The 72,089-nt window shown below is 38.9% G+C and overlaps 2 non-coding genes across 2 annotated transcripts; both read left to right on the forward strand.

The window, feature by feature from the left end:
• Nucleotides 1-3,670: 3,670 nt before the first annotated feature.
• LOC130958954 (small nucleolar RNA R71) lies at nt 3,671-3,778 on the forward strand. Its single transcript, XR_009078053.1, has one exon. It is a non-coding gene; the product is annotated as a small nucleolar RNA R71 (small nucleolar RNA).
• Nucleotides 3,779-37,873: 34,095 nt separating this feature from the next.
• On the forward strand, nt 37,874-37,977 carry LOC130959223 (small nucleolar RNA R71). The gene has a single exon (XR_009078317.1). It is a non-coding gene; the product is annotated as a small nucleolar RNA R71 (small nucleolar RNA).
• Nucleotides 37,978-72,089: the final 34,112 nt, after the last annotated feature.

The following is a 72,089-nucleotide window of genomic DNA, read 5'->3' on the forward strand; positions in this document are numbered from 1 at the left end:
AGACACTAATGATCATAAGACACAAGCATGGATAACATAAAGCACTAAAATTCGAAAAACAAAGGAATAAAGAACAAGGAAATCAAGGAATGGGTCCACCTCAGTAATGGCGGCTCTTCCTTGCTTTTGAAGGTCCTATGGAGTGCTTGAGCTCCTCAATGTCTCTTCCTTGCCTTTGTTGCTCCTCTCTCATGATTCTTTGTTCTTCTCTAATTTCATGGAGGAGAATGGAGTGTTCTTGGTGCTCCACCCTTAGTTGTCCCATATTGGAACTCAACTCTCCTAGGGAGGTGTTTAGTTGCCCCCAATAGTCTTGTGGAGGAAAATTCATCCCTTGAGGAATCTCAGGGATCTCATGATGAGTGGGATCTCTTGTGTACTCCATCCTTTTCGTAGTGATGGGCTTGTCCTCATCAATGGTGATGTCTCCCTCTATGTCAACTCCCACTGAATAACAGAGGTGACAAATGAGGTGAGGAAAGGCTAACCTTGCCAAGGTAGAGGTCTTGTCCGCCACCCTATAGAGTTCTTGGGCTATAACCTCATGAACCACTATTTCTTCTCCAATCATGATGCTATGGATCATGATAGCCCGGTCTATGGTAACTTCGGACCGGTTGCTAGTGGGAATGATTGAGCGTTGTATGAACTCTAACCATCCTCTAGCCACGGGTTTGAGGTCATGCCTTCTCAATTGAACCGGCTTTCCTCTTGAATCTTGCTTCCATTGTGCGCCCTCTTCACATATGGTTGTGAGGACTTGGTCCAACCTTTGATCAAAGTTGACCCTTCTAGTGTAAGGGTGCTCATCTCCTTGCATCATAGGCAAGTTGAACGCCACCCTCACACTTTCCGGACTAAAATCCAAGTATTTCCCCCGAACCATAGTAAGATAATTCTTTGGATCCGGGTTCACACTTTGGTCATGGTTCTTGGTGATCCATGCATTGGCATAGAACTCTTGAACCATCAAGATTCCGACTTGTTGAATGGGGTTGGTAAGTACTTCCCAACCTCTTCTTCGGATCTCATGGTGGATCTCCGGATATTCACCCTTTTTGAGTGAAAAGGGGACTTCGGGGATCACCTTCTTCAAGGCCACAACTTCATAGAAGTGGTCTTGATGCACCCTTGAGAGGAATCTATCCATCTCCCATGACTCGGAGGTGGAAGCCTTTGCCTTCCCTTTCCTCTTTCTAGAGGTTTCTCCGGCCTTGGATGCCATAAATGGTTATGGAAAAACGAAAAAGCAACGCTTTCACCACACCAAACTTAAAATGTTTGCTCGTCCTCGAGCAAAAGAAGAAAGAAGAGAGTAGAAGAAGAAGAAATGAGGAAGAGGGAGATGGTGGTGGATTCGGCCAAGGAGGGTGAGAAGTGGTGTTTAGGTAGTGGGAAAATGATTTGAATTTGAAGGGTGAGGTTGGTGGGGTTTTATGAAGGATGGATGTGAGTGGTGAAGAGAAAGATGGGATTTGATAGGTGAGGGGTTTTTGGGGAAGAGGTGTTGAGGTGATTGGTGAATGGGGGAAGAAGAGAGAGAGTGATGGTAGGGTCCTGTGTGGTCCACAGATCCTGTAGTGTCAAGGAAAAGGCATCCTTGCACCAAATGGCATCAAAATCCACGTTTTGAGCCTTTTCTGGCGTTAAACGCCGGGCTGGTGCCCAGTCCTGGCGTTTAACGCTAGGTTGTTGCCCTTTACTGGCGTTTAACGCCAGTCTGGTGCCCCTTTCTGGCGTTAAACGCCCAGAATAGTGCCAGACTGGGCGTTAAACGCCCAATAGCTAGCATTACTGGCGTTTGAACGCCAGCTTCTTCTCCTCCAGGGTGTGCTGTTTTTCTTCCTGTTTTTCATTTTGTTTTTGCTTTTTTCATTATTTTTGTGACTTCTTATGATCATCAACCTACAAAAAAGATAAAATAACAAAAGAAAATAATTAATTATAAAACATTGGGTTGCCTCCCAACAAGCGCTTCTTTACTGTCATTAGCTTGACAGAGGACTCTCATGGAGCCTCAGAGATGCTCAGAACCGTGTTGGAACTTCCCAACACCAAACTTAGAGTTTGATTGTGGCCTCCCAACACCAAACTTAGAGTCTGACTGTGGGGGCTCTGTTTGGCTCTGTTTTGAGAGAAGCTCTTCATGCTTCTTCTCCATGATGACAGAGGGATATCCTTGGGCCTTAAACACCAAGGATTCTTCATTCACTTGAATGATCAACTCTCCTCTATCAACATCAATCACAGCCTTTGCTGTGGCTAGGAAGGGTCTGCCAAGGATGATGGATTCATCCATGCACTTCCCAGTCTCTAGGACTATGAAATCAGTAGGAATGTAATGGTCTTCAACCTTAACCAGAACATCCTCTACAAGTCCATAGGCTTGTTTTCTTGAGTTGTCTGCCATCTCTAGTGAGATTTTTGCAGCTTGCACCTCAAAGATCCCTAATTTCTCCATTACAGAGAGGGGCATGAGGTTTACACTTGACCCCAAGTCACACAAGGCCTTCTTGAAGGTCATGGTGCCTATGGTACAAGGTATAGAAAACTTCCCAGGATCCTGCCTCTTTTGAGGCAATTGCTGCCTAGACAATTTATCCAGTTCTTTGGTGAGCAAAGGGGGTTCATCCTCCCAAGTCTCATTTCCAAATAACCTGTCATTTAGCTTCATGATTGCCCCAAGGTATTTAGCAACTTGCTCTTCAGTGACATACTCATCCTCTTCAGAGGAAGAATACTCATCAGAGCTCATGAAAGGCAGTAGTAAGTCCAAGGGAATCTCTATGGTCTCAGTTTGAGCCTCAGATTCCCAAGGTTCCTCATTGGGGAACTCATTGGAGACCAGTGGACGTCCAGTGAGGCCTTCCTCAGTGGCGTTCACTGCCTCTTCTTCCTCCCAGAATTCGGCCATATTTATGGCTTTGCACTCTCCTTTTGGATTTTCTTCAGTGTTACTTGGGAGAGTGCTTGGGGGAAATTCAGTAATTTTCTTGCTCAGCTGACCCACTTGTCCTTCCAAATTCCTAATGGAGGATCTAGTTTCAGTCATGAAACTTTGAGTGGTTTTGATTAGATCAGAGACCATGGTTGCTAAGTCAGAGGTATTCTGCTTAGAGCTCTCTGTCTGTTGCTGAGAAGATGATGGAAAAGGTTTACCATTGTTAAACCTGTTTCTTCCACCATTATTATTGAAACCTTGTTGAGGTCTCTCTTGATTCTTCCATGAGAGATTTGGGTGATTTCTCCATGAAGAATTATAGGTGTTACCATAGGGTTCTCCTAGGTAATTCACCTCTTCCATTGAAGGGTTCTCAGGATCATAGGCTTCTTCCTCAGATGAAGCTTCCTTAGTACTGTTTGGTGCATTTTGCATTCCAGACAGACTTTGAGAAATCAAATTGACTTGTTGAGTCAATATCTTGTTCTGAGCCAAAATGGCATTCAGAGTGTCAATTTCAAGAACTCCTTTCTTCTGACTAGTCCCATTGTTCACAGGATTTCTTTCAGAAGTGTACATGAATTGGTTATTTGCAACCATTTCAATCAGTTCTTGAGCTTCAGTAGGCGTCTTCTTCAGATGAAGAGATCCTCCAGCAGAGCTATCCAAAGACATCTTGGATAGTTCAGAGAGACTATCATAGAAAATACCTATGATGCTCCATTCAGAAAGCATGTCTGAAGGACATCTTCTGATTAATTGTTTGTATCTTTCCCAAGCTTCATAGAGGGATTCTCCATCCTTCTGTCTGAAGGTTTGGACTTCCACTCTAAGCTTACTCCATCTTTGTGGTGGAAAGAACTTTGCCAAGAAGGCATTGACTAGCTTTTCCCAAGAGTCCAGGCTTTCTTTAGGTTGGGAGTCCAACCATATTCTAGCTCTGTCTCTCACAGCAAAAGGGAATAGCATCAGTCTATAGACCTCAGGGTTAACCCCATTAGTCTTGACTGTGTCACAGATTTGCAAGAATTCGGCTAAGAACTGATGAGGATCTTCCATTGGAAGTCCATGGAACTTGCAATTCTGTTGCATTAGAGAAACTAATTGAGGCTTAAGCTCAAAGTTGTTTGCTCCAATGGCAGGGATAGAGATGCTTCTCCCATAGAAATCAGGAGTAGGTGCAGTAAAGTCACCAAGCACCTTCCTTGCATTGTTGGCATTGTTATTGTTTTCGGCTGCCATTTGTTCTTCTTCCTTGAAGAATTCGGTCAGGTGCTCTAAAGAGAGTTGTGCTTTGGCTTCTCTTAGCTTTCTCTTCAAGGTCCTTTCAGGTTCAGGATCAGCCTCAACAAGAATGCCTTTGTCTCTGCTCCTGCTCATATGAAAGAGAAGAGAAAAAGAAAGTGTGGAATCCTCTATGTCACAGTATAGAGATTCCTTGAAATGTCAGAGGAAAAGAGAAATAGAAAGAAGAAGGAGAAGATGAATTCGAACTTTAATTAGATAAGGTTCGAATTGTGCATTTAGAAAGAGTGGTACTCCATAAATAAAAGGATGTGGGAAGGAGGGAAGAGAATTTTCGAAAATTCAATTAAGAGATTTTGAAAACATTTTGAAAATTTGATTGATAACTTTCGAAAATTAAAAGTGAAAAAGAAATCAAGTGATTTTTGAAAAAGATTTTGAAATTAGAAATTAAAAAGATTTGATTGAAAACTATTTTGAAAAAGATGTGGTTAAAAAGATTTAATTGAAAAGTTATGGTTTTAAAAAGATGTGATTGAGAAGATATGATTTGAAAACAATTTTAAAAGATATGATTTGAAAACAATTTGAAAAGATATGATTTGAAAACAATTTGAAAAGATATGATTTTTTAAAAATTAATGACTTGCCTAACAAGAAAAGATATGATTTAAACATAAAACCTTCAGAAAAGGCAAAAAATGTTCAATCAAATCATTAATTGTTAGTAAGTATCTTTGAAAAAGGAAAGAAATTGATTTTGAAAACATTTGATTTTGAAAAACTTTGAAAACTTGAAAAAAAATTGATTTTGAAAACAGAATCTTCCCCCTAGCACCATCCTGGCGTTAAACGCCCAGAATGGTATACATTCTGGCGTTTAACGCCCAAAATGCTACCTCTTTGGGCGTTAAACGCCCAACCAGGTACCCTGGCTGGCGTTTAAACGCCAGTCTGCCTTCTTCACTGGGCATTTTTGAATGCTCAGCTTTTTCTGTATAATTCCTCTGCAGTATGTTCTGAATCTTCGATTCTTTGTATCATTGACTTGAAAAGACACAAATTAAAAATATTTTTGGATTTTTAATAATCAAAATGCAAAATGAATCAATTAACAATGCATGCAAGACACCAAACTTAGCAGTTTATATACTACTGACACTAACAATATGAGGATGCATATGAGACACACAGAATACTTCAAGTCAATAGAATTCAAAGATCAAAACAAAGAAATATATGCATGGATTCGAAAATTATAACAAAATCATGCATTTGACACCAAACTTAGGATGAGACACTAAACTTAAGCAAGAAACATCAAATATTTTTGGTTTTTTTTTATGATTTTGCAAATTTTTTTTTTTTGTGTTTTTTCGAAAATTAAATGGGAAAAGGTATCAAAATTCTTAATGAGAATTCCAGGAATCAGTGCAGTGCTAGTCTAAGACTCCGGTCCAGGAATTAGACATGGCTTCACAGCCAACCAAGCTTTCAAAGAAATCTTCGGTCCAAAACACTAGACATGACCAAAGGTCAGCCAAATCTTAGCAGACCACTGCTCCAAGAGCAAAATTGATGAGAATCAACAAGCTCTTGTGGTGATAAGTTGAAACCTCGGTCCAATCAGATTAGACATGGCTTCTCAGCCAGCCAGATTTCAACAAATCATCATGAAACTCTAGAATTCACCTTCAAGAATTTCGAAAAAAAATAATACCTAATCTAAGCAACAAGATGAACCGTCAGTTGTCCAGCCTAAACAATCCCGGGCAATAACACCAAAAACTTGATGTTGTTGCCGGATCTTGGCACTGATGTTACCAAAAGCTTGCTCAAAACTTGAACAATCCCCGGCAACGGCGCCAAAAACTTGGTGCGCGAAATTGTGAACAATACTTTTTCACAACTCAAATAATCCCCGGTAATGGCTCCAAGAACTTGGTGGCTCAATACCGTGGCATTACACAACTTCGCACAACTAACCAGCAAGTGCACTGGGTCGTCCAAGTAATAAACCTTACGTGAGTAAGGGTCGATCCCACGGAGATTGTTAGCATTGAAGCAAGCTATGGTCATCTTGTAAATCTTAGTCAGGCAGACTCAGATGTATATGGTGATGAACGAAAATAACATAGAAGATAAAGATAGTGATACTTATGTATATCATTGGTGTAAGAGCTTCAGACAAGTGTATGAAGATGCCTTCCCTTCCGTCTCTCTGCTTTCCCACTGTCTTCATCCAATCCTTTCTTACTCCTTTCCATGGCAAGCTCGTGTAAGGTTTCACTGTTGTCAGCAGCTACCTCCCATCCGCGCAGTGAAAGCTAATGCACACACTCTGTCACAGTGCTGCCAATCACCGGTTTGGTTCCCTCCCCTACCGGAATAGAATAACTCTTTTGCATCTGTCACTAACGCCCAGTAGGTTACAGGTTTGAAGCACGTCACAGTCATTCAATCATTGAATCCTACTCAGAATACCACAGACAAGGTTAGACCTTCCGGATTCTCTTGAATGCTGCCATCAGTTCTTGCCTATACCACGAAGACTCTGATCTCACGGAATGGCTGGCTCGTTTGTCAGGCGAGCACTCGGTTGTCAGGCGATCAACCATGCATCGTGCAATCAGAAATCCAAGAGATATTCACTAAGCCTCAGATGCTTGTAGAACAAGAATGGTTGTCAGTCACCTCGTTCATAGGTGAGAATGGTGATGGGCGTCAATCATCACCTTCATCATGTTGAAGAACAAGTGATATCTTGGTAAAAGAACAAGCGGAATTGAATGGAAGAACAATAGTAATTGCATTAATACTCGAGGTACAGCAGAGCTCCACACCTTAATCTATGGTGTGTAGAAACTCCACCGTTGAAAATACATAAGAACAAGGTCTAGGCATGGCCGAATGGCCAGCCTCCCAAATGATCTAAGAACTAGATGTCCAAAGATGATCAAAGGATCAAAAATAATCCAAAGATTTTTAATACAATAGTAAAAGGTCCTACTTATAAGAAACTAGTAGCCTAAGGTGTACAGAAATGAGTAAATGACATAAAAATCCTCTTCCGGGCCCACTTGGTGTGTGCTTGGGCTGAGCAATGAAGCAAATTTCGTGTAGAGACTCTTCTTGGAGTTAAACGCCAGCCTTGGTGCCAGTTTGGGCGTTTAACTCCCATTTGGGTGCCAGTTCCAGCGTTTAACGCTGGGATTTCTTGAGGTGACTTTGAACGCCGGTTTGGGCCATCAAATCTTGGGCAAAGTATGGACTATCATATATTGCTGGAACGCCCAGGATGTCTACTTTCCAACGCCGTTGAGAGCGCGCCAATTGGGATTCTGTAGCTCCAGAAAATCCGCTTCGAGTGCAGGGAGGTCAGAATCCAACAGCATCTGCAGTCCTTTTTGGTCTCTGGATCAGATTTTTGCTCAGGTCCCTCAATTTCAGCCAGAAAATACCTGAAATCACAGAAAAACACACAAACTCATAGTAAAGTCCAGAAAAGTGAATTTTAACTAAAAACTAATAAAAATATACTAAAAACTAACTAGATCATATCAAAAACATACTAAAAACAATGCCAAAAAGCATACAAATTATCCGCTCATCACTTACCCCTCTTCTGTGAGGGAAGTCCGTTCGTTCCTTGGCTATGGAGGTTTTTACAGGAGATTTATTAAGGACTTTAGTAAGGTAGCACTTCCCTTATCCAGATTACTGCAGAAGGATATTGAATTCAAGTTCATTGAGGATTGCAAACAAGTGTTTGATAAGCTGAAGACCAACCTGACTCAAGCTCCAATTGTGCGAGGACCAGACTGGAGCCAGCCATTTGAAATCATGTGCAATGCTTCCAACCATGCAATAGGAGTAGCGCTGGCTCAACGTGAAGGTAAGGATCCTTTTGTTATTGCTTATGCGTCTAAGACTTTAGACGCTGCCCAGTCCAATTATACTACTACTAAAAAAGAGCTTCTTGCTATTGTTTTTGCTCTGAATAAATTCCGAGCTTATTTACTTGGTACTAGAGTAGTAGTGTATTCAGACCATGCAGCTTTAAAGTATCTATTAGCTAAAATGGAGTCCAAACCAAGGCTCATACGTTGGATACTGCTATTACAAGAATTTGATTTAGAAATAAAGGATAGGAGTGGTAACCAGAATCTAGTGGCAGACCACTTGAGTCGCCTTGAGCACATTAAAGATGATTCTACTCCTATAGATGATAATTTTCCATTTGATAACCTGCAAGTAGTATCTGAGGTAGCACCTTGGCACGCACCTATAGCTAATTATCTAGTTAGCAGCACATTTCCTCCACACTTTTCTAAGCATCAAAGAGACAAGCTGAAAAGCGAGTCTAAATATTATATATGGGATGACCCATATTTGTGGAGATGTGGCGCTGATCAGGTAATTAGACGTTGTGTGCCTCAATCAGAATTCCAGTCCATTTTAGAGGCATGTCACTCGTCTGAGAGTGGAGGATATTTTGGCCCTCAAAGAACAACTAGAAAGATCTTAGACTGTGGATTCTGGTGGCCTACTCTTTTTAGAGACGCTGCTGAGTTTTGTAAATCTTGTCTTCCATGCCAAAAATTTGGTAATATATCCAGGAGGGATGAGATGCCTCAACAAATTATGCTTTTCTGTGAAATTTTTTATGTTTGGGGCATTGACTTCATGCGTCCGTTTCCAAATTCTAATGGTCATTTTTATATATTGTTAGCTGTGGATTACGTTTCCAAATGGGTGGAAGCAATTCCTACCCGCACTGATGATGCTAACACGGTTGTTTCCTTTGTGAGAAACCATATTATTTGCCGCTTTGGATCACCACGAGAAATCGTGAGCGATTAAGGCACCCATTTCTGTAACAAGAGACTAACAGGATTAATGAAGAAGCATGGGATAATTCATAAGGTTGCAACAGCATACCATCCTCAGACCAATGGGCAAGCCAAGGTGTCAAACAGAGAGATAAAGCGTAACTTGCAGAAGATAGTCAAACCTCATAGAAAAGACTGGAGCACTAGGCTACAAGATGCACTATGGGTATACAGGACAGCATATAAAACACCCATTGGGATGAGCCCTTTCCGCTTAGTTTATGGAAAAGCTTGTCATCTCCTAGTTGAAGTAGAGGATATAGCCTTTTGGGCAGTCAAGGAGTGCAACATGGGAATTGAGCAAGCTGGAGCTGAAAGGAAGTTGCAACTGCAAGAACTGGAGAGCCTTCGCCTAGAAGCTTATGAGAACTCAAGAATATACAAGGAGAAGATGAAGGCTGTACATGATCAGCACATCAAGAAAAAGGAGTTCTAGCCTGGGGATTTAGTCCTCCTTTACAAATCTCGACTGAGGCTCATGCCAGGCAAGTTAAGGTCAAGATGGGAAGGTCCATACAGAGTAGAGAAGGCCGAACCATACGGAGTTTATCACCTCAGCCATCCTTCACACTCTGAACTTATCAAAGTTAATGGACAACGTCTGAAGCTGTACCATGGCGAGAAGATGAAGAAAACTAAAGAGCTTGAGATCTTTCTCTTGGAAGATCCCCACATGCTTGAAGATTGAGCTAGTGGAGCATCCAACTTACGGACGTTAAAGCAAAGTGCTAGATGGGAGATAACCTACCATGGTATGATCGTTCTTTTCTTCTTAGTTTTTCCATCTAATAACTCTTCTCTTTCTCAGTACTTTCATGCATCTACATCTGCATACAAAAAAAAAGGGGCCACACGACGCGTCTGCATCAGCGACGCGTCCGCGTCGCAAGGAGAGGTGAGAAAATAAAAAACGAACAGAGAATTTCGCTGGAGCATGGCTGGAGGCGTGCCAATGGCACAAATTGTCCCACGCGGCCATGTCGCTAACGCGTCCGCGTCACATGGGATACCTGGCCTCCCATGCGACCGCATGCCCCACGTGGCCGCGTGCCCTGATTTCTGACGTAAAAGGGGTGCACAAAGAAATATTGCGCGAGAGTGGTGCTGGATTGGTGCTGGACGCACCATCCCTATCACGCGACCGTGTCGCTGACGTGTCCGCGTTATCCCTTCTGAAGCCCACTCACGCGATCGCATGCCCCACGCGATCGCGTCACTCCAAATTTGGCAAATATATCAATTTGAACAGAGAGTTGTGCAGGCGCGAGGCTGCCCTCGCGCCAGAAGCACAATATGGGTCACGCGACCGCGTCAACTGAACTAAATCGCAATCACACGAACGCGTGCCCCACGCGGCCGCGTCGCTTGCGCCGCACAGCTCAACCTAAATTGCCAAAATATCTTATCTTTCTCTTCTCCAAATTCTAATTTTTCTTTTCCCTCTTTATTTCTTCCTTTTCCCTTCTTCCTTCTATCTCACCTTTTACTCTCTCTCTCTATCACCTCCATTAACAAGGTTTTATTTTCTTCTTCCCTCCTTCCTTTTCTATCATTCTTCTTATTTTATATGTTATTTTCTTTTCTTTTATTTTTCTATTCTTTATCCATATTTTCCTTCTTCTTCTTTCCTTTTTACATGGTGCTAGAAATTTATTTGAGTCATTATTCCTCATTATATGCTTGTGGATTGTTGCAAATTATTTGGCAATTATATATTATTTTCTTTAAATGGTTTCTTGCATGTTTACTTTAATACTTTCTATACCTTATTTACCATGCATGCTATGTGTTTGTGAAAAAGCCCATATGGCATTATGCACTTCTCTTTTATACTTCCTACTATTCAAAGCATGTTTTTCACAAATTTCCTTTACTATTTTATTAATTAAATTTAATTGCCAATACAAACATGTTAGTTTGTTACAAAGTGATGCTTGATCTATGCTACTCATTCCCTTGCCGGCATGCCAATAATCATCTTGCATCTACTTACCCTTTTATGCACCTATCCTATTTCCTTTAATGATCTTTCACATGTTGTCATGACCATGTGTTTATTTCATTCATCTTTACCGTGCACTGTTTATTACTCACTCCATCTCCTTCCTTGCTTTAATTCTTTGGATTTAATTTACTTTCTCTTCCCTTTATCAGAATGGCCACCAAGAAAGGCAAAGAGAAGGCTATCCCTAAACCCACAGCAAGAAAAGGTACGAAGAGAGCATTAGTGGCAGAGCCTTCTTCAACTGCAGTTAAGCCCTCAACAAAAAGAATTAAAAGGATTATCAAGGTTGATGAAAAAGAGAGAGCCTTCCCAGCCAAGGACACTGCACGATTCCCAAATCGCTACTGTGAGCAGATGTTTCCTATTCTGGCAGCTCGAAATTACAACAATGAACACCTTCTTATCCTTCCGCCTCGTATCGCTGAATTTGTTGAGCCACAAATTGCACAAAGACATTGGGGATTTTTACATAGACAGCCACGACAGGTTAATCTTTCTTGGGTTGTTGAGTTCTACTCCAACTTTCACCTGCCGACTCTCCAGTCCGTCTATTGATGCCAGAAGCAAGTCCCCATTACAGAAGAGGCCATCCAGCAAGCCTTAGATCTCCCACCTGCTCCAGAAGGGTTGGACGCTTTTCAGAAAGCCGCAACCAAGCGCCAGGCATACACTTTTGACTGGGACACTGTTCTCAGAGTTATTGCTCGCCCTGGCAGCAAATGGATCTTCGGATACCATCGTTCCCGTCCTAAGGGAATCTCGGCTTCTGCACTTACCTTAGAGGCTCACGTATGGGCACAGATTATGTCCCATTACGTCTTCCCGAGTACTCATGAGTCCTCCTTCACCACAGACATGGCCGTTCTACTATGGTGCATCCTCACCGACCAGCCTCTCAATTTACCGCGACATATCCGGAATGCTATGGAACATGTGTAGATCGCGGGCAACCTACCTTTCCCCGCATTGGTCTCTGATCTTATCTCAGCAGCCGGAGTGTCCTACAGAGCTGGAGACACCAAAGCCATTCTTCCACGGGATGATCAGTATGTCCCTAACGGGAGATATCTCAGGCCACAACTTGCCACTACCAGCCAGTCCACAGAGGATGCCACACCTTCTCCACCATCTACTAGTCAACTGCTGTATCAGATACTGAAGCGGTTGGACCAACATGAAAAGAAAGCAAAGTTCCGAGAGCGCCGCAATCAACGCCGATTCAAACACCTCAGGGAGTTGCTTAGAGGAGATTGCAGAGACTCAGACACCCCAGACTCCACTTTCTTCAGCAACACAGGGAGCCATGATGGCCCCGACTGTGGAGACACTGCCACCAGCCCACCCTTGTTCCTAACTGATGGCACCGAGGACGGTGTAAATCCTTAAGTGTGGGGAGGTCGATCAGTACCTGACTTCCGGAGGTAATTTCTCTTCCCTAGCACCAATAAATTAGAATATTTTAGTTAGATTTTCTTTCTTTTATAGAATAGAATAAATTGCATAGTAATAGGTTAGTTGCATGCATGTTCTACTTGATTGAAAAGACAATAAGTTTCTTCTGAAAAGCTATCTTTGGAACATAATTTCACTAATTTTAATCAAAACTCTTATGTTGAAATTGCTTGAAGTTGTATTTGGAACATGATTTTTGAGCTAATAAACACACAACCTGTAAAAATTTAAGCCTTTATGCATGGTTACATTATTTAACCATAATTATTTTATTCTTGTGGGTTTACTTCTCTATGATTGTAATCTATATTTTGTTTCATCCTATATGTCCAATATTTATTATGTTTATATGCTTGCATGTGATTGAGACCATTATTTGTTTAAACTCACTTACCCAAATTAAGCCTACCCTTTTTAATTACCTTTGTTAACCACTTTGAGCCTTTAAATCCCATTTGTTCTATATTTTACCACATTACTAACCTTAAGCGGAAAAACAATTGTATATCCCAAATTGAATCTTTGGTTAGCTTAAGATAGAATTGTGTATGCTAGTTAAGTATGGGAATTTGTGGGAACAAAAGTTATTAAGGGAATGTGTCATGATAATACAATGGGAATTTGGATACCTACTCATGTGAAACTATAAGAATTAAAAATCTATGTGCAGTGATAAGCTATGTTTATTTTATGTCTATAAAAAAAATAAAAAATAAAAAATAAAAATTCAAAGATCAATGCACATATGATAAAATTGATACATGAGTATGGAGTGTAAAAGAGAATTCTGGGTAGCTAGGTATAAATTCCAAAGTTATATAAAATATATAGGTTGGGTTAAAGCTAGGTTAATTAAAGATTCAATTTATAAGCTCACTTAACCATATATATATATCCCTATCCTTATCTTGGCCCCATTACAACCTTAAAAAGACCTCATGATGTTTGCATTGGCATATTAACAGTTGTTGATTGGTTAGGAGAAAAACAAAAGTTAGAGAGCATAATTAGAGAAGGATAGAGTGATCACCCTATACACTAGAGAGATTAGAGCGTACATACATCATCAGTGAGGGTTCTATGCTTGAATTTCCATGTTCCCTGCTTTCATGAGCTATCTTCTTGCACTTTTATCTGTCTTACTGTATAATGATAGAATTAGTGGAATTTGATTTGTAATTGTTTTGAAGAGCTTATTTACTTTGATCAAGTGGGCAAGAATCATATAGTTGCATTCATATATATAGATTGCATTGCATTGCATGAGTTTCTACATGTTCATATTTATTTATCTTATCTCCTTCAATTAAGCATGAGGACATGCTAATGTTTAAGTGTGGAGAGGTTGATAAACCACTATTTTATGGTTTATATTGTGTTTAATTGTGTGGTTTTATCATGATCCTTACCCACTTATTCATTAATTTAGCATGCATTTATATCTCCTTTCTGAAATTATTACATGGTTGAAAACTGCTTCCTAGAGACTTTTTAGTTATGCGTTTTAGTTCTCCTTTATCCCATTCGATGCCGTGATCTGTGTGTTAAGTGTTTCAGGCTCTATAGGGCATGGATAAGTTGGAGATTGGAAAGGAAGCTAGCAAAAATGGAAGGAACACAAGAAATTGAGGAGATAACCAGCGAGAAGTGACGCAGCCGCATGGCTCATGCGTTCGTGCGAAAGAGGAGAAATCGCAGTGACGCGGCCGCATGGCTGGTGGACGAAATTGTGATCACATGTTCTTTGATTTGATTCATTGTAATTGGATTTTAGAAATTGGCACTGAGTGAAAGCACAACTCCGTTCAACTAACCAGCAAGTGTACTGGGTCGTCCAAGTAATAACCTTACGTGAGTAAGGGTCGAATCCACAGAGATTGTTGGTATGAAGCAAGCTATGGTCACCTTGCAGATCTCAGTTAGGCAGATTAAAATAGTTATGGTTTTCGAATATAAAATAAAAGAAAATAAAAAGGATAGAAATACTTATGCAGATTCATTGGTAGGAATTTCAGATAAGCGGAATGGAGATGCTGTAGAGCTCTCGGACGCCTGCCTTCCTACTGCTTCTACTCAATCCTTCTTACTCCTTTCCATGGCAAGCTGTATATAGGGCATCACCGTTGTCAGTGGCTACATCCCATCCTCGCAGTGAAAGCTAATGCTCACGCACTCTGTCACAGTACGGCCAATCACCGATTGGTTCCCTCCCCTACTGGAATAGAATCCCTCTTTTGCGTCTGTCACTAACGCCCAGCAGGTTACAGGTTTGAAGCTCGTCACAGTCACTCAATCCTAGAATCCTACTCGGAATACCATAAACAAGGTTTAGACTTTCCGGATCCTCATGAATGCCGCCATCTATCTAACTTATACCACGAAGATTCTGTTGGGGAATCTAAGAGATACACATTCAAGCCTTGTTGCATGCAGAACGGAAGTGGTTGTCAATCACGCGTGTTCATAGGTGAGAATAATAATGAGGGTTATCTAACTCATCATCATTCATCATGTTCTTGAGTACGAATGAATATCTTGGAATAAGAATAAGATAGAGAATTGAATAAGAGAAAATAGAACTTCATTAATCTTTGAGGTACAGCAGAGCTCCACACCCTTAATCTATGGTGTGCAGAAACTCCACCGTTGAAAATACATAAGTGAAAGAGGTCCAGGCATGGCCGAGAGGCCAGCCCCCCCAAAACGTGATCAATAGTCTCTTAGGATTAAGAATAAAACAAAACTGAGACCAAAGATGTCTAATACATCAATAATTCATCCTATTTATAATAAACTAGCTCCTAGGGTTTACATGAGTAAGTAATTGATGCATAAATCCACTTCCGGGGCCCACTTGGTGTATGCTTGGGCTGAGCTTGATCTATCCACGAGCTGAGGCTTCTCTTGGAGTTGAATTTCGAGTTATGATGTGTTTTGGGCGTTCAACTCCGGATAATGACGTTTTTCTGGCGTTTAACTCCAGAAAGGAGCGTGTACTTGGCGTTCAACGCCAAGTTGCGTCGTCATTCTTCGAATAAAGTATGGACTATTATATATTGCTGGAAAGCCCTGGATGTCTACTTTCCAACGCCGTTGAGAGCGCGCCATTTAGAGTTCTGTAGCTCCAGAAAATCCATTTCGAGTGCAGGGAGGTCAGAATCCAACAGCATCAGCAGTCCTTTTGTCAGCCTTTTTCAGAGTTTTGCTCAAATCCCTCAATTTCAGTCAGAATTTACCTGAAATCACAGAAAAACACACAAACTCATAGTAAAGTCCAGAAATGTGAATTTAACATAAAAACTAAGGAAAACATCCCTAAAAGTAGCTCAAACTTACTAAAAACTATATAAAAACAATGCCAAAAAGCGTATAAATTATCCGCTCATCACAACACCAAACTTAAATTGTTGCTTGTCCCCAAGCAACTGAAAATCAGATAGGATAAAAAGAAGAGAATATACTATAAAGTCCAAAATATCAATGAATATTAATTTAATTACATGAGCGGGACTTGTAGCTTTTTGCTTCTGAACAGTTTTGGCATCTCACTTTTTCCTTTGTAGTTTAGAGGTATTGGCGTCTCTGGGGGAACTTAGAATTTGGGATAGTGTTATTGACTTTCTTAGTTAAGCATGTTGATTCTTGAACACAGCTACTTATGAGTCTTGGCTGTGGCCCTAAGCACTTTGTCTTCCAGTATTACCACCGGATACACAAATGCCACAGACACATAACTGGGTGAACCTTTTCAAATTGTGACTTAGCTTTGCTAAAGTCCCCAGTTAGTGGTGTACAGAGCTCTTAAGCACACTCTTTAGCTTTAGATCACGACTTTAACCATTCAGTCTCAAGCTTTTCACTTGGACCTTCATGACACAAGCACATGGTTAGGGACAGCTTGATTTAGCCGCTTAGGCCTGGATTTATTTTCCTTGGGCCCTCCTATCCAGTGATGCTCAAAGCCTTGGATCCTTGCTTTAAAATTTTCGCCATTTTTTTTTTGCTGCTTTTTCTTGCTTCAAGAATCAATTTCATGATGTTTTTCAGATCATCAATAACATTTCTCTTTGTTCATCATTCTTTCAAGAACCAACAATTTTAAACACTCATAAACAACAAGATCCAAAGACATATGCACTGTTCATTCATTCATTCAGAAAACAAAAGCATTGTCACCACATCAATATAATTAAACTAAATTCAATAATAATTTCGAAAATTATGTATTTCTTGTTCTTTTGAATTAAAACATTTCTCTTTTAAGAGAGGTGAAGGATTAATGGAATTTATTTATAGCTTTAAGGCATGGTTACATACTAATGATCATGAAATAAAGACACAAAACATAGATAAACACCATAATTAAAAACCGAAACAGAAAGAAATAAAGAACAAGGAATGAATCCACCTCTAGTGGCGTCTTCTTCTTGAAGGACCAATGATGTTCTTCAACTCTTCTATGTCCCTTCCTTGCCTTTGTTGCTCCTCCCTCATTGCTCTTTGATCTTCTCTTATTTCTTGGAGAATGATGGAGTGCTCATGATGTTCCACCCTTAGTTGCTTCCAATATTTGTGTGGAGGACAACTTATCCCCTGAGGTATCTCAGGGATCTCTTGATTTGCAGCCACATGTTCTACCCCTGAGCTATGACGGCTTATATTTTTAATCTTTCCATCTCCCATGACTCAGAGGTGGAAGCTTTTTGTCTTCCCTTTGAGGTTTCTCTGGCTTTAGGTGCCATTAATGGTAATGGAAAAGCAAAAAGCTATGCTTTTACCACACCAAACTTAAAATATTGCTCGCCCTCGAGCAAAAAAGAAAAGAAGAGTAGAAGAAGAAGATGGATTCGGTTATATGGGTGGGATTGGGTGGGAAGGAGAATTTTGAATTATAAAGGTAGGTGGGGTGTATGGGGAAGAGTGGGTAAATGTGGGTGGTGAATGAAAAACAGAAGGGATGACCATGAATATAGAGAGATAGGGCGAGGTAGGTAGGGATCCTGTGAGGTTCACATATCCTGAGGTGATCCTGTGGGGTTCACAGATCCTGAGGTGGCAAGGAATTCCATCCCTGCACCAAATAGGCATGTAAAATGCCTTCATGCATCATTCTGGCGTTCAAACGCCCATTGGTGCATGTTCTGGGCGTTCAACGCCCATGTAATGCATGTTTCTGGCGTTGAACGCCAGTTTCATGCTTGTTCCTGGCGTTCAGCGCCAGTTTGTCCTCTCTGTGCACCATCCTGGCGTTTAACGCCAGGTTGTTGCTTGTTTTGGGCGTTCAGCGCCAGAATGGTGCTCTGTTCTGGCGTTGAACGCCGGCCAGATGCACCTTCTGGGCGTTGAACGCCAGCCCGTGCGTCCTCCAGGGTGAAAAATTTTTTTCTTCTGTTTTTGACTCTGTTTTTAATTTTTTTGATTTTTTCGTGACTCCTCATGATCATGTACCTAATTCAACACAAAAATAATACCAAAACAAAATAAAATTAGATAAATAAAATTGGGTTGCCTCCCAACAAGCGCTTCTTTAATGTCAATAGCTTGACAGTGGTTCTCATGGAACCACAAAGTGATCAGGTCAATTTAAGTGTGGTATTCCCAACACCAAACTTAGAGTTTGGATATGGGGTTTGAACACCAAACTTAGAGTTTGGTTGTGGCCTCACAACACCAAACTTAGAGTTTGACTGTGGAGGCTCTTCTTGACTCTGAACTGAGAGAAGCTCTTCATGCTTACTCTCTTTTGTCACAGAGGGATGGCCATGTGCCTTAAACACAAGGTAGTCCCCATTCAATTGAAGGACTAACTCACCTCTGTTGACATCTATCACAGCTTCTGCTGTGGCTAGGAAAGGTCTTCCTAGGATGATGCATTCATCATCTTCCTTCCTAGTGTCTAGGATTATGAAATCAGTAGGGATGTAAAGGCCTTCAACCTTTACTAGCACGTCCTCTACCAATCCATAGGCTTGTCTCATTGACTTGTCTGCCAGTTGTAGTGAGAACAAGGCTGGTTGTACCTCAATGATCCCCAGCTTCTCCATTACAGTGAGTGGCATCAGATTTATCCCTGACCCCAGATCACATAGAGCTTTTTCAAAGCTCATGGTGCCAATGGTGCAAGGTATTAAGAACTTGCCAGGATCTTGTCTCTTTTGAGGTAGAGTTCTCTGAATCCAAGTATCTAGTTCACTAATGAGCAAGGGAGGTTCACTTTCCCAAGTCTCATTACCAAACAGTTTGGCATTCAGCTTCATGATAGCTCCTAAATATAGAGCAGCTTGCTCTCCAATCACATCTTCATCCTCTTCAGAGGATGAATATTTTTCAGAGCTCATGAATGGCAGAAGGAGATTTAATGGAATCTCTATGGTCTCTAGATGAGCCTCAGATTCCTCAGGATCCTTAATAGGAAACTCCTTCTTGCTTGAGGGACGTCCCAGGAGGTCTTCCTCACTAGGATTTTCGTCCTTCTCCTCCCTAGTGCATTCGGCCATTTTGACTATGTCAATGGCCTTGCACTCTCCTTTTGGATTTTCTTCTGTATTGCTTGGGAGAGTACTGGGAGGAGTTTCAATGACTTTCTTACTCAGCTGGCCCACTTGTGCTTCCAGATTTCTAATGGAAGATCTGGTTTCATTCATGAAACTGAAAGTGGCCTTTGACAGATCAGAGACTATATTGGCTAAATTAGAATTATTTTGTTCAGAGTTCTCTGTCTGTTGCTGAGGAGATGATGGATATGGCTTACTATTGTTCAGCCTATTGCGTCCACCATTGTTAAAACCTTGTTGAGGTTTTTGTTGATCCTTTCAGGAGAAATTTGGATGATTTCTCCATGATGAGTTATAGGTGTTTCCATAAGGTTCACCTAAGTAATTAACCTCTGCCATGGCAGGGTTTTCAGGATCATAAGCTTCTTCAGAAGCTGCCTCTCTAGTACTGTTGGATGCATGTTGCAATCCATTCAGATTTTGAGAGATCATGTTGACCTGTTGAGTCAGTACTTTGTTCTGAGCCAATATGGCATTCAGAGCATCAATTTCAAGAACTCCTTTCTTCTGAGGTACCCCATTGTTCACAGAATTCCTCTCAGAAGTATACATGAACTGGTTGTTTGCAACCATGTCAATGAGTTCTTGAGCCTCTTCAGGCGTTTTCTTCAGGTGAATAGATCCACCTGCAGAATGGTCCAATGACATTTTCAAAAATTCAGAGAGACCATAATAGAATATATCTAATATGGTCCATTCTGAAAACATGTCAGATGGACATCTTTTGGTCAGCTGCTTGTATCTTTCCCAAGCTTCATAGAGGGATTCACCATCTTTTTGTTTGAAGGTTTGAACATCCACTCTCAGCTTGCTCAGCTTTTGAGGAGGAAAGAACTTATCTAAGAATGCAGTGACCAGCTTATCCCATGAGTCCAGGCTATCCTTGGGTTATGAATCCAACCATATTCTAGCTCTGTTTCTTACAGCAAAAGGGAAAAGCATGAGTCTGTAGACTTCAGGATTAACTCCATTCGTCTTTACAGTCTCACAGATCTGCAAGAACTCAGTTAAAAACTGATAAGGATCTTCAGATGGAAGACCATAAAACTTGCAGTTTTGTTGCATTAAAGCAACTAGTTGAGGCTTAAGCTCAAAGTTATTGGCTCCAATGGCAGGAATGGAGATGCTTCTTCCATCAAACTTGGATGTTGGCTTTGTGAAGTCACCAAGTATTCTCCTTGCATTATTATTATTATTTTCGTCTGCCATGTCCTTCTCCTGTTCGAAAATTTCTGAAAGGTTGTTTCTCTTAAAGATGTTTTTGGATTGTTGTAATTTAGCTTCTCTTAATCTTCTCTTCAGAGTCCTTTCAGGTTCTGGATCAATTTCAACAAGAGTGCCTTTATCCTTGTTCCTGCTCATATGAAAGAGAAGAAAACAAGAAAAGAAAAAGGAATCCTCTATGTCACAGTATAGAGATTCCTTTATGTTAGTAGAAAAAGAAGGGGGTAGAAGAATGAAGAAGAATTCGGATTCTTAGATGAAGGGAGGTGAAGAGAAGTGTTAATAATTAAATAATTAACTAGAAGAAGAAAAGAGAAGAGAGAATTCGAAAATAATTTTTAAAAGAGGTTAGTGATTTTCGAAAATTAGAGATAAAGTGTAATTAAAATTAAAACATGAAACAATTAATTAATTAAAAAGAATTTTTGAAAAAGAGAGAGATATTTTCGAAAATAGAAGAGGGAAAAGTAGTTAAGTGGTTTTGAAAAAGATAAGAAACAAACAAAAAGTTAGTTAGTTAATTGAAAAAGATTTGAAATCAAATTTGAAAAAGATAAGAAGATAGTAAGTTAGATAAGATATTTTGAAATCAAATTTTGAAAAAGATAAAATACAAGATAAAAAGATTTAATTTAAAAATTTTGAAATTATTTACTTCACTAACAAGAAACTACAAGATAAGATTCTAGAACTTAAAGATTGAACCTTTCTTAACAAGAAAGTAACAAACTTCAAATTTTTGAACCAATCACATTAATTATTAGTGAATTTTCGAAAATTACATATAAAGATAAGAAAAAGATTTTGAAAATAATTTGAAAAAGATTTTTGAAATTTTCGAAAAAATAGAAAAAAAATGAAAAAGATATGATTTTTGAAAAAGATTTTGAAAAGATAAGATTTTTAAAATTGAAATTTTGACTTGACTTGTAAGAAACAACTAATTTTGAAAATTTTTGACCAAGTCAACCCAAAATTTCGAAAATTTGGAGAGAAATTAGGAAAAGATATTTTTTTGATTTTTTTGAATTTTTAACTATGAGAGAGAAAAACAACAAAAATACTTTATGCATGAAATTTTTAGATCAAAACCATGAATGCATGCAAGAATGCTATGAATGTCAAGATGAACACCAAGAACACTTTGAAGATCATGATGAACATCAAGAACATAATTTTGAAAAAATTTTTGATGCAAAGAAAACATGCAAGACACCAAACTTAGAAATTTTTAATGCATGAAAAATATGAATGCAAAAATGCACATGAAAAACAAGAAAAGACACAAAACAAGAAAACATCAAGATCAAACAAGAAGACTTATCAAGAACAACTTGAAGATCATGAAGAACACTATGAATGCATGGGATTTTCGAAAAATGCAAGAAAAAATTTTTAAAGCATGCAATTGACACCAAACTTAAAAATTTACTCAAGACTCAAACAAGAAACACAAAATATTTTTGATTTTTATTATTTTCTAATTTTTTTTGGATTTTTATTAATTATTTTCGAAAATAAAGTTTTGAAAAACGAAAAATAAAAGAAAAATTTTGAAAAAGATTTTTGAAAAAGAAAATTACCTAATCTGAGCAACAAGATGAAGCGTCAGTTGTCCATACTCGAACAATCCCCGGCAACGACGCCAAAAACTTGGTGGACGAAATTGTGATCACATGTTCTTTGATTTGATTCATTGTAATTGGATTTTAGAAATTGGCACTGAGTGAAAGCACAACTCCGTTCAACTAACCAGCAAGTGTACTGGGTCGTCCAAGTAATAACCTTACGTGAGTAAGGGTCGAATCCACAGAGATTGTTGGTATGAAGCAAGCTATGGTCACCTTGCAGATCTCAGTTAGGCAGATTAAAATAGTTATGGTTTTCGAATATAAAATAAAAGAAAATAAAAAGGATAGAAATACTTATGCAGATTCATTGGTAGGAATTTCAGATAAGCGGAATGGAGATGCTGTAGAGCTCTCGGACGCCTGCCTTCCTACTGCTTCTACTCAATCCTTCTTACTCCTTTCCATGGCAAGCTGTATATAGGGCATCACCGTTGTCAGTGGCTACATCCCATCCTCGCAGTGAAAGCTAATGCTCACGCACTCTGTCACAGTACGGCCAATCACCGGTTGGTTCCCTCCCCTACTGGAATAGAATCCCTCTTTTGCGTCTGTCACTAACGCCCAGCAGGTTACAGGTTTGAAGCTCGTCACAGTCACTCAATCCTAGAATCCTACTCGGAATACCATAGACAAGGTTTAGACTTTCCGGATCCTCATGAATGCCGCCATCTATCTAACTTATACCACGAAGATTCTGTTGGGGAATCTAAGAGATACACATTCAAGCCTTGTTGCATGCAGAACGGAAGTGGTTGTCAATCACGCGTGTTCATAGGTGAGAATAATAATGAGGGTTATCTAACTCATCATCATTCATCATGTTCTTGAGTACGAATGAATATCTTGGAATAAGAATAAGATAGAGAATTGAATAAGATAAAATAGAACTTCATTAATCTTTGAGGTACAGCAGAGCTCCACACCCTTAATCTATGGTGTGCAGAAACTCCACCGTTGAAAATACATAAGTGAAAGAGGTCCAGGCATGGCCGAGAGGCCAGCCCCCCCAAAACGTGATCAATAGTCTCTTAGGATTAAGAATAAAACAAAACTGAGACCAAAGATGTCTAATACATCAATAATTCATCCTATTTATAATAAACTAGCTCCTAGGGTTTACATGAGTAAGTAATTGATGCATAAATCCACTTCCGGGGCCCACTTGGTGTATGCTTGGGCTGAGCTTGATCTATCCACGAGCTGAGGCTTCTCTTGGAGTTGAATTTCGAGTTATGATGTGTTTTGGGCGTTCAACTCCGGATAATGACGTTTTTCTGGCGTTTAACTCCAGAAAGGAGCGTGTACTTGGCGTTCAACGCCAAGTTGCGTCGTCATTCTTCGAATAAAGTATGGACTATTATATATTGCTGGAAAGCCCTGGATGTCTACTTTCCAACGCCGTTGAGAGCGCGCCATTTAGAGTTCTGTAGCTCCAGAAAATCCATTTCGAGTGCAGGGAGGTCAGAATCCAACAGCATCAGCAGTCCTTTTGTCAGCCTTTTTCAGAGTTTTGCTCAAATCCCTCAATTTCAGTCAGAATTTACCTGAAATCACAGAAAAACACACAAACTCATAGTAAAGTCCAGAAATGTGAATTTAACATAAAAACTAAGGAAAACATCCCTAAAAGTAGCTCAAACTTACTAAAAACTATATAAAAACAATGCCAAAAAGCGTATAAATTATCCGCTCATCAATGGCTCACGCGACCGCGCGGAATGAAAAGCACAAGTGACGCGGAGGCGTGGACGACGCGAACGTGTGGCAGGAAAAAACGCAAATGACGCGTCCGCATGGACGACGAGATCGCGTGACGTGCGCGATCCGCATAATCTGGAGATTCCGCTGGAGGCGATTTTTGGCCCTATTTTGACCCAGTTCTCGGCCCAAAACAGCAGACTAGAGCCAGAGAACATGCAGAAACCAGTGACAACAATTCATTCTACACAGTTTTAGTTTTAGATCTAGTTTTTACTCCTCGTCTAGGTTTTTTTCTCTACACATTGATAGTTTTTAGGATTTTATTTTTCTATCACTTTTTGCATTGGGATATTGAGAAGAGTTATTACCTCATCAAGACTTCGTCATTCTAGTTCGTTTTCTTTACTTGGCTTTACTCTTCCATGTCCTTTGCTTTGTTAATTTTACCATTGGAATATTATTGGGATTTATTTAATACAAGGATTACTTTTATTTTTATTTGATTATTTTGATTTTATTTACAATGTCTTTCTTTAATTCCTTTTCGTATGTTATGAATTTTACATTCACAATGAGCGAGTAGTTCCGTAACTTGATGGGGAGTTGATTGAAAGGAACCAATTGAGTTGGAAGGCTTAAAAGAAAGATTGTAATTGGGTTATTGTTGGCTTGCCCTCTAGTCACTAACACCAATCCCTTTTAATTAAGTGGGTTGCAACTTGTGAATGGGCATAGCATCCCAACTTGTTTAACTTTCCCTTACCTAGTAAGAGATAACTAAACAGGATAACCTTTAATTATCAATTAATCTAGAGAGTAATCCAACAATAGCGGGACTTCCAACTAATCAACTCCCAATCAAGGCTTTTATTTACATTATTCAAATTCTCCAACTTTATTTCCTGTTTACTCAATTCAACCCTTTTTGAAAACATCCGATTAATAAAATAGCACACTTTTCTGCAACTCGTTAGGAGACGACCTGGGATTCATACTCCCAGTATTTAAAATTTAAATTTCTGTGACACCTTTCTAAATTGATAAGTGGAATTCTGGTAAGTTAAGAACTATACTTGCAACGCATATATTTTAATAATTTTTAATTCACCAATTTTTACCGCATCAGTGGGCAAACAATACTGATGAACAAGGAGTGCAGTGCTCTCATTCAACCACAGCTACCTATAAAAAGAAAAGACCCATGGAGCTTCCACATCCCTTGTGCTATACGCGAAACAAAAATTGACAAAGGGCTTTGTGACTTAGGAGCAAGCATCAACTTAATGCCCCTCTCCCACATGAAGAAGCTCCAAATCAATGAACTAACTCCTACTGATGTAATTATCAGATTGGCTGACAAAACTCAAAAACAGGCAATAGGAGTAGTTGAAAATGTGCTAGTGAAGGTTGGGAGCTACTATCTCCCCACAGACATTGTTATCCTAGAGATGGAAGAAAGTCATCTCCATCCAATCATCTTTGGGAGGCCATTCTTAGCCACTGCTAGGGCACTTATAGATGTTGAACGGGGAGAGCTAATCTTAAGGATACATGATGAACAACTCACCTTCAATGTCTTCAAATCATGGCAAGAAGCAATTCAAGAAAACAAGGAATCAAGAGAAGAGCATAATTGGTGCACGAAATTATGATCATCAACAATGGCGCCAAAAACTTGGTAGCGCTCTCAAACGTGAATCACACTTTGTCACAACTCCGCACAACTAACCAGCAAGTGCACTAGGTCGTCCAAGTAATACCTTACGTGAGTAAGGGTCGATCCCACGGAGATTGTTGGTATGAAGCAAGCTATGGTCATCTTGTAAATCTTAGTTAGGCGGATAATAAAAGGTTATGGAGTTTTAGAATAATAATAATAAATAAACAGAAAATAAAGATAGAAATACTTATGTAAATCATTGGTGAGAATTTCAGACAAGTGTATGGAGGTGCTTGTGCTTGTTGAATCTCTGCTTTCCTACTACTTTCATCCAATCCTTCTTAATCCTTTCCATGGCAAGCTGTATGTAGGGCATCACCGTTATCAACGGCTATATCCCATCCTCTCAGTGAAAATGGTCCAAATGCTCTGTCATAGCACGACTAATCATCTGTCGGTTCTCGATCATGTTGGAATAGAATCCCTTGATTCTTTTGCGTTTGTCATCACGCCCAGCAATCGCGAATTTGAAGCTCGTCACAGTCATTCAATCCCGGAATCCTACTCGAAATACCACAGACAAAGTTAGACTTTCCGGATTCCCATGAATGCCGCCATCAATTCTAGCTTATACCATGAAGATTCTGATTAAGGAATCCAAGAGATATGCGCCCGGTCTAAGGTAGAACGGAAGTGGATGTCAGTCACGCGCGTTCATAGGTGAGAATGATGATGAGTGTCACGGATCATCACATTCATCAAGTTGAAGTGGAACGAATATCTTAGAACAAGAATAATTCGAATTGAATAAAAAATAGAAGTACTTGCATTAAAACTCGAGGTACAGCAAAGCTCCACATCCTTAATCTATGGTGTGTAGAAACTCCACCGTTGAAAATACATAAGTGATGAAGGTCCAGGCATGGCCAAGAGGCCAGCCCCCAAAACGTGATCACCGGATCAAAAATACAATCCAGGATGAAAATATAATAGTAAAAAGTCCTATTTATACTAGACTAGCTACTAGGGTTTACAGAAGTAAGTAATTGATGCAGAAATCCACTTCCAGGGCCCACTTGGTATGTGCTTGGGTTGATCTTGAACTTTACACGAGCTAAGGCTTCTATTGGAGTTGAACACCAAGTTGTAACGTGTTTTTGGCGTTCAGCTCTGGTTCGTGACGTGTTTCTGGCGTTTGACACCAGAATGCAGCATAGAACTGGCGTTGAGCGCCAGTTTGCGTCATCTAATCTCGAATAAAGTATGGACTATTATATATTTCTGGAAAGCTCTGGATGTCTACTTTCTAACGCCGTTGAGAGCGTGCCATTTTAAGTTCTGTAGCCCCAGAAAATTTATTTCGAGTGCAGGGAGGTCAGAATCCAACAGCATCAGTAGTCTTTTGTCAGCCTTTTATCAATGTTTTGCTCAGGTCCCTCAATTTCAGCCAGAAATTACCTGAAACCATAGAAAAACACACAAACTCATAGTAAAGTCAAGAAATGTAAATTTAGCATAAAAACTAAAGAAAACATCCCTAAAAGTAGCTAGATTATACTAAAAACTACCTAAAAATAATGCCAAAAAGCATATAAATTATCTGCTCATCACAACACCAAACTTAAATTGTTGTTTGTCCCCAAGCAACTGAAAATCAAATAGGATAAAAAGAAGAGAATATACTATAAATCCCAAAATATCAATGAATATTAGTTTTAATTAGATGAGCGGGACTTGTAGCTTTTTGCTTCTGAATAGTTTTGGCATCTCACTTTATCCTTTGAAGTTTAGAATGATTGGCATCTATAGGAACTTAGAATTTCATATAGTGTTATTGATTCTCCTAGTTAATTTTGTTGATTCTTGAACACATCTACTTTTATGAGTCTTGGCCGTGGCCCTAAGCACTTTGTTTTCTAGTATTACCACCAGATACATAAATGCCACAGACACATGACTGGGTGAACCTTTTCAGATTGTGACTCAGCTTTGCTAAAGTCCCCAGTTAGAGGTGTCCAGAGTTCTTAAACACACTCTTTTTGCTTTGGATCACGACTTTAACCACTCAGTCTCAAGCTTTTCACTTGGACATGCATGCCACAAGCACATGGTTAGGGACAGCTTGAATTAGCCGCTTAGGCCTGGATTTTATTTCCTTGGGCCCTCCTATCCATTGTTGCTCAAAGCCTTGGATCCTTTTTACCCTTGTCTTTTGGTTTTAAGGGCTATTGGCTTTTTCTGATTGCTTTTCTTTTCCTTTCTATTTTTTTTTGCCACTCTTTTTTTTTTTTTCAAGCTTTTGCTTTTTCACTGCTTTTTCTTGCTTCAAGAATCAATCTCATGATTTTTCAGATTGTCAATAACATTTCTCTTTGTTCATCATTCTTTCAAGAGTCAACAATTTTAACATTCATACACAACAAGATCAAAAATATGCATTGTTCAAGCATTCATTCAGAAAACAAAAAGTATTGTCACCACATCAATATAATTAAACTAAATTCAAGGCCATGTACTTCTTGTTCTTTTGAATTAGAAATATTTTTCATTTAAGAGAGGTGAAGGATTCATGGAATTATTCATAGCCTTAAGACATAGTTACTAAATACTAATGATCATGTAATAAAGACACAAACATAGATAAACATATAACATAAAAAAAATGAAAAGCAGAAAAAAATTTAAGAACAAGGAATGAGTCCACCTTAGTGAGGGTGGCGCCTTCTTGAAGGACCATTGATGTCCTTAAGCTCTTTTATGTCTTTTCCTTGTCTTTGTTGCTCCTCCCTAGTGATTTTGGTGCTCCTCATAATTATATGGAGGAAAATGTATCCCCTGAGGTATCTTAGGGATTTCTTGATGAGGGAATTCCTCATGTTCTCTTGATGTGCAGTCAAATGCTCTTCTACTGAGCTGTGGACCCTTGAGATGAATCTCTCCATTTCCCATGACTTGGAGGTGGAACCTTTTTGTCTTCCCTTTTCTCTTTTTTTTTCTTTTCTTTTTTTATTTTTGAGGTTTCTCTGGCCTTAGGTGTAGTATAATCACCAAGCATACTCCTTGCATTGTTATTATTTTCGGCTGCCATCTCCTCTTCTTTTTTGAAAATTTTTGTAAAGTTTTCTCTGAATTTGTTGAATTTTAGTTTCTCTTGACTTTCTCTTCAGAGTCCTTTTCGGTTCAAGATCTGCTTCAATAAGAATGCTCTTGTCCTTGCTCCTGCTCATATGAAAAAGAAGGGAACATAAAATAATAATAGGGATCCTCTTTGTCCAGATATAGAGGTTCCTTTATGTGAGTATAAAAGAAGATGAATAGGAAGAAGAAGAGGAAAATTCGAACTCAGAGAGAGGGGGGTTCGAATTTTAGGATGAAGAGAAGTGTTAGTAAATAAATAAAATAAATAGAAAGAGGTGAGAGGGATAGAAATTCGAAAAATAAATTTTGAAAAAGGGGTAGTAATTTTCGAAAATTAAAATTAAATAAAATTAAAATTAAAATTTGAAATAATTTGTTAATTAGAAGAATTTTGAAAAAGAGGAAGGTAATTTTCGAAAATTAGAGAGAGAAAATTAGTTAGGTGGTTTTGAAAAAGATAAAAGATAAAACAAACAAATAAATCAATTAGTTAGTTGAAAAAGATTTGAAAATTAATTTTGAAAAGATAAGAAGTTAGAAAAGATTTTTGAAATTAAAGTTTGAAAAAGATATGATATGAAACGATATGATTAAAAAGATATGATTTTAAAAAGATATGATTTTGAAAAGATAAGATTGAAAAGATATTTTTGAAAAGATATGATTTTAAAAGATATGGTTTTAAAAAGATATGATTGAAATTAGTTTTGAAAAAGATATGAATTTTAAAATCACAATTAATGACTTGACTCACAAGAAATCACAAGATATGATTTTAGAACTTAAAGTTTGAATCTTTCTTAACAAGAAAGTAACAAACTTAAAATTTTTTGAATCAAAACATTAATTGTTGATGATATTTTCGAAAATATTATGTAAAGATAAGAAAAAGATTTTGAAAATATTTTGAAAAAGATTTTTGAAATTTTTGAATATGAAAAAAAAGGAAAAGATATGATTTTTGAAAAAGATTTTAAAAAGATAAGATTTAAAAAGATAAGATATTTTTTTATTTTTGAATTTTTTATGATGAGAGAGAAAAACACTAAAAATACTCAATGCATGAAAATTTTGGATCAAAACACATTATGCATGCAAGAACACTATGAATGTCAAGATGAACACCAAGAACACTTTGAAGATCATGATGAACATCAAGAACATATTTTTGAAAAATTTTCAATGTAAAGAAAACATGCAAGACACCAAACTTAGAAATTTTTCATGTTTAGACTCTATGAATGCAAAAATACACATGAAAAACACCATACAACACAAAATAAGAAAATATGAAGATCAAACAAGAAAGTTCATCAAGAACAAATTGAAGATCATGATGAATGCAATGCATGAATGCAATTTTCAAAAAATGCATGATGAATATGCAATTGACACCAAACTTAAAACTTGACACAAGACTCTAACAAAAAACACAAAATATTTTGGATTTTTATGATTTTATAATTTTTTTGTATTTTATTTTTATTTTTTTTGAAAACATATAAGAAAAATAAAATAAGAAATTCTAAATTTTTAATATGAATTCCAGGAATCATGCAATGTTTGTCTAAAGCTCCGGTCCAGGAATTAGACATGGCTTAATAGCCAGCCAAGCTTTATGTGAAAGCTCCGGTCCAAAACACTAGACAAGGCCAATTGCCAGCCAAGCTTTAGCATACAGCTAATATTCCAATTAACTTGCCTCTATGAAGATGGTTTTGAAGGCTCAGTCCAAAAGAATTTAGACATGGCTTTACAGCTAGCCAGGCTTCAACATGCTTCATGAAACTCTAGAATTCATTCTTAAAAATTCTGAAGAATAGGATAAGTAATATAAATTTTTTTTCGAAATTTAAGAACAATAAAACAAACTAAAATAAAATAAAATTACCCAATCTGAGCAACAAGATGAGCCGTTAGTTGTCCATACTCGAACAATCCCCGGCAACGACGCCAAAAACTTTGTGCACAAAATTATGATCATCAACAATGGCGCCAAAAACTTGGTAGCACTCTCAAACGTGAATCACACTTTGTCATAACTCCGCACAACTAACCAGCAAGTGCACTGGGTCGTCCAAGTAATACCTTACGTGAGTAAGGGTCGATCCCACAGAGATTGTTGGTATGAAGCAAGCTATGGTCATCTTATAAATCTCAGTTAGGCGGATAATAAAAGGTTATGGAGTTTTCGAATAATAATAATAAATAAACAGAAAATAAAGATAGAAATACTTATGTAAATCATTGGTGAGAATTTCAGACAAGTGTGTGGAGGTGCTTGTCCTTGTTGAATCTCTGCTTTCCTATTGCTTTCTTCCAATCCTTCTTAATCATTTCCATGGCAAGCTGTATGTAGGGCATCACTGTTGTCAATGGCTACATCCCATCCTCTCAGTGAAAATGGTCCAAATGCACTGTCACAGCACGACTAATCATCTGTCAGTTCTCGATCATGTTGGAATAGAATCCCTTGATTCTTTTGCGTTTGTCATCACGCCCAGCAATCGCGAGTTTGAAGCTCGTCACAGTCATTCAATCCTGGAATCCTACTCGGAATACCACAGACAAGGTTAGACTTTCCAGATTCCCATGAATGCCGCCATCAATTCTAGCTTATACCACGAAGATTCTGATTAAGGAATCCAAGAGATATGCGCCCGGTCTAAGGTAGAACAGAAGTGGTTGTCAGTCACGCGCGTTCATAGGTGAGAATGATGATGAGTGTCATGGATCATCATATTCATCAAGTTGAAGTGGAACGAATATCTTAGAACAAGAATAAGTCGAATTGAATAAAAAATAGAAGTACTTGCATTAAAACTCGAGGTACAGCAGAGCTCCACACCCTTAATCTATGGTGTGTAGAAACTCCACCGTTGAAAATACATAAGTGATGAAGGTCCAGGCATAGCTGAGAGGCCAGCCCCCAAAACGTGATCACCGGATAAAAAATACAATCCAGGATGAAAATATAATAGTAAAAAGTCCTATTTATACTAGACTAGCTACTAGGGTTTACAAAAGTAAGTAATTGATGCAGAAATCCACTTCCAGGGCCCACTTGGTATGTGCTTGGGCTGAGCTTGAATTTTACACGAGCTAAGGCTTCTATTGGAGTTGAACGCCAAGTTGTAACATGTTTTTGGCGTTCAACTCTGGTTCGTGACGTGTTTCTGGCGTTTGACTCCAGAATGCAGCATAGAACTGGCGTTGAGCGCCAGTTTGCATCATCTAATCTCGAATAAAGTTTGAACTATTATATATTGCTGGAAAGATCTAGATTTCTACTTTCTAACGCCGTTGAGAGCGCGCCATTTAAAATTTTGTAGCTCCATAAAATTCATTTCGAGTGCAGGGAGGTCAGAATCCAACAGCATCAGTAGTCCTTTGTCAGCCTTTTATCAGAGTTTTGCTCAGGTCCCTCAATTTTAGCCAAAAATTACCTGAAACCACAGAAAAACACACAAACTCATAGTAAAGTCCAGAAATGTAAATTTAGCATAAAAACTAAAGAAAACATCCCTAAAAGTAGCTAGATTATACTAAAAACTACCTAAAAACAATGCCAAAAAGCGTATAAATTTTCCACTCATCAATAATGAAGCATTGATGCAAGAAACAAGTAGTGAAGCACAAACAACACAATTGGGAACCCCATTGGTTGGAAAGCCATATATTCAGGAAGAACCACATTCAGAGGTAACTCAAATGGAGCTGAGCCCACCAGAGTCATGCAAAGCTAGCAACAAGGATCCCTTAAAGAAAGAATCTATAGAAAGCAAGACAGCATCAATAGAAACAAGGAGGAAAGTACCCAGAAGATGGAGAAACAAGAAGATCCCTATAGAGGATTTCTCTCAGGAGATGAAGTGATCTCTACTCACTATCCAACCATCCCACCTCATCTTCCTACCATCCCATCTCAGCTACCTCAAGTGTACATCATCAACAAAGTCTTATCCTTGAAACATGTGGAGCTTCTCAACAAAGCCACTGGAGACAAACACACTGCAAGAGGAGAGGATTTGAAGCACCACCAACCACCATGACAAGGGTCAACCGTTAAGCTAATGACGATAAAGAAGCGCTTCATGGGAGGCAACCCATGATTCTTATCCCTTCTTTTAAATTCTTTAGTGTTAGTTAATAAAGTAAGATCATGAACTTCAAAAAAACTTTGACAAACATTTAACAGAACCCTTATATGCAACATATAGTGAATAACAAGTTTGGTGTTCAAGACACATTAAGATGGCATGAACACAACTTATGTCATTTTGGGCTAAGAGTCTTGATTAAACCCTTAAACACCACATGATCACAAACTAAGTTTGGTGTCACCAATGTGCATATATGAGCATCAAAGAAGTCAGTTGTTTTGTCTTCATGAAGATCATATTAAAAAAAAAAAACTGGATGACTCTCTTTGGGCATACAGGACAGCCTTCAAAACACCAATAGGAATGTCCCCATATCAACTGGTATATGGAAAAGCATGTCATTTACCTCTGGAGTTGGAGCACAAAGCCTTTTGGGCTCTCAAACTGCTGAACCTTGATAGCATTGCTGCTGGTGAGAAAAGAATTCTGCAGTTGCAAGAACTGGAGGAATTTAGGTCTCAAACCTATGAAAACACCAAGATCTATAAGGAAAAAGCAAAGAGGAGGCATGACCTCAAACTGGCTTCAAGGAGCATCGAAGAAGGGCAACAAGTACTCCTCTACAACTCCAAACTAAGGCTATTCCCTAGAAAACTCAAATCAAGGTAGTCAGGACCCTTTCTTGTCACAAAAGTCTCACCTTATGGACACATAGATATCATGGAGGAAGATTCAAAGAGGACATTCACAGTGAATGGACAAAGACTTAAACACTGCCTAGGCAACATAGGGGAGGGCCCCAAACTGAAGTACCATTGGTGCGCGAAATTGTGATCACTACACAACTTTGCACAACTAACCAGCAAGTGCACTGGGTCATCCAAGTAATAAACCTTACGCGAGTAAAGGTCGATCCCACGGAGATTGTTGGTATGAAGCAAGCTATGGTCACCTTGTAAATCTTAGTCAGGCAGACTCAAATGGGTATAGATGATGAATAAAGCATAAAGATAAAGATAGAGATACTTATGTATATCATTGGTGAGAACTTCAGATAAGCGCATGAAGATGCCTTCCCTTCCGTCTCTCTGCTTTCCTACTGTCTTCATCCAATCCTTCTTACTCCTTTCCATGGCAAGCTTATGCAAGGGTTTCACCGTTGTCAGTGGCTACCTCCCATCCTCTCAGTGGAAATGTTCAACGCACCCTGTCACGGCACGGCTATCCAGCTGTCGGTTCTCGATCAGGCCGGAATAGAATCCAGTGATTCTTTTGCGTCTGTCACAAACGCCCCGCCTGCTAGGAGTTTCAAGCACGTCACAGTCATTCAATCATTGAATCCTACTCAGAATACCACAGACAAGGTTAGACCTTCCGGATTCTCTTGAATGCCGCCATCAGTTCTTGCCTATACCACGAAGACTCTGATCTCACGGAATGGCTGGCTCATTTGTCAGGCGAGCACTCGGTTGTCAGGCGATCAACCATGCATCGTGTATCAGGAATCCAAGAGATAAACACTAGAGCCTCGTATGCTTGTAGAACAAGAGTGGTTGTCAGTCACTTTGTTCATGAGTGAGAATGATGATGAGTGTCACGGATCATCACATTCATCAAGTTGAATAACAAGTGATATCTTGGACAAAGAACAAGCGGAATTGAATAGAAGAACAATAGTAATTGCATTAATACTCGAGGTACAGCAGAGCTCCACACCTTAATCTATGGTGTGTAGAAACTCCACCGTTGAAAATACATAAGAACAAGGTCTAGGCATGGCCGAATGGCCAGCCTCCCAAAGTGAGTTCAATCATAAAAACATGATCAAAAGGTCTTTAATACAATAGTAAAAGGTCCTATATATAGAGAACTAGTAGCCTAGGGTGTACAGAGATGAGTAAATGACATAAAAATCCACTTCCGGGCCCACTTGGTGTGTGCTTGGGCTGAGCAATGAAGCATTTTCGTGTAGAGACTCTTCTTGGAGTTAAACGCCAGCTTTTATGCCAGTTTGGGCGTTTAACTCCCATTTTGGTGCCAGTTCCGGCGTTTAACGCTGGGAATTCTAAGGGTGACTTTGAACGCCGGTTTGGGCCATCAAATCTTGGGCAAAGTATGGACTATCATATATTGCTGGAAAGTCCAGGATGTCTACTTTCCAACGCCGTTGAGAGCGCGCCAATTGGGCTTCTGTAGCTCCAGAAAATCCACTTCGAGTGCAGGGAGGTCAGAATCCAACAGCATCTACAGTCCTTTTCAGTCTCTGAATCAGATTTTTGCTCAGGTCCCTCAATTTCAGCCAGAAAATACCTGAAATCACAGAAAAACACACAAACTCATAGTAAAGTCCAGAAAAGTGAATTTTAACTAAAAACTAATAAAAATATACTAAAAACTCAACTCAAACTACTAAAAACATACTAAAAACAATGCCAAAAAGCGTACAAATTATCCGCTCATCACAACACCAAACTTAAATTGTTGCTTGTCCTCAAGCAACTGGAAATCAAATAAGATAAAAAGAAGAGAATATGCAATGAGCTCCAAAAACATCTATGAAGATCAGTATTAATTAGATGAGCGGGGCTTTTAGCTTTTTGCCTCTGAACAGTTTTGGCATCTCACTCTATCCTTTGAAATTCAGAATGATTGGCTTCTTCAGGAACTCAGAATCTAGATAGTGTCATTGATTCTCCTAGTTAAGTATGATGATTCTTGAACACAGCTACTTTATGAGTCTTGGCCGTGGCCCAAAGCACTCTGTCTTCCAGTATTACCACCGGATACATACATGCCACACACACATAATTGGGTGAACCTTTTCAGATTGTGACTCAGCTTTGCTAAAGTCCCCAATTAGCGGTGTCCAGGGTTCTTAAGCACACTCTTTTTGCCTTGGATCACAACTTTATTTCTTTCTTTTCCTTTCTTTTTCTTTTTTTTTCGATTTTCTCTTTTTTTTTTTGTATTCACTGCTTTTTCTTGCTTCAAGAATCATTTTAATGATTTTTCAGATCCTCAGTAACATGTCTCCTTTTTCATCATTCTTTCAAGAGCCAACATTCATGAACCTCAAATTCAAAAGACATATGCACTATTTAAGCATACATTCAGAGGTATTGAGGTAATTGGTGAATGGGTGAAGAAGAGAGAGAGTGGTGGGGTTGGTGGGGATCCTGTGGGGTCCACAGATCCTGAGGTGTCAAGGAAAAGTCATCCCTGCACCATATGGCATGCAAAATCACGTTTTGAGCCAATTCTGGCGTTAAACGCTGGGCTGGTGCCCCTTTCTGGCGTTTAACGCCAGGTTCTTGCCCTTTCCTGGCGTTTAACGCCAGTCTGGTGCCCCTTTCTGGCGTTAAACGCCCAGAATGGTGCCAGACTGGGCGTTAAACGCCCAACTGCTAACCTCACTGGCGTTTAAACGCCAGTGGGTTCTTCCTCCAGGGTGTGCTATTTTTTTTCCTATTTTTCATTCTGTTTTTGCTTTTTCAATTGATTTTGTGACTTCTTATGATCATCAACCTACAAACAAAACATAAGATAACAAAAATAGATAAAATATAACATTGGGTTGCCTCCCAACAAGCGCTTCTTTAATGTCAGTAGCTTGACAGATGGCTCTCATGGAGCCTCATATTTTCTCAGAGCAATGTTGGAACCTCCCAACACCAAACTTAGAGTTTGAATGTGGGGGTTCAACACCAAACTTAGAGTTTGGTTGTGGCCTCCCAACACCAAACTTAGAGTTTGACTGTGGGGGCTCTGCTTGACTCTGATTTGAGAGAAGCTCTTCATGCTTCCTCTCCATGGTGACAGAGGGATATCCTTGAGCCTTAAACACAAAGGATTCTTCATTCACTTGAATGATCAGTTCACCTCTGTCAACATCAATTACAGCCTTTGCTGTGGCTAGGAAGGGTCTGCCAAGGATGATGGTTTCATCCATGCACTTCCCAGTCTCTAGGACTATGAAATCAGCAGGGATGCAATGGTCTTCAATCTTCACGAAAACATCCTCTACAAGTCCATGAGCTTGTTTTCTTGAGTTGTCTGCTATCTCTAATGAGATTCTTGCAACTTGCACCTCAAAGATCCCTAGCTTCTCCATTACAGAGAGAGGCATGAGGTTTACACTTGACCCTAAGTCACACAGAGCCTTCTTGAAGGTCATGGTGCCTATGGTACAAGGTATTGAAAACTTCCCAGGATCTTGTCTCTTTTGAGGTAATTTCTGCCTAGACAAGTCATCCAGTTCTTTGGTGAGCAAAGGGGGTTCATCCTCCCAAGTCTCATTTCCAAATAACTTGTCATTTAGCTTCATGATTGCTCCAAGGTATTTAGCAACTTGCTCTTCAGTGACATACTCATCCTCTTCAGAGGAAGAATACTCATCAGAGCTCATGAAAGGCAGAAGTAAGTCCAATGGAATCTCTATGGTCTCATTTTGAGCCTCAGATTCCCATGGTTCCTCATTGGGGAACTCAGTGGAGGTCAGTGCACGCCCATTGAGGTCTTCCTCAGTGGCGTTCACTTCCTCTCCCTCCTCTCCAAATTCGGCCATGTTGATGGCCTTGCACTCTCCTTTTGGATTTTCTTCTGTATTGCTTGGGAGAGTACTAGGAGGGAGTTCAGTAACTTTCTTGCTCAGCTGTCCCACTTGTGCCTCTAAATTCCTAATGGAGGACCTTGTTTCAGTCATGAAACTTTGAGTGGTTTTGATTAGATCAGAGACCACGGTTGCTAAGTCAGATTGGTTCTGCTTAGAATTCTCTGTCTGTTGCTGAGAAGATGATGGAAAAGGCTTGCCATTGCTAAACCTGTTTCTTCCACCATTATTGTTGTTGAAACCTTGTTGAGGTCTCTCTTGATTCTTCCATGAGAAATTTGGGTGATTTCTCCATGAAGAATTATAGGTGTTTCCATAGGGTTCTCCTAGGTAATTCACCTCTTCCATTGAAGGGTTCTCAGGATCATAAGCTTCTTCCTCAGATGAAGCATCCTTAGTACCGCTTGGTGCATTTTGCATTCCAGACAGACTTTGAGAAATCAAATTGACTTGCTGAGTCAATATCTTGTTCTGAGCCAGAATGGCATTCAGAGTATCAATCTCAAGAACTCCTTTCTTCTGACTTGTCCCATTGTTCACAGGATTCCTTTCAGAAGTGTACATGAATTGGTTATTTACAACCATTTCAATTAGCTCTTGAGCTTCTGCAGGCGTCTTCTTCAGATGAAGAGATCCTCCAGCAGAGCTATCCAAAGACATCTTGGATAGTTCAGAGAGACCATCATAGAAAATACCTATGATGCTCCATTCAGAAAGCATGTCAGATGGACATTTTCTGATTAATTGTTTGTATCTTTCCCAAGCTTCATAGAGGGATTCTCCTTCCTTCTGTCTGAAGGTTTGGACTTCCACTCTAAGCTTACTCAATTTTTGAGGTGGAAAGAACTTTGCCAAGAAGGCATTGACTAGCTTTTCCCATGAGTCCAGGCTTTCTTTAGGTTGTGAATCCAACCATGTTCTAGCTCTGTCTCTTACAGCAAAAGGGAATAGCATAAGTCTGTAGACCTCAGGGTCAACCCCATTAGTCTTGACAGTGTCACAGATTTGCAAGAATTCAGCTAAGAACTGATGAGGATCTTCCAATGGAAGTCCATGGAACTTGCAATTCTGTTGCATTAGAGAAACTAATTGAGGCTTAAGCTCAAAGTTGTTTGCTCCAATGGCAGGGATAGAGATGCTTCTCCCATAGAAGTCGGGAGTAGGTGCAGTAAAGTCACCCAGCACCTTCCTTGCATTGTTGGCATTGTTGTTATTTTCGGCTGCCATGGGTTCTTCTTCTTTAAAGATTTCTGTTAGGTCCTCTACAGAGAGTTGTGCCTTAGCTTCTCTTAGCTTTCGCTTCAAGGTCCTTTCAGGTTCAGGGTCAGCTTCAACAAGAATGCCTTTGTCTTTGTTCCTGCTCATATGAAAGAGAAGAGAACAAGAAAATATGGAATCCTCTATGTCACAGTATAGAGATTCCTTAAGGAGTCAGAGGAAAAGAAAAATGGAAGACAGATGTAGAAAATTCGAACTTATCAAAGAAGATGGAGTTCAAATTTTGCATTAAGGAATAGTGTTAGTCCATAAATAGAAGGATGTGAGAAGAAGGGAAGTAATTTTCGAAAATTAAGTAAAAGATTTTAAAAACATTTTGAAAAACACTAAGTAATTTTCGAAAACCAAGAGTGGGAAAGAGATCAAGTGATTTTTGAAAAAGATTTTGAATTTAGAAATAAAAAAGATTTGATTGAAAACTATTTTGAAAAAGATGTGGTTAAGAAGATATGATTGGTTTTTTTTTTTAAAAAAAAAGTTGTGATTGAGAAGATATCATTTGAAAAACATTTTAAAAAGATTTGATTTTAAAAATTAATGACTTGCCTAACAAGAAAAGATATGATTCAAACATTAAACCTTTCTCAACAGAAAAGGCAACATACTTGAAATGTTGAATCAAATCATTAATTGATAGCAAGTATCTTTGAAAAAGGAAAGAAATTGATTTTGAAAACATTTGATTGAAAAGATTTGATTTGAAAAAGATTTGATTTTGAAAAACTTTGAAAACTTGAAAAAAAATTGATTTGAAAACAAAATCCTCCCTCTTGTGCCATCCTGGCGTTAAACGCCCAGAATGGTGCACATTCTGGCGTTTAACGCCCAAAACTCTACCCTTTTGGGCGTTAAACGCCCAGCCAGGTACCCTGGCTGGCGTTTAAACGCCAGTCTGTCTTCTTCACTGGGAATTTTTGAATGCCCAGCTTTTTCTGTATAATTCCTCTGCAGTATGTTCTGAATCTTCAATTCTCTGTATTATTGACTTGAAAAGACACAAATTAAAAATATTTTTGGATTTTTAATAATGAGGAATAATCAAAATGCGACTAAAATCAAATAACAATGCATGCAAGACACCAAACTTAGCAGTTTGTATACTATTGACACTAACAAAATGAGAATGCACATGAGAAATAACAAAACACTCAAGTCAATAGAATTCAAAGATCAAAACAAGGAAATCATCAAGAACATCTTGAAGAACACTTAAGACACATGAATGAATGCAAGAAGAACAGAAACATGCAATTGAAACCAAACTTAAAATGAGACACTAGACTTTAAACAAGAAATATTTTTGGTTTTTTATGATTTTGTAAATTTTTTTTTTTTGGATTTTTTCGAAAATTAAGTGGAAGAAGAAAATAAAGGTATCAAAATTCTTAATGAGAATTCCAGGAATCATGCAATGTTAGTCTAAAGCTTTAGTCTAAAGGAATTAGACATAGCTAGCCAAGCTTCAGCAGGACATTGCATTCAAGAGCTAAATTGATGAGGATCAATCAGCTTTGGTGATGATAAGAACATCACCTTGAAACACTAGAATTCATTCTTAAGAACTCTGAAAAAAAAATACCTAATCTAAGCAACAAGATGAACCGTCAGTTGTCCATACTCGAACAATCCCCGGCAACGGCGCCAAAAACTTGGTGCGCGAAATTGTGATCACTACACAACTTTGCACAACTAACCAGCAAGTGCACTGGGTCGTCCAAGTAATAAACCTTACGCGAGTAAGGGTCGATCCCACGGAGATTGTTGGTATGAAGCAAGCTATGGTCACCTTGTAAATCTTAGTCAGGCAGACTCAAACGGGTATAGATGATGAATAAAGCATAAAGATAAAGATAGAGATACTTATGTATATCATTGGTGAGAACTTCAGATAAGCGTATGAAGATGCCTTCCCTTCTGTCTCTCTGCTTTCCTACTGTCTTCATCCAATCCTTTTTACTCCTTTCCATGGCAAGCTTATGCAAGGGTTTCACCGTTGTCAGTGGCTACCTCCCATCCTCTCAGTGGAAATGTTCAACGCACCCTGTCACGGCACGGCTATCCAGCTGTCGGTTCTCGGTCAGGCCGGAATAGAATCCAGTGATTCTTTTGCGTCTGTCACTAACGCCCCGCCTGCTAGGAGTTTGAAGCACGTCACAGTCATTCAATCATTGAATCCTACTCAGAATACCACAGACAAGGTTAGACCTTCCGGATTCTCTTGAATGCCGCCATCAGTTCTTGCCTATACCACGAAGACTCTGATCTCACGGAATGGCTGGCTCGTTTGTCAGGCGAGCACTCGGTTGTCAGGCGATCAACCATGCATCGTGTATCAGGAATCCAAGAGATAAACACTAGAGCCTCGTATGCTTGTAGAACAAGAGTGGTTGTCAGTCACTTTGTTCATGAGTGAGAATGATGATGAGTGTCACGGATCATCACATTCATCAAGTTGAATAACAAGTGATATCTTGGACAAAGAACAAGCGGAATTGAATAGAAGAACAATAGTAATTGCATTAATACTCGAGGTACAGCAGAGCTCCACACCTTAATCTATGGTGTGTAGAAACTCCACCGTTGAAAATACATAAGAACAAGGTCTAGGCATGGCCGAATGGCCAGCCTCCCAAAGTGAGTTCAATCATAAAAACATGATCAAAAGGTCTTTAATACAATAGTAAAAGGTCCTATATATAGAGAACTAGTAGCCTAGGGTGTACAGAGATGAGTAAATGACATAAAAATCCACTTCCGGGCCCACTTGGTGTGTGCTTGGGCTGAGCAATGAAGCATTTTCGTGTAGAGACTCTTCTTGGAGTTAAACGCCAGCTTTTATGCCAGTTTGGGCGTTTAACTCCCATTTTGGTGCCAGTTCCGGCGTTTAACGCTGGGAATTCTAAGGGTGACTTTGAACGCCGGTTTGGGCCATCAAATCTTGGGAAAAGTATGGACTATCATATATTGCTGGAAAGCCCAGGATGTCTACTTTTCAACGCCGTTGAGAGCGCGCCAATTGGGCTTCTGTAGCTCCAGAAAATCCACTTCGAGTGCAGGGAGGTCAGAATCCAACAGCATCTGCAGTCCTTTTCAGTCTCTGAATCAGATTTTTGCTCAGGTCCCTCAATTTCAGCCAGAAAATACCTGAAATCACAGAAAAACACACAAACTCATAGTAAAGTCCAGAAAAGTGAATTTTAACTAAAAACTAATAAAAATATACTAAAAACTCAACTCAAACTACTAAAAACATACTAAAAACAATGCCAAAAAGCGTACAAATTATCCGCTCATCAACCATCTCAACTAAGGAAGCAACTGTTGAGTTAGCGACATTAAAAAAAGCGCTTTGTTGGGAGGCAACCCAACCAAAGGTAATTTTCTCTTCCTAATAGTTTAATAAAAGGGTGAAGTGGCTTCTCTGTATTGCAAGGAGCTAAGTTTGGTGTTCCACACCATAGCAATCCAAAGGTGAATGTGTGATTCTAAGTTGGTACTCCATCAAGGAGTGTGTTAAGGAACATATCTGAATCTTTGGATTGACTAGTTACTAGCTCCAACCAATCAGGAAACCACCTAACAATAGTTTAATGTCTGTTTTGTAGTCAATTGCTCAATAAAAGCACATGAGGTTCCTTGCATGAATTTAACCTATTTCAGTAGGCAGGAAACTAAGTTTGGTGTTCACACACTAATTGAATTCCAAGAACTTTTAAGCATACATGCAGGCTAACGAGATCTCAAGTTTTTGGGAGGACAAACAACTTCCACTCAAATTCTCTCAAGAATTCAATCAATCTCTTAAAATATCTACATCCAAAAGGCAGGAAGGATGCTGACGGAAAAGAAATAAGATATCAATAAGAGGTTGTATTGCACTAAACTCTGCTGCATTATAATGTTTAGAGTGGAAGTAGGAGCTCTCCCTTGTTCTCTACCTTTTCACAGTTTTAAATAAGGAAAATCATGTATGAAATAGAACATGCTTCCATAGTAGTTTAGGATTTTCAATTCTGCATTTAAGTTTCATTGCTCAAGTCTATGATTACTAGTCTAATGTCCCTGGTTTTCAACTTCTTCTTGCTTACTTGTATGTTTGTCCCTTAAGCCAAATGAAAAGAAATGTTATGAAAAACAAGAGTGGAGTTATTTTGTGAAGTAAATTTTATATGTTTGTGGTAGGAAGATTAGTAAGCTAAGTTGGTTCACCAAACAAGGAAAGAAGGCAACTATCTACCCTGAATCCTATGATTGAAACACATCCTTTGAGACTAACTAAATAATAAGATCCCAATAAAAAAGAGAAAGAGCAATAAAAGTGAAAAAGGAAAGAAACACAATAAGAAACAATGCTAGGCACCAAGGGTTTAAGATGGAGGCATGTGTTTGTGGTGTTCATGTATAGGGGATTTACTTGGATGAATAAGCTCTCAGGAGTGCCTTATCACTTGGTAACTTGGGTTAACTAACTCGGGATTATCAGCTGAAAGTCCACCATCAAGAGTAACCCTTGCTACAGAACACTTAGTAACCCAAAGAGGTGCTGGACACCAAGGTCTCAAGAAAGAAAAATAACAAACCATGTGCCTGTGGTGTGTATGTTTGAGGGAAAGAGACTTGAGGGAGCAAGTCCTTAGGGGTGTCTCAACACCTAGCACCTTGAACCAATTGGTTCGGGAGTGTTGACTGAAAGCTTATCATAAAGAGTCGCCTTCTTATAGAGCACTTAGCCAAACGAAGAATGCAATAAATCTTGAGAAAACAAAAGAAGAAAGGGTCAATAACTAGGAAGTCTCAGGGGACGTAAACAAGCAAGTGTTCAAGGACATGATAAAGGTCTAAAACCTGGTAAAGGAACGAACCTATGTTGCTATGCATGAAACTCCATAAAACTAAGGATTTAACTTCCACAATAATGATTCATTCCTCTTACCCTTTCATTCATCATTCATGTTTCAGTACTTGCTTAGGGACAAGCAAACTTTAAGTTTGGTGTTGTGATGCCAGGGCATCTAGGCCAGTTTCACTGACCTTTTCTTTAATGTTTTAGTGTAGTTTCATGCATTTTCTTAGGAAATAAGCAAGTTTTAGATAAAAGAACACTTACATCTTGATTTAGACAAATATTATGAATTTTACATTATTTCATGAGAATTATGCAAGGAATGAATGTTAAATTGGATAATGCATGATTTCATGACTTGGATTAGAGCTTTAATGTACTGTATTTGTGTAATTTCAGGACAAAAGAAGCAAGGAAGAGCCACATTAGCATCCACGTTAACCTAGTTAACGTAGGTACTAACGTGGAATAGGGATAAGCCTACAGCATTAATGAGTAAAATGGACACCAGTAAAGCCCTCGAAGCCATCATGAGCCACGTTAATTGCCACATTAACTACATTAACGTGGTAATTAACATGGAGACAAAAAAAACTCCAACGTTAGTGGTAATTGTGATCACCATTAACGCTCCAAGATGTGGCAATGAACCACGTTAAGAGCCACGTTAACTAAGTTAACGTGGACTCTAACGTGGAAGAGAGGAACAATGCCAACATTAGTGACACTCACCTTTGTCACTAACGTTGGATCAAGCTTGCATTGCCCACATTAGGGGTCACGTTAAGACCACTAACGTGAAAGTTAACGTGGAGTTGGAGTTGATGAGCCAACGTTAGTGACACTCACCTTTGTCACTAACGTTGGGATGGCATTCATAACCACGTTAAGAGCCACGTTAACTTAGTTAACGTGAGCTCTAACGTGAGGACTAGGGGCACAAGACAACGTTATTGGGAAAGGTGAGTCCCAATAACGCTTGCGAAGAAGATTTATAACCACGTTAAGAGCCACGTTAACTTAGTTAACGTGAGGACTAGGGGCACAAGGCAACGCTATTGGGAAAGGTGAGTCCCAATAATGCTTGCGAAGATGATTCATAACCACATTAAGAGCCACGTTAACTTAGTTAACATGAGCTCTAACGTGAGGACTAGGGGCACAAGGCAACGTTATTGGGAATGGTGAGTCCCAATAACGCTTGCGAAGGTTTGTAAGGTAACGTTAGTGGTCACGTTAGTACCACTAACGTTGGAGTTAACGTGGGCCATATGGTGGGAACGTTAGTGAGAAAAGTGATTGCCACTAACGTTCTCGAACCCATAATGTCACTCAGCGTTAACGTCACTAACGCCCCAAGCCAAAGTCCATGCTTACATCACTTTCTCTCTGCAACTAAAGCTGAGCCCACTGAAGATTCCCAACTGATTCAACTTAAGATCAAAGGCCCATATCCAAGACTTGCAGAATTGACTAGAAGACCAAGAAGAGTAGTATATATAGGAGTAGTTTTGAACTAGAAAGGAGATTGGTACATTGGAGAAAATCACACTCTGTATATTTTACTTTTCTGCAACTTCTAGATTTAGAATCTATCTTTCTTCTTCCTCATTTCCATTTTCCAGAGCTATGAACAACTAAAACCCTTTCATTGGGTTAGGGAGCTCTGTTGTAATTTGATGGATCAATCATAGTTTTCATTATTCTTCTTCTTTCTTTTCTCTTGATCCTACTAGAAAGCTTTCGATCTTCATCTAATTGGATTGTTATCTTGGGAAAGAAACTCTCCATAATTGAATTTTCTCTGAGCCTTGTAAAAGGGATGAGGAGATCATGCTAGAAATACTTTCTCATGTTGGACCAAATTGGGGTTTGGATGGGTATTGTGACATTTAACCTTACCAACACTTTGATTTGGAAATACATGAGTATGGGAATTATACAAAAGTGGGAATTATGGATAGCTAGGCATGATTTTAGAAGTTATATAGAATGTATGTATGTTAGGTGATAGCTCAGGTTACTCAAAGATTCAATTTATAGATCACTTAGCCATACATATATCCTCACCCTTGCCTTGGCCCCATTACAACCTTGAAAAGACCTCATGATGTGTGCATTAGTACATTAAATATTTGTTGATTGGTTAGATGAAGAACAATGTTTAGAAAGCATGACTAGGGAAGAGTAGAGTGATTGACCCTAGACACTTGAGAGTTAGAGTGATATACACTACCAGTAAGGGTTCAGTGCTTAAATCTATATTCCCTGCTTTCATGAGCTATCTTCTTACAAGTTTACTTGTCTTTTATTGTGTAATTTGAATTAGTGGAATTTGATTCATATTTGTGTTGAAGAACTTGTTTGCTTTTAACCAAGTAGGTAGAACCATTTTGCATATAGTTGCATTCACATAGATAGGTTGCACTGCATACTCTCTATCATTCCTCTTCACTTCTTTATAGCTTCTCTTGAGCTTAGCATGAGGGCATGCTAATGTTTAAGTGTGGGGAGGTTGATAAATATCTTGTGCGTCAATCCCCATAATATGGGCTATCACGCGATCGCGTCACCTACGCGGCCGCATCACCCAAAATCTTGGCAAAATGAGTTTCAAACAGAAAGTTGCGCGAGCGCGCGGCTGCCCTCGAGCTAGTAGCACGAATTCACTCACGCGACCGCGTGCCCCACGCGGCCGCATCACTTGACAATAGCGCCAACCGCGCGAACGCGTCACTCACGCGTTCGCGTCGCCTGCGCTGCACAGCTTATCCAGATCAGCCAAGATATCTTCTCTTTTCTTCTCCAAATCTAAATCTTTTCTTTCCCTTCTTATTTCTTTCTTCCTTCCTTTCTTTTTCTTTCTTTTTTCTTTTAATTGGTGTTGGAAATTTATTTGGGTCATTATTTCCCATATTTTGCTTATAGATTATTTAGTATTTGTTTAAACAATTATATATTATTATAAGGGTGCTTGCATGTTCTAATTAATATTTTCCATACCTTATTTCCTATGCATGCTTTGTGTTTGTGAAAATGCCCGTATGGCATTTTGCACTATTCTTGGATTTCTTTTAAATCTACTACTCTAAATGCCTGCTATTCACATAACCCCTTCTCTATTTTATTATTTAAATATAATTGTTTTTACAAACATATTATTAATTTGAGAGACTTGGTAATCTCATTTGGACATTGAATGCTTGACCTATGCTACTCATGCCCTTTGCCGGCATGCCAATAAACACCTTGCATTCAATTTTCCTCACATGCACTTGCTATATTTCCACTGTTGATTTGCCACATGTAGTCATGACCATGTGTTCACATCATTATCCATACCTGTGCATTGATTACCACCATTCCTATTCTTTTCCTTGCTATAAACCTTGAATGCTAATGTCTTTTCTTGTTTCCTTTTAGGATGGCCACCAATAAAGGTAAAGAGAAAGCTACTCCCATACCACTAGCTAGGAAAGGGACAAAAAGAGCACTAGTTGCAGAGCCACCCATCCACCTGTACATCTTAGCATGCACCGAAGACGGTGCAATCTTTAAGTGTGGGGAGGTTGATACCGACTTCCAGGGGTTAGTTACCTTCTTTTCAACACTAATATTCTATTTTCTTTGTTTGTTCATTGCTGCATTTGCATATTTGATTGCATGTTTGTTTGATTTTATGCATTTAGTTACAAATTGGTTGAAGTAATATTTTCTTTTTCAAGAAATTTTTATAGTATTTCACTAATTTAAATTGAAAAATTTGTGTTAAACTTGTTTTGAAGTTATATTTGGAATATGGTTTTTGAGCCAAAGAACACACAACCTATGAGATTTTGAGCTTATTTATATGGTTATATTATTTAACCATAAATATTTTATTCTTGTGTGTTTTCTTCTCTATGATTGCAATCTTTACTTTGTTTCAGTCTATATGTCCATTATTTAGTGTATTTACATGCTTGCATATGATTGAGGCCATTACTTGTTTTTGCTCACTTATCCCAAATAAGTCTACCCTTTTATGTCACCCTTGTTAGCCACTTTGAGCTTTTTAATCCCCTTCTGTTCTATAACCACATCACTAGCCTTAAGTAGAAAAACAAATTAAATATCCCAATTGAATCTTTGGTTAGCTTAAGATAGAGGTTGTGCATCAACTAAGTATGGGAAAACGGTGGAAACATGGGTTAATAAGGGAATGTATCATGTTTCTAATTTATTTGAATATTGGGAATTTGGGAACCTACTCATGAAAAATCAAAATAGAAAAAAAAATAATGAAAAATCCATGTGCATTGATAAGTTATGTTTCAGACAAAAAAAAAATCAATAAATAAGTAAGTGAATAAGGGGATAAAATTACCCCAATGTTAAGATTTAATAAAGATCAATGCACATGTGATAAAAGTAAAGAAATATAAAAAAAATTTGGTACATGAGTATGGGAATTATACAAAAGTGGGAATTATGGGTAGCTAGGCATGATTTTAGAAGTTATATAGAATGTATGTATGTTAGGTGATAGCTCAGGTTACTCAAAGATTCAATTTATAGATCACTTAGCCATACATATATCCTCACCCTTGCCTTGGCCCCATTACAACCTTGAAAAGACCTCATGATGTGTGCATTGGTACATTAAATATTTGTTGATTGGCTAGATGAAGAACAATGTTTAGAGTGATTGACCCTAGACACTTGAGAGTTAGAGTGATATACACTACCAGTAAGGGTTCAGTGCTTAAATCTATATTCCCTGCTTTCAAGAGCTATCTTCTTACAAGTTTACTTGTCTTTTATTGTGTAATTTGAATTAGTGGAATTTGATTCATATTTGTCTTGAAGAACTTGTTTGCTTTTAACCAAGTATGTAGAACCATTTTGCATGTAGTTGCATTCACATAGATAGGTTGCACTGCATACTCTCTATCATTCCTCTTCACTTCTTTATAGCTTCTCTTGAGCTTAGCATGAGGACATGCTAATGTTTAAGTGTGGGGAGGTTGATAAACTACTATTTTATGGTTTATCTTGTGCTCAATTGAGTGATTTTTATCAACTCTTTACCCACTTATTCATACTATTTGCATGGTTTTACATTTGCCTTCCTCATTATGTGCTTTGATTGAAAACATGCTTCTTTGGCCTTAAGTTCCCTATGTTTAATCCTCTCTTATTACCATTAGATGCCTTGATATGTGTGTTAAGTGATTTCAAAGATTACAGGGCAGGAATGGCTCAGAGGATGGAAAGGAAGCATGCAAAAGTGGAAGAAATACAAGAAGTTGGAGAAATTGCTAAGCTGTCCGGCCTGACCTCTTTGCACTCAAACGGCTATAACTTTAGCTACAGAGGTTCAAATGATACGGTTTTAGTTGCGTTGGAAAGCTAATGTTCGGGGCTTCGATTTGATATATAATTTGCTATAGCTGCCCCGAAGCTAGGCAACGCGAACGCGTGAATGACGCGTCCGCATCGCATTTGCGAACTTCAATCCGCGCGGACGCGTGGACGACGCCTCCACGTCACTTTGCCGCGACCTGTACGGACCAGATTTCACAATCAGCGACTTCTGGGCTGTTTCTGAACCAGTTTTCGGCTCAGAGAACACAGATTAGAGGCTATAAAGTAGGGGAATACATCTATTCATAATGATGCTGTCATAATTCACAATTTTAGGTTTTAGATGTAGTTTTTAGAGGGAGAGGTTCTCTCCTCTCTCTTAGGATTTAGGATTAGGATTTTTAGAAATTAGGAATTTATCTCATCTTCATATCAGGTTCAATATTCCTTTATTTTGACTTCTCTTCTACTTTGAGATACTTTAATGCTTTTATTTGTATTGATTTATGTTGCCCATTTGGCTTATGAATATTGTCCATGTTAGATTTTATTGCTTTGAATGTATGTTATTTGAGGTATTTCAGATCTAAGATTCATATTTAGCTTTTTATATTATTGACTTTAATTGATTAACTGGAAGCTCTTGAGTTACCAACTATTCATGATTGATTGTTATGTCGGCTAATTAACTGGAATTCCACTAACTCTAGTCTTTCCTTAGGATTTGGCTAGAACTTGGAAAATCCAACCAATTAGTTCACTTGACTTTCCCTTGCTTATGCAAAGGTTAACTAAGTGGGATTAACTTCCATTCTCATAGGAGTAACTGGGATAGGACTTCCGAATTTTCATATCTTGCCAAGAGTTATTTTATAGTTAATTATTTATTTTATTTGTCCTTTAATTTACTTGTTCCCCACTTTCAAAACCCCAATTTACAAAGCCCATAACCAATAATAAGAACATACCTCCCTGCAATTCCTTGAGAAGACGACCCGAGGTTTGAATACTCGGTCATCAATTTTAAAAGGGTTTGTTACTTGTGACAACCAAAACTTTTGTAAGAAAGGTTGATTGCTTGGTTTAGTAACTATACTTACAACGAGAGTTTACTATAACTTCTAAACCATCAATTTTCAGTTCTTCAAAGACTCTGATTAAGGAATCCAAGAGATACTCATTCAGTCTAATGTAGAACAGAGGTGGTTGTCAGGCACACGTTCATAGGTTGAGAATGGTGATGAGTGTCACGGATCATCACATTCATCATATTGAAGTGCGAATGAATATCTTAGATGGAAACAAGCGTATTTGAATGAAAAACAGAAACAGTTGCATTAATTTATCGAGACACAGCAGAGCTCCTCACCCCCAACAATGGAGTTTAGAGACTCATGTTGTCTAAGATACAAAGTTCAGATCTAAAATGTCATGAGATACAGAATAAATCTCTAAAAGTTGTTTAAATACTAAACTAGTAACCTAGGTTTACAAAAAATGAGTAAACTGAGATAGATAGTGCAGAAATCCACTTCTGGGGCCCACTAGGTGTGTGTTGGGGCTAAGACTTTAGCTTTTCACGTGCCTGGGCTGTTTCTGGAGTTAAATGTCAGGTTGTAACTGATGGTGTTTTTGCGGAAAACGAATTTCCAACACACAAATCCAACCGACAAGTATACCGGGTCGCATCAAGTAGTAATAACTCACTTAGAGTGAGGTCGATCCCACAGGGATTGATGGATCAAGCAACTTTAGTGGGTGATTAGTTTAGTCAAGCTAACATTGAAGTGAAATTGAGTGAGATTATAGCCAACAGAAAGTAAATTGACAAGAATTTAAAGTTGCAGAAAGTAAAATTGCAAGTAACTTAAAGAACAAGAGAGTAAATTAGCTGAAACTTAAATTGTAAGAAATATAAATTGCATGAAAAGTAAAGGGGGTTGGGTGCTGGAAATTAAAGAAAGCAATAGATTAAGCAACTGGAAATTTAAATTGCAGAAAATGTAAATGTGCAGGAAATTCAATCAAGCTCAATGTGAACAGAAATGTGAAAGTGCAGAATGCAGGAAAGGAAATTGCAGAAAAGTAAACGTAGCAGAAGACTGAGATTAATTCTCAAATCTCAAAGAGCATTTGACAATTTCAATGAAACAGTAAAAACAGAAGGAAAGCCAAGAGCTCAATTACTCACTTGATCAAGACAGAAACAAAATTCAACTCACTTGTGAAATTCAGAAAAGAAATTCAAGATCTCAGGGAATCAATGAGACTAGAGAACAAGTCTAGATCTCAAGCCCTTCCTTGATCAATTCAGAGAACAATTTGCAGAAGAAAAAGAAGATGAAAGAAATAAATGAAAACTCAGATTTAATTCTCAATTTTCTGAAATTATGCAGAAGAAGAACAAGAGATTTCAGATCAAGTGAAACAGAATTCCTTCAATTCTTGATCCAAAATTCAAACAGAAATGAAAACTAAGAGAGAGAGATCTCAAATCCTAATGCTCCCTAGTGGAGCTAGCCTTTTTCTGATGGAGCTCCCCCTTTTGAAAATGACACAGATGCCTTTTTATAGGCAAATTAAAAATAAATTCCTAAGCTAATTTATCCATGTGCCTTTGAGTGATGATGTGGGCTTTGCTTGCTTTGGATTTGAGGAGAGATGGGTCTTGGATGGCCTTGGTTCAATTGGTGAAGATTTGAGTTCAAAAGGAATTTAAATTAAATTTTGGCCCATGGGTGTTCCCAGGAGGTTGCCCTACTCTTGTAGAGGGCAGAGCAGGGAAGTTATGTGAGGAAGCATGTCGCGTGCCAAGTGTGGGAGAGGCCTTCAGGATGCTGCCCTGCCCTTGTGTAGGGGAGGGCAATGTTGTCATGGTGCGTCCTTGTGCGCGCTCCAAGTTCCTTGACCGTGCCAAATTGTGCTTGTGTGCGCCAAGGAGTAGCGCCTAAGCCTTTACTTCCTTGAAGGTCTTGTGTTCGAACCTTGGTGAAAGCACTTGGGGGAGCAATTTTCCTTGATTTTTCATGAAGGGAGCACGACATTGCCCTGCTCTCCAAGAGGGCAGAGCAGAAAAATGAGCGCTACTTGCTTTGGAGTGAGGCTCCAGCTTCGAACCTTGGTGGAAGCACTTTGGTTTATTTTCGCTTATTTTTGGCCCTTAAAGATGCCTTTCACTCATGCCTCAATTGTGCGACAAATATGGATTGCTATATATCGTTGGAAAGCTCTGAATGTCAGCTTTCCAACGCAACTGGAAGCACATCAATTGGACGTCTGTAGCTCAAGTTATAGCCCTTTGAAGTAGGCATGGTCATGCTGTGAGCGGCCAGATTTTAACTTAGCGAAAATTTGCTTCCAACCTCACTTTGTTTCATCATGATATTGCCCTGCCCTTGGCAAGAGCAGGGCAGTGTGCGCTGATTGCTTATTCTCCTTTGATTTGGTCATGGGCCACGCTTTTAAAAGCGTGGCCTAAGGCTCCAAAGTGTGCTCCAACTTCAAAGTGTGTCCCAAAGCTCTTTTTTTTCTCCTTTTTTGTGATTCTTTGCTTCTTTTTCTTCTTATTTCCTACAAGATTTATAAAATTAAAAGATCAAGAAAATATATCATTTAAGCACAAAAGCATTCACTATTTAAGCACAAATCATCAATTTATTGTATAAAAAAGCATAGAAAAATAGGTATATGATGACTTGTCATCACAACACCAAACTTAAACCTTGCTTGTCCCCAAGTAAGAAAAGAATCATGCAATAAAGATTGACAACCCAAGGTAAGAAGAATAGCAACTCAATGTTCATGGCAAGCTAGTTTTCTATGCATACTACAATCACAAAAGAGATGTAAATGATTGATGCTTCTATCTAGCTCATTTTATGAAATCTTTTTCTTATGATTCTTCCTTGAAACAATCTTTTTTTTTTAGCTTTTCCTTTTGGGTGCTTTGCCCCATGAGTTGATAACAAAGCTACGACTTCTAAATGCTTTGTTTTCAAGTATTACCACTTGATACATAAGCACCACAAGCATTTAATTAGAGGACTTCATTAAGCTCATTTTTCTTTTCTTTTCTTGACTCTCTAATCATTGATGCTCAGAGCCTTGAGCTTTGAGGGAGTGCTTTTGCACTTGAGCCTAGCCTTGACTTCTAAGTGTTTTGTTTTCAAACATTTGGCTTGATACATAAACACCACAAGCACTTAGCAAATAAATTGCCATTGGTACTCAGAGCCTTCAGCTTTCTCATTCTTTCCCTTTTTCTTTTCTTGCTTTAATTGTATTTGCTTCTTCAAGGTTTTCATGATTTCAAAAGATTTCACAAAATGTACTAGATGAAAAACTTCAATTAAATAAAATCCAATGCAATTGAGCAACAATCAATCATACTAGCTTTCCAATACTTGTATGCACATGCTAAATTCTTCTTTAATTCCTTGTTTGTTTATGATCATGATGCTTTTTTGCTTTTGAATTCACAAAACTCAAGTTGGTAGTCATAATGTCACAACAACATATTTCAAATCAAATTCAAGCTATGCTTAGTCATACCACACATGCATACAGAAAATATAAAGACAATCATGCAATTTAAAGTGCTGGAAATAAATGAGAGGAAAAGAAACTTTACAACCTTGCAATTCATCTTCTCTATTGTTGTCATTTTCCACCCATTCTTCTCCTTCCCATACCAACTCAGAATGCTTGCTTATCCTCAAGCAACAATTAGAACAATGGCTATGGGGCTAAGATGGATCATGAATGTCTTACACAATGAAATGTTAGCAGTACATGTGTTGCAAGCAAGCAAAATTTAAGATAAAAATCAAGGCACCAGAGACAGAGACATTTTGATTGCAAACATAAGAAGGTGAGCACAATACATTGCATAAAAGATAAGTGGCACACCAAACTTAGTGTGACACTTTCACTTGGGACTGATGCAAGTATCTAGTAGATATGGGAACCAAATTTTTGTTGCATAGCAACACCAAACTTAGAATGCAATCATATGTCAATTTATTTGAATACTAAGCAGATAAAACTGTTATATGTTAAGTACAATCACCAAGCCAAGAATCTGTCATGAATAAAGCTCTCTTGGTAATGTATTAACAAAAACAGTTGATAAAAGAAAACTTAAAAATAAAGAGGTGACTAAAACAAAGAGAATGCAAACGAACTATCAAAACAAAAGAAAAATAACAATACAAAGGCAATATGATTATGCAGACAAGTGATGTTGCTGGATTTATTGCATAGAAAATTAAGTGGCACACCAAACTTAGAATCTTAGTGTGACACTTCCATGTAGAATTGATGCAACCATCCAAAAGGGATTGAAAACAATTTGTTGCAAGGCAACACCAAACTTAGAATGTGATCATATGCCAATTTATTGAAATTTAAACAAAGCAAGGAGAAGAAATGTACCTACTGTCTACCTGTTCTTCACTTTCTTCCTCTTCTTCCAATTTGTTAAGAGGAATGACCTCAAGGGGGGAGAAGATTCAGCTACTGTCCCTTGCCTTGGCCTTTCCTCAGCAAGCTTCCTTTTGAATTTGGCTTGATTGAGCTTGCTTGCTGGTTCAGGGACAGGATTGGTGCTTTTGTTAATTGCCTTCACTTCTTGGATGTCATGATATGGTTGCTGTGTGATTTTTGGAGTTTGATCTTCATCCAGAGCCTTTTGAATTGATGGTTCAATGAGCATGTCCTTTATGTGCCTCTCTGTTTCCCTTGAGTTTCGACGTTCTTGATTGTCCTCCTCACTAGCTTGTTCTTCCACTTCCTCTTTTACACTCAACATTTGCTTTAATAGCTCTTTCATGGAGGAGGTTTGTTGATCTTCCCAAGCTTTCTTCATCTCCTCTTCATACCTTTCAATCATGGATTCAAGTGTTGAGGCGTTTTGGTCCAGGGAAGTTTGTGAGAGTTGTGAGTTGTCATGTGCTCTTGTCATCTCAAGTGCAGTTTCAGGTTCAAATATTTCCACCACCTCTTCCTTCTTCACTAAAAATTCACTTGACTCAGTAGCCTCTTCCTCTTGTTTTTCCTCTTTCCTTGTTGCACTCACCAATTGAGCTAACATTATTTTCATGTTTTTGAATGAATTCTCTTGCTCGTTCCAGGATATCTGTGCCTCCCTCTCATATTTTTCAAACATGGTCTCAAGCTTTGAGAGGCTTTGGTTCATGGAAGTTTGTGTGGGTGGTGAATTTTGATAGAGGCTTTCTGTTGAAGCATGGTGAAGTGATGATATCTTTGGATGAATATCATATGGAGCATTAGAATTTCCTTTCCAGCCACCATTAGAATCATGACTAGCATCATTTTGTGGTGGATGAAAATATCCCATATGGTTTTCTTGCTCATCTTGTGTTTGTGAAGCAAATCTCCAAGATTGGAGTACTCAGAATCTGTGATTTCTTGGTGATATTCCCAACCACCATTTGAGATTGGTGATGGTGGGTAATATCCCATAAAATTTGTTTGATCATAAGATGAGTTGAACTCCATTTAAATTTTGGAAAACATAACACCAAGAAAAATTGAAATTACTCATATCAGAGATGAGAATTTCTTAGTGAGGCAAAAACTCAAACACCTTGGTTTCACTTTAAAACAGAGAACAAAAACAAAAAAAAATGCTTGATCTAGACTTCTCACCCACTTAATCATTGTTGATCTAATCAATCCCCGGCAACGGCGCCAAAAACTTGATGGTGTTTTTGTGGAAAATGAATTTCCAACACACAAATCCAACCGGCAAGTATACCGGGTCGCATCAAGTAGTAATAACTCACTTAGAGTGAGGTCGATCCCACAGGGATTGATGGATCAAGCAACTTTAGTGGGTGATTAGTTTAGTCAAGCTAACATTGAAGTGAAATTGAGTGAGATTGTAGCCAACAGAAAGTAAATTGACAAGAATTTAAAGTTGCAGAAAGTAAAATTGCAAGTAACTTAAAGAACAAGAAAGTAAATTAGCTGAAACTTAAATTGCAAGAAATATAAATTGCATAAAAAGTAAAAGGGGTTGGGTGCTGGAAATTAAAGAAAGCAATAGATTAAGCAACTGGAAATTTAAATTGCAGAAAATGTAAATGTGTAGGAAATTCAATCAAGCTCAATGTGAACAGAAATGTGAAAGTGCAGAATGCAGGAAAGGAAATTGCAGAAAAGAAAATGTAGCAGAAGACTGAGATTAATTCTCAAATCTCAAAGAGCATTTGACAATTTCAATGAAACAGTAAAAACAGAAGGAAAGCCAAGAGCTCATTTACTCACTTGATCAAGACAGAAACAAAATTCAACTCACTTGTGAAATTCAGAAAAGAAATTCAAGATCTCAGGGAATCAATGAGACTAGAGAACAAGTCTAGATCTCAAGCCCTTCCTTGATCAATTCAGAGAACAATTTGCAGAAGAAAAAGAAGATGAAAGAAATAAATGAAAACTCATATTTAATTCTCAATTTTCTGAAATTATGCAGAAGAAGAACAAGAGATTTCAGATCAAGTGAAACAGAATTCCTTCAATTCTTGATCCAAAATTCAAACAGAAATGAAAACTAAGAGAGAGAGATCTCAAATCCTAATGCTCCCTAGTGGAGCTAGCCTTTTTCTGATGGAGCTCCCCCTTTTGAAAATGACACAGATGCCTTTTTATAGGCAAATTAAAAATAAATTCCTAAGCTAATTTATCCATGTGCCTTTGAGTGATGATGTGGGCTTTGCTTACTTTGCATTTGAGGAGAGATGGGTCTTGGATGGCTTGGTTCAATTGGTGAAGATTTGAGTTCAAAGGGAATTTAAATTAAATTTTGGCCCATGGGTGTTCCCAGGAGGTTGCCCTGCTCTTGTGGAGGGCAGAGCAGGGAAGTTATGTGAGGAAGCATGTCACGTGCCAAGTGTGGGAGAGGCCTTCAGGATGCTGCTCTACCCTTGTGGAGGGCAGGGCAATGTTGTCATGGTGCGTCCTTGTGCGCGCTCCAAGTTCCTTGACCGTGCCAAATTGTGCTTGTGTGCGCCAAGGAGTAGCGCCTAAGCCTTTACTTCCTTGAAGGTCTTGTGTTCGAACCTTGGTGAAAGCACTTGGGGGAGCAATTTTCCTTGATTTTTCATGAAGGGAGCACGACATTGCCCTGCTCTCCAAGAGGGCAGAGCAGAAAAATGAGCGCTACTTGCTTTGGAGTGAGGCTCCAGCTTCGAACCTTGGTGGAAGCACTTTGGTTTATTTTCGCTTATTTTTGGCCCTTAAAGATGCCTTTCACTCATGCCTCAATTGTGCGCCAAATATGGATTGCTATATATCGTTGGAAAGCTCTGAATGTCAGCTTTCCAACGCAACTGGAAGCACATCAATTAGACGTCTGTAGCTCAAGTTATAGCCCTTTGAAGTAGGCATGGTCATGCTGTGAGCGGCCAGATTTTAACTTTGCGAAAATTTGCTTCCAACCTCACTTTGTTTCATCATGATATTGCCCTGCCCTTGGCAAGAGCAGGGCATTGTGCGCTGATTGCTTATTCTCCTTTGATTTGGTCATGGGCCACGCTTTTAAAAGCGTGGCCTAAGGCTCCAAAGTGTGCTCCAACTTCAAAGTGTGTCCCAAAGTTCTTTTTTTTCTCCTTTTTTGTGCTTCTTTGCTTCTTTTTCTTCTTATTTCCTACAAGATTTATAAAATTAAAAGATCAAGAAAATATATCATTTAAGCACAAAAGCATTCACTATTTAAGCACAAATCATCAATTTATTGTATGAAAAAGCATAGAAAAATAGGTATATGATGACTTGTCATCAGTAACCTGTTTTGGGCGTTTAACTCCAATTTGCAACCTGTTTTTGGCATTTAACGCCAGAATGGAACATGGAATTGGCGTTAAACGCCAGTTTACGTCGTTTATCTTCAAGCAAAGTATGGACTATTATATATTTCTGGAAAGCCCTGGATGTCTACTTTCCAACACAATTGAGAGCGCACCAATTGGACTCTTGTAGCTCAAAAAAATCCATTCCGAGTGCAGGGAGGTCAGAATCCAACAACATCAGCAGTCCTTTTTCAGCCTGAATCAGATTTTTGCTCAGCTCCCTCAATTTCAGCCAAAAAATACCTGAAATCACAGAAAAACACACAAACTCATAGTAAAGTCTAGAAATATGAATTTTGCCTAAAAACTAATAAAAATATACTAAAAATAGCTAAAACATATTAAAAATTACATGAAATTACCCCCAAAAACGTATAAAATATCCGCTCATCACAACACCAAACTTAAACTGTTGCTTATCCCCAAGCAACTAGATAAATAAAATAGGATAAAAAGAAATCAAGAAGCAATAATATCTCAATTTTAAGTGAAGCTCAGATTCTAATTAGATGAGCGGGACTAGTAGCTTTTTGCTTCCGAATAGTTTTGGCATCTCACTTTATCCTTTGAAATTCAGAATGATTGGCATCTATAGGAACTCAAAATTCAGATAGTATTATTGATTCTCCTAGTTTAGTATGTTGATTCTTGAACACAGCTACTTTATGAGTCTTGGCCGTGGCCCTAAGCACTTTATTTTCCAGTATTACCACCGGATACATAAATGCCACAGACACATAATAAGGTGAACCTTTTTAGATTGTGACTTAGCTTTGCTAAAGTCCCCAATTAGAGGTGTCCAGAGTTCTTAAGCACACTCTTTTGCTTTGGATCACGACTTTAACCACTCAGTCTCAAGCTTTTCACCTGGACCTTCATGACACAAGCACATGGTTAGGGATAGCTTGATTTAGCCGCATAGGCTAGGATTTTATTCCTTTAGGCCCTCCTTTCCATTGATGCTCAAAGCCTTGGACCATTTCTGCCCTTGCCTTTTGGTTTAAAGGGCTATTGGCTTTTTCTGCTGCTCTTTTTTTTCACTGCTTTTTCTTGCTTCAAGAATCAATTTCATGATTTTTCAGATCATCAATAACATTTCTCTTTGTTCATCATTCTTTCAAGAGCCAACAATTTTAACATTCATAAAATTCAAAATAAAAAATATGCACTGTTAAGGCATTTATTCATAAGATAAAAAGTATTGCCACCATATATAAATAATTAGAATTTTTCTTATTAAAACTCGAAAAAAATATTGCCTCCTTATTCTAAAAATCTGCTATTTTATTCATGTTTGATGATGATGAGAAAAATAAATTATAGCTTATTTGGAGATAAAATCAAAATAGAGATACTAATTACTACTACTCATATATAACTTCTAAGGTAAATTTCTAATAAGAACAATTATCGCAGAGTTAAGGCTAACATTAGGACTCAACAACCTTTATTTTGGGAAGTAGATGCTCCTTTAGTCTGTGGGGGTGCTTGGCCCTTCAAGGATAGCTTCTGACGCTTCAGTTGCTTCAGTTCACGCCCTTGCTCTTCTTGTTCCCCAAGCAGTTTGCAAAGCATGCTATTTTGATTTTTCTATTCTTCCTTTAGTTGGTCCATGGCTTCTTGTAACTTGGTAATAAATGCTTAAAGACGCTCCTAGTATTCAATTTGAGGGATTTTCAGGAGGAACTCCTGTGCTTTCCTCTTGATGGGGTCATCCTGCACTTGTTGTCCTTCCATTGACTTTTTGGTGATTGGTTGCTCAACTGAGATATACTCATTTACTCCTATCTTTACTCCAGCATCTTTACATAGCATAGAGATTAAGCTTGGATATGCCAATTTGGCATCTTTGGAGTTCTTGTTTGCAACGGTGTAAAGTTCACAAAAGATCAGCTGATGAACTTCCACTTCTTTTCCCAACATAATGCAATGGATCATTACTGCTCTTTTGATGGTGACTTCAGAGCAGTTGCTAGTGGGCAGTATAGAATGCCCAATGAAGTCCAGCCAGCCTCTGGCGACTGGTTTGAGATCTCCTCTCTTGAGTTGGTTTGGGATACCCTTTATGTTGGTTGTCCACTTGGTTCTAGAAAGGCATATGTCCTCTAGAATTTTGTCCAAGCCCTTATTTGTTCTCATCATTCTCCTATTAAAGGAGTCTGGGTCATCTTTCAGTTGAGGCAGCTTGAAGATCTCTCTTATTTTGTTAGGGTGGAGGTGAACAATCTTCCCTCTGACCAGAGTTCGATAGTCATAGAAGGCGGTTCTAGCTATTCTCTGCCTGTCTGTTTGCCACAGATTAGAGTAGAATTCCTGAACCATGTTTCTTCCCACCTTTATTTCAGGATTAGCTAGGATTTCCCAGCTCTTGTTTCGAATTTGCTCATGCATCTCCGGATATTCGTCTTTTTTCAGATCGAATTTAACTTCCGGGATCACTGACCTTAGACCCATTATTTTGTAGTAATGGTCTTAATGTTCTTTGATTAAGAACTTCCCTTGATTCCAAAGTGGTTTTGGAATATTCTCTTTCTTGCCTCTTGGAGTGGTTTATTTTCCCTTAGGAGCCATGATCTTAGTGGGTATTGGTTTAGTGATCACGGATAAACACACCAAACTTAGAGGTTTGCTTGTCCTCAAGTAAAAGAAAGGAAAGGAGAGGGATAGAGGGAGAGCCAAGTTCGAATTGTGGAGGAGAGGAGGGAGGCCGAACGTGGATTTAAAGGGAACAGGGTGGGTTTTCGAAAATTTTTGAAAAAGATATGATTTTTAAAAGATAAGAATGATAGGAAAAAGATGTAATTTAAAATTGAAAAGATATGAAAGATATTTGAAAAAGATAAATCTGAATTTTGAAAAGAAGATATGATAAGTTTAAAAAGATATTAGAGGAATTTAAAAAGATTTGAAAAGAATTCAAAAAGATAAGTGAGTTTTGAAAAAGGTTTGAAAAGATATTGAAGAAAAATTAAGAAATATGTTTATGATTAAAAATTTTTCGAAATTGAAGTTGAAAGATGAGAGTTTGTAACATATTTATGCAAGAAATCTTGAATTGAAACATGAAAAATGGAACAAATTTGAAGTGAAAACGAAGTTACCTTCTCCCCATAATCCTGGCGTTAAACGCCCAACTGCTGCATGTTTTGGGCATTTAACGCCCATTTGTAGCTTCTCCTAGGCGTTTAACGCCCAGTTGTAGCTTCTGGCTGGCGTTAAACGCCAGAAAATCCTTTATTATTGGGCATTTTTCTGAACGCTCAGGATGCTGCAAATCTGGCATTAAACGCCTAGAATGGTATCCATTCTGGCATTAAACGCCCAGAATGAAATCCATTCTGGTGTTTAACGCCCAAATGGCTATCACTAATAGCGTTAAACACCCAGTAGATGCTTCTCTTGGGCGTTTGATGCGAGCAGAAATTGGCAGATTAAGAATTAATTAAAGAAATGGCGTTGCGAGTACAGTTCTTAACCGGAAAAAATCCACTTATCAATTTAGAAAAGAGTTGTCACAAATTTTAGAAATAAAATACTGGGAGTATGAGTCCCAGATCGTCTCCCAACGAGTTGCAGGAAGATGTGCTATTTTATCAATCAGAGGTTTTTCAAATGGGTTTTGAGTTTAATGAACAGAAGATTAAACTAGAAAAATTATATGATTTAAATAAAATCTTGACCGGGAGAAGATTAATTGGAAGTTCTATCCTTGTTGGAATTTTGTCAAGATCAATTAGTAATTATTCATTGTTTTCATTTAGCTAACCCTCAACGTATGAAGGAAAGTCAAATTAAAAGTCAACTTCTATTCACAAGTCCTAATCCTCTCCCTTGGGAAGAATTAGAGTTAGTGACTAACAAGCCAACCAACAATGAACCAATTACAATTGAACTCTTGAGTATTCCAACTCAAGGTTCTCCCTTTAATCAACTCCCAATCAAGTTGGGGAACTACTTCATCATCATAAATATAGACTTCACAAAATCAATGGGGGAAATAAGAAGAGACATAATAAACAATAATGAAAGAGATTAATTAAAAGTAAAAATAGTTTTTGTATTAATAAACTCTGAAAATAATCCAATATCAACTCTGGGCAAATTAAGAATATGGAAGAGTAAATGAAAAATAAATAACAAACTATAATGACCAGTTCCGGAGGTAGATTCTTCTCAAAAGCTAATGCCAAAAATCTTCAAATCCTAATTTATGAATGTAGACAGAGAAACCTAGGGAAGGAGTAAATTCAGATCTAAAAACTTGAAATTATGCGGAATGAATTATTTCCTTTGTCTCTGCATGTTCCCTGGCTCTAATCTGTGTTTCTGGGCCAAAAACTGGGTTGAAATGGGCCCCAGAATCTGTGCCAGCGACTTCTATAATTCTGTAGATCGCACACGTCACTGGCCGCGTCGTCCACACGTTCGCGTTACTCAGCGTTCTTCGTACCACGCGTGCGCGTCGTCCACGCATTCGCGTCGTTCGTGCATCTTCCAATCCGCGCGGTCGCGTCAGGCACGCGAGCGCGTCACTATCATTTCTTCCATTTCGCGCGGTCGCGTGAGCCATGCAACCGCGTGACTTCTCGCTGGTCATCTCCTCAATTCCTTGTGTTCCTTCCACTTTTGCATGCTTTCTCTTCATTCTTTGTGCCATCCTTGCCCTATGAAGCCTGAAACACTTAACACACAGATCACGGCATCGAATGGTATGAAGGAAAAATAAAAATATACAACTAAAAGATCTTTAGGAAGCAAGTTTTCAATCATAGAATATTTTTAGGAAGGAATTATAAATATATGCAAATCATGTGAATAAGTGGGTGAAGACTTGATAAAACCACACAATTAAACACAATATGAATCTTCAAATAGTGGTTTATCAACCTCCCCACACTTAAACATTAGCATGTCCTCATGCTAAGTTGAAGGAGATAAATATGAATGAATAGGGACATGCAAGACTCATGCAATGTAATGCAACCTATATACATATGAATGCAACTATATGATTTTGTCTACATGATTAAAAACAGATAAGGTCTCTAAGACAAAACATGGGGTAGATTTCACTATTTCAAATCATACAGTAAAAGCAGGTAAATTTGTAAGAAGATAGCTCGTGAAAGCAGGGGATACAGGATTGAGTATTGAACCCTTACTGTTGGTGTGTGTGCACTCTAATCATCTCTAGCATATGGGGTAATCACTCTATCCTTCTCTAATCATGCTTTCAAAAATTTTGTTTTTCACCTAATCAATCAACAATTTTAAAATGCCAATGCAAACATCATGAGGTCTTTTCATGGTTATAATGGGGCTAAGGTAAGGGTGAGGGTATACATATGGCTAAGTGAGCTCATACATTGAATCTTTAACTAACCTAAGCTCTCACCTAACATACATACACTCTATATAATCTCAACATTCATACTTAGCTACCCAAAGTTCATTTTCACATTCCATACCCATGCATCAACCTTTATTTTAATTTTATCACATGTGCATTGATTATTAAATTCTAACTTATCATTGGGGTGATTTGTTCCCCTTATTCACTAAAATAAAGAAATTTTTTTTATAGCTTATCAATGCACATAGATTTGTAATTTTTCTTTTAAGGTTTCGCATGAATAGGTACCCAAATTCCCTTTATTTTATCATGACATATTTTCCTATTACCTTTTATTCCCACAATTTTCCCATATTCAGTTAACACACAAATTCTATCTTAAGCTAACCAAAGATTCAATTGGGATTTTCAATTGTTTTTCTGCTTAAGGCTAGTAATGTGGTAAAATATAGAACAAATGGGATTAGAAACGGCTCAAAGTGGTTAACAAGGGTAATTAAAAGGGTCGGCTTATTTGGGATATGTGAGCTAAACAAACAATGGCCTCAATCATATGCATGCACATAACACATTAACATTGGACATATAGGATAAAACAAAATTCAGATTACAATCATAGAGAAGTAAACACACAGGAAATAAAAATGTTTATGGTTAAACAGTATAACCATGTATTTAGGCTCAAAGTCTCACAGGTTGTGTGTTCTTTTAGCTCAGAAATCCTGTTCCAATTTCAACTTCAAACAAATTTAACATAATTATTTTGATTTAAATTAGTGAAATTCTTAAAAAGATATATGGTCTTTAAAGAAACTTATTATCTTTTCAATCAGATAGAACATACATGCAATTAATCTACTACTATGCAATCTATCCTATTCTAAAGAAAAAGAAATTGGTGTTAGGGGGAAGAATTACCTCCGGAAGTCAGGTACTGATTGACCTCCCCACACTTAAGGCTTTGCACCGTCCTCGGTGCCATCTGTCAGGAACAAGGGTGGGCAGATGGTAGTATCTCCACAGTCGGGACCGTCATGACTCCTTGTGCTGGTAAAGGAAGTGGAGTCCAGAGTGCCTGGGTCCTCGTCAGGTCTGTGGTTGCCTGTGAGTAGCTCTTTGAGGTATTTGAATCGGCGGTGGTTGCGGCGCTCTCATAGCTTCACTTTCTGGTCTTGCCGGTTTAACCTCTCCAGTATTTGTTGCAGCAGCTGACTAGTAGAAGGTGGAATGTCTGCAGCATATTCTGCGGACTGGCTGGTAGTGGCTAGTTGTGGCCTGAGATATCTCCCGTTAGGGACGTATTGATCATCCCGTGGAAGTATGGCCTTGGTGTCCCCAGCTCTGTAGGAGACTCCAGCTGCTGAGACAAGATCAGAGACCAAGGCGGGAAAAGGTAGGTTGTCCGCGATTTGCACGTGTCCCATAGCATTCCGAATGTGTCTTGGTAGATTTAGAGGCTGGTCTGTGAGGATGCACCATAGTAGAATGGCCATGTCTGCAGTGAAGGAGGACTCATGAGTGCTCAGAAAGACGTAATGCGACAAAATCTGTGCCCATACATGAGCCTCCAAGGTGAGTGCAGAAGCCAATATTCCCTTAGGATAGGAACGATGGTATCCAAAAATCCATCTGCTGCCAGGTTGTGTGATAACGCTGAGAACATTGTCCCAATCAAATTTGTACGCCTGGCGCTTGAGTGTGGCTTCTTGAAATACGTCCAGTCCTTCTGGAGCAGAAAAAAGATCTAAGGCTCGCTGAATGGCCTCTTCTGTAATGGAGACTTGCTTCTGACGGACATAAACAGACTGCAAGGATGGCAGTTGGAAATTGGAGTAGAACTCAACTACCCAAGAAAGATTAACCTGTCGTGGCTGTCTCTGTAGGAATCCCCACTGTCTCTGTGCAATTTTTGGCTCAACAAATTCGGCAACACGAGGTGAAAGGATAAGAAGGTGTTCGTTGTTGTAATTCCAAGCTGCCAGAATGGGGAACATCTGCTCACAGTAGCGATTGGGAAATCGTGCAGTGTCCTTTGCTGGGAATGCTTTTTCCTTTTCATCGACCTTTATAATCCTTTTAAGTCTTTTTGTTGAGGGTTTAACTGCAGTTGAAGATGGCTCTGCCACTAATGCTCTTTTTGTTCCTCTCCTTGCTGTGGATTTGGGGGTAGCTTTCTCCTTGCCTTTCTTGGTGGCCATCCTGAAAGGAAACGAGGAAAGACATTAATATTTTAAGGGATATAGCTAGGAAAAAAATAGGAAAGGTGGTAATCAATGCACAATAAGGGATAATGATGTGAACACATGGTCATGACTACATGTGCAAATCAACAACTGAAATATACCAAGTGCATGTGATGACAGTTAAATGCTAGGTGTTTATTGGCATGCTGGCAAGGGCATGAGTAGTATAGATCAAGCAGTCAATGTCCAAGTTAGATTACCAAATCATTCAAACTAACAATATGTTTGTAATAACAATTATATTACATTAATAAAATATAAAAAGGGTTTTGTGAAAAGCAAACATATAGAATAGTAGATGAAAAGAAATCCAAAAAAATAGTGCACAATGCCATATGGGTGTTTTCACAAACACATAGCATGCATGTTAAATAAGGGATGGAAAGTATTAATTTGAACATGCAAATAACCCTATAAAAATAATATATAATTATTAAACAAGTCCTAAACAATCCACAAGCAACATATAAAAATAGTGACCCAAATAAATCTCCAACACCAATATGAGGAAGAAGAAATAAAAAGAAAATATGGATGAGGAAAGTAGAAGAGAAAGAGAAAGAAAACATGAAAATAAGAAGAAGAATGAAAAAGTAGGGAAGAAGAGAAGAAAAACCTTGATAATGGTGGTGGGAGAGAGGAGGTAGAAGGGAGGAAGAAGGGAGAAGGAAGAAGGGGGGAAAATAGAATTGGGGTGAGAAAAGATAAGACAATCTGGCAGATTTAAATGAGAAGGACGGCGCAAACGACGCGGATGCGTGGTGCACGCGGTCGCGCGGAGTGCCCTTGAAAGAAATGACGCGGACGTGTCGGTCACACGGACGCGTGAAATGATTTGCGCTAGGGGCGCGAGGGTAGCTTCGCGCTCGCATAACTCTCTGTTTGAAAACATGGTTTGCCAAATTTCAGGACGACGCGATCGCGTGGGTGACGCGATCGCGTGGATAGCTAGAATGAGAAAACGGCGTGGACGCGTGGGGAACGTGTTCGCGTGGCAGGGCTTGTGCGACTTGCACAAGTGCAGTCCAGCTCCAGCACAACTCGCTGTCATACACCCTTTTACGTCGAATTACAGAACCACGCGTTCGCGCGGGTGACGCGAACGCGTGGGGAGGCCATGTTACAACTGACGCAATTGCATCATCCACGCAGACGCGTGGATCAAATGGTGCCAGGGGCACGCCTCCAGCCACATTCCGGCGCAACTCTCTGTTACTTTTCTTTAATGACGCGAAGGCACGATGATGCGAGCGCGTCAACGACGCTGGCGCGCATGCCGTAACACCCCTTCTTTTTTTTTGGGATGCAATATGCATTATGCGAATGAGATGCAGAATATAGGCATTAATACTGAGAAGAGTTATAGATGAAGGAAGGTAAGGAGAGGGAAAGGATCGATCATACAATGGTGGGTTGTCTCCCACCCAGCACTTTGCTTTAACGTCCTTAAGTTGGACGCTCCACTAGCTCAGTCTTCTTCTGTGGGTGGATCTTCCAAGAGGAAGATCTCTAGTTCCTAGTTTTTCGCCATCTTTTCGCCATGGAATAACTTCAAGCGATATCCGTTGACTTTGATAAGTTCAGATCTTGAAGGATGGCTCAAGTGAAAGACTCCGTATGGTTCCACCCTCTCTACTCGATAGGGACCATCCCATCTGGATCTCAGCTTGCCTGGCATGAGCCGCATTCTGGAGTTGTAAAGTAGAACTAAGTCCCCAGGTTGGAATTCTCTTCTTTTAATGCTCTTGTCATGCACAGCCTTCACTTTCTCTTTATACATCCTGGAGTTTTCATAAGCTTCTAGGCGAAGATTCTCTAATTCTTGTAGTTGCAACTTCCGTTCAGCTCTGGCTCTCTCATAGTCCATGTTGCATTCTTTTACTGCCCAGAAGGCTTTGTGCTCCAACTCAACTAGGAGGTGACAGGCCTTCCCATAAACCAAGCGAAAAGGACTCATCCCAATGTATGCTGTCTGATATGCCCAAAGCGCGTCTTGGAGCCTGGTGCTCCAGTCCTTTCTGTGAGGCTTGACTACCTTTTGCAGTATGCGCTTTATCTCTCTGTTGGACACCTCTGCTTGCCCATTAGTCTGGCGGTGATAGGCTGTTGATACTTTATGAATTATCCCATGCCTCTTTAGTAAACCTGTTAGTCTCCTGTTACAAAAGTGAGTGCCTTGATCGCTCACAATTGCTCATGGTGACCAAAGCGACAAATAATATGGTTTCTAACAAAGAAAACAACGGTGTTAGCATCATCAGTACGGGTAGGAATTGCTTCCACCCATTTAGAAACATAATCCACAGCTAACAGTATATAAAGGTGGCCATTAGAATTTGGAAATGGACCCATGAAGCCAATGCCCCAAACATCAAAAATTTCACAGAAAAGCATAATTTGTTAAGGCATTTCATCCCTCTGGGATATATTACCAAACCTTTGGCATGGAGGACAAGATTTACAAAGGTTAGCAGCATCTTTAAAAAGAATAGGCCACCAGAATCCGCAGTCTAAAACCTTTCTAGCAGTTCGTTGAGGGCCAAAATGTCCTCCACTCTCAGACGAGTCGCAGGCCTCTAAAATGGATTGGAATTCTGATTGAGGTATACACCATCTAATTACCTGGTCAGCATCACACCTCCATAGATATGGGTCATCCCATACATAGTATTTGGACTCGCTTTTTAGCTTGTCTCTCTGATGCTTAGTAAAATTGGGCGGAAAAGTATGGCTAACTAGATAATTAGCTACAGGTGCATACCAATGGGCTACATCAGATACTGCATGTAAGCTATCAAATGGGAAATTATGATTGATAGCAATGGAGTCATCTTTAATGTCCTCAAGGCGACTCAAGTGGTCAGCCACTAAATTTTGGTTACCACTCCTATCTTTAATTTCCAGAGCAAATTCTTGCAATAATAGCATCCAGCGTATTAGCCTTGGTTTGGACTCCTTTTTAGCTAATAAATATTTTGGAGCTGAATGATCTGAGTACACTACTATCTTAGTACCAAGTAAATAGGCTTGGAATTTATCCAGAGCAAAAACAATAGCTAGGAGCTCTTTTTCAGTAGTAGTGTGATTAGATTGAGCAGCATCTAAAGTCTTAGATGCATAAGCAATTACAAAAGGGTCGTTACCGTCATGTTGAGCCAGTGCTGCTCCTACTGCATGATTGGAGGCGTCACACATTATTTCAAATAGTTGACTCCAGTCTGGTCCCCTGGTGGACGAAATTGTGATCACATCAATGTAGTATTCTTTGTTGTTGTATGGAATCATTATTATGGCACTTATGTGTGGACACAACTCCGTTCAACTAACCAGCAAGTGTACTGGGTCGTCCAAGTAATACCTTACGTGAGTAAGGGTCGATCCCACAGAGATTGTTGGTATGAAGCAAGCTATGGTCATCTTGTAAATCCCAGTCAGGAGGATAAAATTATGGAATTTAGAAAATCAAATATGATTAATAAAAATAAACAGAAAATAAAATAGGATAGAGATACTTATGTAAATTAATAGTGGGAATTTCAAATAAGTGTTTGGAGATGCTGTGCTCCTCTTGAATCTCTACTTTTCTATTACATTCATCCAATCCTTCTTACTCCTTTCCATGGCAAGCTGTATGTAGGGCATCACCGTTGTCAGTGGCTACATCCCATCCTCTCAGTGAAAACGTTCCTATGCTCTGTCACAGCACGGCTAATCAGCTGTTGGTTCTCGATCATGTTGGAATAGGATCCATTGATCCTTTTGCGCTTGTCATCACGCCCAGCAATTGCGAGTTTGAAGCTCGTCACAGTCATTCAATCCCAGAATCCTACTCGGAATACCATAGACAAGGTTTAGACTTTTCGGATCCTCATGAATGCCGCCATCTATCTAGCTTATACCACGAAGATTCTGTTGGGGAATCTAAGAGATATGCGCCCGGCCTAAGGTAGAACGGAAGTGGTTGTCAATCACGCGCGTTCATAGGTGAGAATGATGATGAGTATCACGGATCATCACATTCATCAAGTTGAAGTGCAACGTATATCTTGGAATAAGAATAAAAGAGAATTGAATAGAAAGTAATAGTAATTGTATTGAAACTTGAGGTACAGCAGAGCTCCACACCCTTAATCTATGGTGTGCAGAAACTCCATCGTTGAAAATACATAAGTGAAAGGTTCAGGCATGGCCGAATGGCCAGCCCCCATAACGTGATCACAGGATTCAAAATACAATCCAGGATGTCTACTTTCCAACGCCGTTGAGAGCGCGCCATTTAGAGTTCTGTAGCTCCAGAAAATCCATTTCGAGTGCAGGGAGGTCAGATTCCAACAGCATCAGCAGTCCTTTTTGTCAGCCTTTTTCAGAGTTTTGCTCAAGTCCCTCAATTTCAGTCAGAATTTACCTGAAATCACAGAAAAACACACAAACTCATAGTAAAGTCCAAAAATGTGAATTTAACACAAAAACTAATGAAAACATCCCTAAAAGTAGCTTGAACTTACTAAAAACTGCTTAAAAATAATGCCAAAAAGCGTATAAATTATCCGCTCATCACGACACCAAACTTAAATTGTTGCTTGTCCCCAAGCAACTGGAAATCAAATAGGATAAAAAGAAGAGAATATACTATAAATTCCAGAATATCAATGAATATTAATTATAATTAGATGAGCGGGACTTGTAGCTTTTTGCTTCTGAACAGTTTTGGCATCTCACTTTCTCCTTTGAAGTTTAGAATGATTGGCTTCTCTAGGAACTTAGAATTTCGGATAGTGTTATTGACTTTCCTAGTTAAGCATGTTGATTCTTGAACACAGCTACTTATGAGTCTTGGCCGTGGCCCTAAGCACTTTGTTTTCCAGTATTACCACCGGATACATAAATGCCACAGACACATAACTGGGTGAACCTTTTCAGATTGTGACTCAGCTTTGCTAGAGTCCCCAGTTAGTGGTGTCCAGAGCTCTTAAGCACACTCTTTTGCTTTGGATCACGACTTTAACCACTCAGTCTCAAGCTTTTCACTTGGACCTTCATGACACAAGCACATGGTTAGGGACAGCTTGGTTTAGCCGCTTAGGCCTGGATTTAATGTCCTTGGGCCCTCCTATCCATTGATGCTCAAAGCCTTGGATCCTTTTTACCCTTGCCTTTTGGTTTTAAGGGCTATTGGCTTTTTCTACTGCTCTTTTTTTTTTCGCAAGCTTCTTCTTTTTCACTGCTTTTTCTTGCTTCAAGAATCAATTTTATGATTTTTCAGATCATCAATAACATTTCTCTTTGTTCATCATTCTTTCAAGAGCCAACAATTTTAACATTCATAAACAACAAGATCAAAAATATGCACTGTTTAAGCATTCATTCAGAAAACAAAAGTATTGTCACCACATCAATATAATTAAATTAAATTCAAGGATAAATTCGAAATTTATGTATTTCTTGTTCTTTTGAATTAAAACATTTTTCTTTTAAGAGAGGTGAAGAATTAATGGATTTTATTCATAGCTTTAAGGCATGGTTACATACTAATGATCATGAAATAAAGACACAAAACATAGATAAACACAATATTAAAAACCGAAAAGCAGAAAGAAATAAGAACAAGGAATGAGTCCACCTCTAGTGGCGTCTTCTTCTTGAAGGTCCAACAATGTCCTTTAAGCTCTTCTATGTCCCTTCCTTGCCTTTGTTGCTCCTCCCTCATTGCTCTTTGATCTTCTCTTATTTCATGGAGAATGATGGAGTGCTCATGATGTTCCACCCTTAATTGTTCCACATTGTGGCTTAAATCTTCTAAGGAGGTGTTGAGTTGCTCCCAATAGTTGTTGGGTGGAAAGTGCATCCCTTGAGGCATCTCAGGGATTTCTTGATGATGAGCTTCCTCATGCATCTCTTGAGAACCGTGAGGGGCTTCTCTTGCTTGCTCCATCCTCTTCTTGGTGATGGGTTTATCCTCTTCAATGAAGATGTCTCCTTCTATGATGACTCCAGCTGAGTAACATAGATGGCAAATAAGGTGAGGAAAAGCTAGCCGTGCCATGGGTGAGGGCTTGTCGGCTATTTTGTAGATTTCATTGGAGATGACCTCATGAACTTCTACTTCCTCTCCAATCATGATGCCATGAATCATGATGGCCCGATCCACAGTAACTTCAGATCGGTTGCTAGTAGGAATGATGGAGCGTTGAATGAACTCTAACCATCCTCTAGCTATAGGCTTGAGGTCCAGTCTTCTTAGTTGGACTGGCTTGCCTTTGGAGTCTCTCTTCCATTGAGTTCCTTCCACACATATGTCCATTAGGACTTGGTCCAACCTTTGATTAAAGTTGACCCTTCTAGTGTAGGGGCGTTCATCTTCTTGCATCATGGGCAAGTGAAACGCCAACCTCACATTTTCCGGGCTAAAATCTAAGTATTTCCCCCGAACCATTGTGAGATAATTCTTTGGATTCGGGTTCATGCCTTGATCATGGTTCCTAGTGATCCATGCATTGGCATAGAACTCTTGAACTATTAAGATTCCGACTTGTTGCATGGGGTTGGTTAGGACTTCCCAACCTCTTCTTCTGACTTCATGTCGGATCTCCGGATACTCATTTTTCTTGAGCTTAAAAGGGACCTCAGGGATCACCTTCTTCTTTGCCACAACATCATAGAAGTGGTCTTGATGGCTCTTGGAGATGAATCTTTCCATCTCCCATGACTCGGAGGTGGAAGCTTTTGTCTTCCCTTTTCCTTTTCTAGAGGATACTCCGGCCTTAGGTGCCATTGATGGTAATGGAAAAACAAAAAGCTTATGCTTTTACCATACCAAACTTAAAATATTGCTCGCCCTCGAGTAAGAGAAGAAAGAAGAGAAGAAGAAGAAGAAGAAAATATGGTAGAGAGGGAGAGAGGTAGGTTCGGCTTAGGTGAAGAAGAAGGGGTTGTGTTGTGTGCAAATGAAGTAGAATGGAAGGGTATTTATAGGGAGAGGGGGTAGTGTGTATTCGGCCATT

Source organism: Arachis stenosperma, chromosome 10 (genome assembly GCF_014773155.1).
Source record: "Arachis stenosperma cultivar V10309 chromosome 10, arast.V10309.gnm1.PFL2, whole genome shotgun sequence".
Classification (NCBI taxonomy): domain Eukaryota; kingdom Viridiplantae; phylum Streptophyta; class Magnoliopsida; order Fabales; family Fabaceae; genus Arachis; species Arachis stenosperma.